Below are 72,089 nucleotides of genomic sequence, written 5' to 3' on the forward strand. Positions count from 1 at the left end.
GAGTAAACTCATCGACAGCGGTTAATTGGAAAATCAATTGGGAGTCAACATAAATAAACATGAAGGATGGAATTTGTTTATCAAATAAACTCTGCTTTTACAACAAAAAAAAATCAATATTTTTACTCTTTTATACGACGTTTGAAAACATTTCAAATGTTTTCGACCCCACTGAACGACTCCAGACCCAGATCAGCCCAATCCATATATTTTTTTACGCTGTTCTCAGATTGTTTACATTAATCGCACATAAAATTTAGTCCCAACATCTTAATTCTTCCTTGAAAGAAATACGAACTTTTTAAATTTCATTTTCACCAATGAGGAGGCGTGCTTCGAATTAAATTGCTTAAAGATGAAAATATACTTAAACCAGCGCTGTATACAGCAAATTTTCTATTAACATGTAAACTGGAATATAATAAAACATCTCTTATTGCTTGTTTTTCCTCCTATTTGAAATCTTCATACTTTTATGGCTTCTGCTGTTTTATTTCTTTGAATCCAGCTATTAATACATAGGTAAGTAGCAATCGGTTCCTGATTACTTACCAATTACTTTTGCTTAGAAACAAAAAACAGTAAAAATGATTATTTGGTTTATTATTGCCATTTTAGGTTTGTTAATGAGACAGTTGTGGCTGATGATTTGCAATAAGGAGTGCAGTATCCGAGCTAAAATTACTAAATTTGATCCTTAGTTCCCCACGTTCTGATATGTTCAATCTGTTTCTTGTTTTTCTCAGTAAATTATTAATATGGCTGAATCTAGCTTCCAAAAGAGAAGATCTGAGGAGAGAAAACAAGAGCGGTTCTGTCGTAGTCTGCAATTTAGGATATTTATTTCACGTATCTTCATTAACAATGCTAATGTTCATAGCTATATTTTAAATCATATATTATTATTATTAAATTATTGCCCATCGGCCCACGTTCGACCCCTTGGGATGTCTCGACCTCTCTCAAGACGATTGACCTCTTGAGAAACCTAATGGCGCTATGAATTTTTATGAGCTTTTTTCACAACGTGGCTCAGTTAGTCTGTCTCAGGTTTTTCATCCAGCAGACAGCTAACTAACCGTAGAATACATGTAGTTAGAGACACAATACACTGAACACACACTGATGTCTCATAGCCTTAGTCGTACTGGTGCTTAAAATACGGCTAACTATGCAAATAATATTCTTATTCTGTCATTAGATCTCTTTGTGGGGTTCGTAGATCAACATCCAACTGGAATATATATAGTAAAAGATGTAAATGATTATGTTTTATATCAGGGATTCCCAACGGAGTTGATATTAATCACCTAGGGAGGTCAATATATATATATTCCAGTTGGATGTTGATCAAAATATATATATTCCAGTTGGATGTTGATCTACAAACCCCACAAAGAGATATAATGACAGAATAAGAATAGTATTTGCATGGTTAGCCGTATTTTAAGCACCAGTACGACTAAGGCATGAGGCATCAGTGTGTATTCAGTGTATTGTGTCTCTAACTACATGTATTCTACGGTTGGTAAGCTGTCTGCTGGATGAAAAACCTGAGACAGACTAACTGAGCCACGTTGTGAAAAAAGCTCATAAAAATTCATCGCGCCATTAACAGGATTCGAACCCAGGCATTTTCCACGCGGTGTGAGAAGATGATGATTATAACAACTGCGCTGCACGCAAGGGCAATGTGAACGTTGAAATAAAATTGATGCGAGAATGTGTTGAAAAATCGTTTTACATACTGTATTCTGTGCATGAGGAAAACACAGCGAACCGAAATTACATCACTGATGCTATTATATGTGTGAAATGGCTTACTCGGGTGAAATCTAATTTTCTTCAGTTCCATCCAACGTAATCTAATCCCTTATAAGAATTGCGCAAATAAAAAAAAGCCAGTAATGTCGTAATCAGTCCTAGTTTTAGAGTTATCCACCTATGGTTATCATCCCTTGACAGGTGTGGATTTAAGCGAATAGCGGCCGCACGACACCATCCGAAAAGGCGTAGATAAAGGATTTGGGACTTGCAAGCTCCACCTGAAGTCATTCAAATGTAAACTAGCGAGATTTATATTCACTGCACTAAAGGCGCATTTTAGTCCCGTCACAATCTGTCCTCCCTACTGTCTCCTGCAATAAGTCTATGTCATACGGAGCGTGACAACGTGCATGTATGTTTGGAACAGCAGCGTAGAAATTTCATAATGGCCTTCGATCACAAGGAGAGAATGTTCCGCGTAAAACACCCCAGAACCTATGCAAAAAGCAGTTAAGAAGATTGGTACATCTTGGCATCTTGTGAACGGAGATCATGACAGTTAAACGACCCCATATTCACGGATCGTGGCAGGCTGTGTACAACGTAGATAATATTCGCACCCACTGTCTTGTAACATAGAGCTCTTTCAGCAAGAAAAAAAAAATCTTAAATAGCTTCTCCTACTGGAGAGAAAGAGGCTTGTATCTTTTTTCTTCAGAAAAGAAGCCTCATCCTAGCAAAGAATGAAGCTCTTTATTGCTTCTAACTTTGGGAGAAATATCCCAAAAAAACGAATTGCTCAGATGGCAATATTCATTTGTAATGATGTCATTCTGAGCTCGTAATTATAATTACTCGCACAAAATCACTGAAAATGCTCCAACCAACTTATACAGTCTCGTCTTGAGAAGAAGAAGAAGAGCAACTGTTACTATAGTCTAATTAAAAACGTTTTGTTATTATGTCACCTCAGGCTTGGCTTGGCTTTGCTTTTGTGCTCATATCTCCAAGTTAAATCAAAAAAATTACGAAATATTTGAAGTAATTTAAGCTTATTTTTATTTTTAAATTTGCTGCTTTTTAAAAAATCTTCTTCAAATAAATGCAAATTAACTGAACTGCCTTTTACATTATTTTAAATTTATGATATAGGCTGGTGAGGAAGCTGTTTGTGTAAAATTATTACATGATAATAATATCGTGATAGCATTATGATGAACTCTTTGCGAATTGGAGAAACCGTGTAAAATCTTTTTCAACTTTTTACCTCAGCATAGACTGAAAAAACAACCTTTTTTAACCTGCCAGTATTCATTCCATTTTGAGAGTAAATAGAAGTTACTGGAGAATTTGTTGGGAATGTTCAAGTCATCAGTAAATTCTCTTTGTTGGGAATGTTCATCAGTAAATTCTCTCCATTTGACATTCTTCACCCAAAAGCCATAAAAAGCCATTTAAATACATCTATTAATCACATGTAAATTTTAAATCCAAAATCTTAAAGGGAACAAAATACGAACTTTTTTTTAACGATTAATACTAGCATCGCATTTCAGAGTAATCATTTCCAGCAGTAACATAATTATTCTGTTCTTCTCAGACTCTATCTTTCTCTCTCCAATACACCTAACCAATTTTTTCTGTTCCTACTTACGACTTCGCCTGAGGACAATTCTTAATTATTTCTCTCTCTTAATTTCTGTTTCCTTAAATCCTCATCCACCTCTAAGACGTTTAATCCTACAATTATCTCGTTTATCATTTTTGACATAAATTTTTAAAATATTAATCACATTTCTATCATTTTTTAATTCTTCTCACTTATTCTTTCCTTGGGCTGATCATGGAATATATCTTCGGACATTAATACAAAGCCTTTTCTAGAATTCTCCATAACTCCACACATCAATTGCCAGCATCTAATGACAAGATTGTTTTAAAAGACGAAATGAAGAAATAAATGGGTCGAGGTTAGTGGTGAAACTACTATACCACTAGGTCCACCACAGCGGGAGTCGAAGAGTCAGGGGACCAGGCGGCTGGTTTGTTATGGTCGTTTAAGCTCATGTGGGAACGTGCCATTTATAGCTTTTCAACACAGCAATTTTTTTTTCAACTGGAATCATAATAGGATACCAATATCAGCAATCAGTCTGTTCGTGCTGTTGCAGCAAAACTTCAACAGACCTATTAGGATCAACGGTGACTGATATAATCACCGAATGCTGGAAATTGGTGAAATAATGAGCACTTAAATCTGTATACCTGCCCACCATGCCTCTAAAAGAATATTTAATCACCAAACAGAAAAGTCATGGTGCTGCTACAGCTGGGAAAAAGTTGGTAAACTTGCAGCAATTTACGGAAAGTGACTGGAGGACGCTTAGAAGAGTGGTACGTAAATCCCGTCAGTCCTCATCGAATACTGTTGGCCAGGAGTTCATGGAAGCCACAGAAAATAATATTAATACAAATACGATACACAGGGAGCCACGTAGCATTGGATTTTAGAGAACAGCTGGTGCACACAAACAAACAAACATCAGAAAGCGCAATGTACAGCGTCAACTTGCCTGACGGTGCACAACCCATCATAATTGTTCTTTAAAACGTTGGAACACTGTGGAGTAACGAATCTCAGCACACAGTTTTTCGATCTGATTGCGTTTTTTGGTCTGAGGGATGCTCAGATAACGTTATTTACCAGAATGTTATCCCAAATGTGAGGTTTGGAGAAAGTGCTGTTACCATTTCTAGCTGTTTTTTGTGGTTTCCCGTTGAATCATTGGTAATCCTATAACAATGAATGCCATGTGATACACTGATATTATGGAGAGGGCCTTTTTGTGTGCAAAAGCTTCATTAATAGGCTCACAGAATCGATCTCAACCCCTAACAAGCACCTTTCGGATGAACTAGAATGCCAGTTTTTGGGCAAGGATAATACCCCACAATCAGTAGCTTAACTGGCCGCTGTGTTGAAAGAGGAACGGAACACAGTACCGCCTTCCTGTTATTCAAAACTTCTGTTTATCGATAGTACGTAATTAAGGACCAAAGCGGGTTGAGACGTTATTAATTATTGTATCAATAAATGGTTGGTTTAAAAGAGTATGTCCGGTTACTTTTGGCAATATAGTGTATACGAAACAATTTTTTTCTGAGAAGAATATATCTTACAACTACTATTTCAACAACTTCTTTTAGAGAGGGTCAATAAGGTCAAAAAAAAGTCAGGGACATCCAGATCCTACGCATTCAATGAAACAAACTATCAACTATTTTTGTCTCCCTCGAAGAAAAACTGTTCGAATAGTAATTCTGTTGCTTTCATGGATATGTCACATAAATCTTCGTTGGTTTTGTTAAATTAATCATTGATTTATGTCCGTCCTCCGTGTCCATTCTGTGATTTAAAATTAATGTTTCCTTCGCAAGTACGTACATTTATCCCAAGGTTTCTGCCACCGTCTGTCACTAGTAGAAACCTTTTTCAGCGTGATTATGAGTACTCACAAGTAGTTTTCTTGTAAATGGGGTAATCGTATGTGGCGGGAAGGTGTGCGTAGCGGAAACACTGGGAAATCGATAGAAGAAATGTCACAGTGAGAGAATTTCTGATAAATTCAAGCAGTTCCAGAAAGTTGGTGGAACTTTAGAAATTCAAATGAATTCTTTCAGATTAATTTCGAAGTCTGAAAAAATTCGATTTTTTATAAATAAAAATAAAGTCATAAAGATAATATTTATTAAATAAATTTTATTATAAATATACATTAATTTAAAAACAGACATCTGCCAAAAGCTGGTAGCAAATCCAAAGTGCTTTTAAATTCAAAATTCGCTCTTAACAAAAGTTGGTTAATGTTTTTCTAAAACGATTTTGATGCCTTTCTCGTCTATTTTCGAAGAAATCTCTTTCATCAAAAAGTATTAGCAACTTTTTTTTTTCTTTGTCATCGTGATGTGCGTTAAGGAAGCTTTAATACCTGCTCATCATTACAGAGACTTAACGTCCTTCGTTGATAATCTTCTTTACAGAAAGCAATCCTTGCTGCCATCGAATATATTTTGTCTTTCTCGTGTGCTTTTATAGATCCCTATTGCTTCGCTCCCTTGTAAACGACAGCATGCAGCCATGCAAGTATTTACATTTAGAAATCGAGACAGTTTAAATACGAAATTGATGCTTGGATATTTTTCTGAACTAATAAGAGATTTAAACATGCACAAGAATATAGCAAATGTTTATTATATAGTTTAGTCACTGATTGTGCTTATATTATAAGCACAATCAGCGACTTATAATCGGAATTTTGTAAAATTCATACCTGCACAGAAAGTTAGCTTAGGTACATAAGGCTGATCCAATGTGTATAGTTTTAATAAGCACCTACTATCTAATGAGGGGCCAGTTAGTTCTGAAAAAGGCTGTTATAGCAGTCTTATCTTTTAAACAAATGACCAATTAATCTTTTGGAGATGCCAGTTGTTTAAAAGCAGTTCAATATCAGAGCAACTCGCTGCAAAGTCAAGATTCTGCTGTGAGAATCATCGACTGCCCTAAAAAAATATCAGATTTTAAGTTTACTGTCCATATTTGAAAGGGTCCTGAAACCTGTCTGTATATTCCTTACTGAAAAGCTGAGTGAATAACCTTGATGGAGGAGCTAATAAAATTCTTGTTAGGTCAAAATAATCTTCCTGCAACTTGTAACCGGAAGATATTAAAATTGTAACATCATGCATGCGTAATAAATGAAGCAAGAGCCTAACGAAAGCCAATGCGGATCAATTTACAAAATTCTATTTATAGAAGATGGATATGGTTTAGTGATGATCAGCCATTATGCCAACGCAAGAGACAATTTTCGCTTAGTAAGTAGAAAATGTGTGGTGTCCTCTTCTTGCAGTCATTAAGGGGTGTCAGGGGAATATTACCACTTCCTAATTGACATTAAGCCTGTTCTGATGCTCTAATGGTGTTATCAAGTTACCAAACCATATTGCTAGATTCCAGAGGCATCGGCAAGGATAACATGAGTATCCAAAACGATATTATTTTCTCTATAACAACGTCCTTTATGGGTATTCGAAATAGAACTGCATTAGTTAAAATTAAAAACAAAAAATGCATCGTCCAGTGTTGTCAAGGAAATGTTCTAATATAGTACACCCTATTAGGAAACACGCTGATATATTCCTACACATCTTAACAGGAATTAAGTGTTAACGTTGTTTTACTTTCCACCAAGTCGTGTACTTAACCAAGAGTTTTTCTACGATATTCAATCGATGCGGGAGTAAACTTGCAAGGCTTAACAACCCTTTGCATGTTAACACACTCTTATGACACCTCTTACACTTTGCAGATTTTATGACTGCAATATATGCCAAACTTTCTGCTGGAAACTTTACTTTTTTATTCCCGTAATCCTGGGTTATTTAAGGTCGCTTGGTTTTATGGTTGACGACACATCTCAGCCGTTTTACGACCTCTTTCAACCTTAATGAGCAAAAGATAGAATATTAATAAGTTTACTCTCCTCTTGGAAACTACAATACTTTCCATACTTTTTCAAAGGCTCAGTAATGAAATCTCTGATGCTTAAATGATTCATTTTATCTTGGAAAATAAATGTTGAACAATTTTTAATGTTTTCTTGCTTCTAAGAGATACAAAAAAGTACGAAAATACTGGCAAAAAAATCTTTTACTCTCGATGAATCTCCAAACAATTTGATTTGCTTCAAATAGATGATAGGGCTTTGTACAGACCGGATCTCAACTCCCCACTGTCCTTTCCAACTAACCCAAACAATTCAAGTGTATACTACAGACTGAATTTCTAATATTCACTCTCTTACAGAGATTGTGTGTAAGAAAATCAACTCATAACGAATGGAATGGTACCTGATATCTCCCAGATCCATCAGGAAATGCAAACAGTACGAACTAACATGTAGCATTAGTATCAGTATTATTTTAGCTTATTTTACATTGATTATTGATAATTCTTTATTATTATTAATCCAACCTTTAAAACCAAATCTTCTACAGCCATTACTAAATCTTGAGTTTCGATATTTATTTCTGGTTGGTGGTTGTTGTTGTTGTTGTTGTTGTTTGGTTTTTAGGAGCATTAGCAACTAAGGCCATATTGCTCCGGGATATGCGGTGGTCATTCCCTGAATGACCTTTCCGCATCCTCCGTATTTGGTGGTGACGGGCTCGAACCCCGGTCTAATCAAGAAGCGTGTGCTACGCACTGCTGCTCCTTCCCACCTGGCTACGGAGGCGCCATTCTGGTTGGTGGACAGTCCAACGGATATCCATTGGGCTTTGTGTTCCAATACCAGTTTGTTGTATTTATTGTTATTATTTAAAATGGTATCACTATCAAATTACTATTCGACACTAATTAGCTCAAAAAGGGTAATATTTGGTCCCGTTAGCCACCACTCAAAATTTATAAGATAGTAAAATTGATATTAGGCAAACAGAAACGGATACATAAGCATAAAAGGGCTACTAATTTTCCAAAGGGGCCCAATATTAGCTATCAAAACTAATAATAACCTGCCTAGAATGGAGCTGTATAATTCATTCGAAATCACACTAATTTAGACAAATGTTTAATGTATAAATCTACATTAAATGTAGATTTATTATATGTGAGTACAATGGCTAATTGTTATATAACAGCATTAACGCAACATTTTGCTAAGTAAATTTGATAAATTCTTGGTATTAGGATTATTATTATATAGATAGCTCTTTTAACTACGAATGAACTGAATATCTGCTTATTTTCAATATGAAATTATATATAAATCGTATATCAGACACTTCGTGGTACACTCTATACCACCTTACTGAAAATGTAGTTGGAGTATTAGCGATTTTCTGTTTGCTGGATGAAAAACCTAAGTTTAGGAGAAAAAACCATGCTACTCTCGCCTCAGACCGGCCAATTCAGACAGATTGTGAAAAAGGCCCGTAAAAATTCCTCACGTCATCGACGGGACTCGAACTCGGTATAGAGAGGACTGCGATCCTACCAACTGTGCCATCCACGAGGACCCACTGCAAGTAAACAGGAACAGAGTTAAATGTCTTATATCAATTATTATAAGTCTCTCGCCTGTATATTCTCTTATTAATCTTTTTAATAAAAAAATTATTATCCAAAAATCTATAGCCACAGTTTTCGGTAATAATAGGACTAAAAAGGTACAAAATTTCAGATAATTATGAAATAAAATGTTTCGTGACTCAGCAGTACAAACTGACTTCACCAGTAATCCTGACTAGAGTAATCTATAAGCATGATGTTCGTTTATTATCTATCACATAAAGCTCCTGCAGTTTAAGTGAGCTGTGTTTTTAAAAAAAACTGTATCAGATGCTGTTTTTTGCGTGGATCTGTTGTATGGTGGTTAGATCTATGGACATGAGAAGACTGGCAAACAAAGCCTAGTATGATCTGTGTACCTTATGAATCTCTACACCACATACCGAGCCTCACACTACGACGCATCCACTTGACACACCGCAAAACAGAGGAAACTAAACGCCACGTATGTCGCTGATTGCTTTTATAGACCTCCTGCAGCTCGTAATCAGCATTATCGATCCTGTTGTCAAGGCTATCTTTGTATGGTGTAATTAAATTTGATTTCCTTGTAAAGCATAAATATTTGTGAAAGGAAATAACGCAACACGCAGTTAGCAGCCTTGTTTAATAAGCCACTTGTAAGGAAACCGTATCGAGCCGAGCAACACCGAAAATTTGCGTTGGAGCTGGCCTCTCTCCTACTGACGTCCACATAATGCAAGAGCAGTAAGGGATAATGAAGTGAGAGTTTCTGACAGCCAACATTGTTTATTTTCCTGCACTCTCGCGTTCGGAGAGTAGCAAAGTGACACCAGAACAAAGCCAATTATTAATAAACTTTTTCTTTTCTCTTTTCTCCCCTTTTCTGTCCACAAATATTTCGTGATTTGTGCTGCTGAGTCAGTTCCACCGAGAGGAGCTGTTTCAATCTTCTGCCAGTCTGACAAAATCCTCTTTTTGGCAACATATTTTGTCAAAAATACTATTTTAAACGTAAACATTAATTCTGCTACTTGGTGTGTGTGTGTGTGTGTATGTGATAAGCTCCAAAGCGACTACGGCTATGAGGCGTTAGTATAATGTGTCTACAATTGCATGTCTGAGGTGTGGCAATAAAGTTCCCGAGCTGGTGCAATAAAAAGAACACAAAGTGCTTAAAAGTGTTTTAATTTTTATTCAAAGTAATCATCGCCAGATTGAGTACCCTCATTACACCTTTCTAAAGTCTCTAAAGGGTCATCGAAGGCGTCCAAAGAGATGAAACACAGTTCTGCGGTTACGTTTTTCTTTATGTCCTCAACATCTTGAAATCTCTTTCCTTTGAGGGCAATTTTCGTCTTGGGAAAGAGAACGAAGTCCACTAGATATTAGATTGAGAGAGTATAGTGGATGGGTGATCTGAACAGTGCCATGTTTGTTCGGAAATGTCCACAACAAGTGAGGAATGGGCAGGAGCATTGTCGTGTAACAAGAACCAGCTGCCTTTCTCTCAAAATCGAGGCCTCAATTTTGCGGTCTCAAAATTGCGGCCTGTACACAGAACGCAGTATTGACATCTCCCCTTCAGGTACCAATTCCTCGTGAATCACACCAGGTTTATCGAAAAACATGATTAGCATCGTCTTGACCCTGGACTTTTGCAAACGAAAGGTTTTGGGCCTTGCTAATGATTTTGAAGTCCATTGCATGCTCTGATGGCTTGTCTCTGGGTCGTCCTGAAACACCCAACACTCATCTCCATCTCCGGTGACAATACAGTCAAGAAAATTAGGATTGTCAAGATTGTCTTCGCATGTCTTATCAAATCATGCCAAGGCTTGACAAGTCGTCTTCGCATGATAACTCTCTTTGTTGCTTCTACTCATCCGTGAGGCTGTGCGGCACAGTTATTGCATAGACCTTCCTTTTCCCTAAATCTTCATGAGAATTTGATGAATCCTCTCCAATTTTCCGAACTTTTGCATCTCTGTCCTCATTTCGAGAAGTTGACGAACGCCCACTTTTTGGGACATTGCGAATATCCCCACGTCCATCTCTGAACCGCTTATGTCATTCGAACACACTGATACGACTTAACGTTTCATCCCCATAAAATCGTGACACCAACGTTAACTCTTCTAGCAAACTGGTCGTTACTTGGAACCTGTCGACCTACTGGACAATCTCTGTACCAGAGATTGTCCAGTATCATTATCCGTTGTAATTATCAGTTGTCTGTTGTTATCAATATTTATTGTTATTATCATCATTATCAGTATCATTATCTCAATATCTGTTGAAGGAACTTTAAACTGCAACATCCCGCTTCCATCCCACTCATTGCCACACCTCGTATTCTTCGATTGGTTTACTATATGAAAAACCCGAGTTTCGATTGGCTTGCTATTGGAAAAAAATCGAGTTTTTTACAGAGAACACCATGAAATTCTCTCCTTAAACCGAATAAACTCAACCAAGGTGTGAAAAAGTCCATAAAAATTCCTTGCATCATTGATGGAATTCGAACTTGAGCTTTTTCCACTCGGTGTGGGTGGAAGGTGATTATAAATACTGCGCTACCAGGGAGGATCTTTAGTGTTTTCTTGTTTGAGGATGGATTAACTAGAATGTAACATTTCCAAGGAATAAATTGTTCCCAAACGTGAATAAATGTTAGGTCCCCTCTAGTTATCCGATTTTTGTATGCCAAAGGGATTGAGCCTGCAGAAATTCATTATCAATTCAGCTCTGTCTGGTCCAATCAAGTCTGTTTTTAGTGAAATCACTCAAAAAAGGTTTACCCTGATTTTTATCTCTTCGGACCTTTGGAAAAAAAAAAAAAAACTAACAAGTAACCGATTCGGCTATGACGGTGCGTTGAAACATGGTTTTCATCTCCTGGGAATATGAAAATAGTAAGGCATTGTGATTAGCACGGGCTTTTGGCCAAATAACTTCAGTACAGCCAAACTTTCTCCGCAAGGAACTCACTAAGAATCAAATTCAAGGTCTCCTATGCAATGTCCTAATCGGTCCTGATCCCCTTCTCTCGACACTTCTGACAATAGAGTCGAGTCGAGGGACTCATCGACAGCAACTTTACAGGACTACTGTCCAAATAGTTTGCATAATATTTTCCGCAAAGTTAACATTCAGATCCAATTCTACCATTCTGTCACTCTTAATATACTGTGTAAGAGCGACCAGTTTCCTTTCCTACCGCAATTAGGTTGAAGTTGTCACTAGTTGGCAAAGCAGTAATTGTTTCTTATTACCAAGCCTTCCATTACAGTAGGGTACATTAATTGCAGGGATCGACGTCTCAGAAGTTGTATGCTATGATCAATCTCTTGTTGGACTATGCCGATAATACCAGTAGTATATTTTTGAAATCAGAGGGTCGCTGTGTAAGAACACTATTTTGTAAATATGAGTTCGAAAAAGGTGAGTCCACTTTTTACAATGCATTTAAGGGACTTTGCTTTGAAGTTAAATATGAAAGAGGGTCATGTTTCGGTATCTTTAGGGCGATTTTTAATCGCCCTAATGATACCGAAAGATACACTGGTGCCAAAGGCACCAGTGTATGTTAACTCTTTCTCATACGAAATATACATCTGGAATTCATATAGAAATATTGGCCATAAAATCAGCATTGAAATAAAGCTGTATTTGGTATCTCATAGGGATTTCTGTCCCCGAAAAAAATATCTGGATGCACTTCGGTTTCACACTGACGTCACTACCACTCGCTTCAATATTGCGTCGGTCCCTTTTTAGCCGCCATGACGTAATCCGCCCTTCTGAGTAGACCCTCCACCAACGAACGATAACATGCTGTGGATATTTTACTTCATGCCTAATGCAAAACAGTGTTCAATTGAGCTACCGATATGGAACGCTTTGTGCTAGCCATCGCCAATGTTCATCCCAACGTTCCATTCTGGACTCCATGCAGCCCATTACAACTTTCGCACATTCTTGTCCATGAACCATTCTCAAACATCACCGGCGGTATGGCACGAGAGATTTTCCTGTTGAAACAAACATGATTCGGTTTGTCCACATGCATACTCATGCATGCGAACAAGAACCCGGTAAAGGATTTGTAACATAATGCTTATTTATTAAAATTATTTATCGGGGTCTATAAAATGGGTACACCACGATAAATAATTATCTTGGAAAAAATGTGGAGATGGATACCACCGACGACGAAAGCCAATGGCGATCCTATAGTCGGAAAGAGATCATTGGGTACAGCGAACGGAGATCCTATGGTAGGGAAGAGATCTGCACAAACAGAGGCTTAGGGTAGGCATATAATGTGCGGTAATGTTCAGTAACGGTGGGTTGCTTACCATTAAATAAGATCATTCCTGACATCTGAAAGAAGGAGGACAGTTATTATCATCTAAGCATCTCCTTGCGGTACTGGATGATGTTATCGACTGGACCGATAGCTCCTTGTGGTGTTCGTCTCAGCATCTCCTTGTGGTCCTGGGTACGGTTCTTGCCAGAATTAGGCAGCTGATCTATTGCAGTTCTTTTCTTTGTGAGAGTGGGCTGGATGGACTTCGCACATAGTTGCATACTTTTGAATGGCTGTACCTCATTTCTGTATGATAGTGTAAATTGTATCTGTGATATTGTATGTAGGGTATTGTAACTTATGGCGGGATGACAGAATTTTTCAGGGAACGTCTGGTGCTATTAAATCCTTATATTTTCAGATTATTATTCCTACAGGTCGAAATGTAATGGCTATAGGCTGGAAAAATCAGGAAAAAGCTGCAGAAAAGCCAAGAAGATAAATTTTATCATCTGAGTAAATCGTTGTTTATTCGACAGCCATTCTTTCAGAGCAAAATCCGCTGCACCAGCTCTTTATAAAACTTTCCTCTGTATTAATAGCTTTTTTTAACCTTGTAATTAACAGGTTACTTCTCTAATCGAAGTTTCGAAATGATTAGCAAGATTTTTTTGGACAATTAAATGAGCAATTAAACCAGTAACTGCTAATTCAATTAAAATGTGTGGTAATGATTTCAGCACTCTTCGTTGTAAATTAAAGTAATGAATCAACATTTAGATTGTAATGAAATTATCTTGGGTATATTTCTTAATGAGTGTATTTGTTCTCGGATATTAAGGAATATTAAATCCACTGACATAATTAGGAAAGAAATTCCGAAGAGTGGTAGATAAGGTTTTGTTAATCATTATTTGCGTTTTAAGAAAACCCAGATTTACGCAGAGGCAACGTAGGCAGCGCCTAATGTTGGCGTTGCCAAATACGTTTTACGCATTCCGTGAATTTTTCTAGCACTTTCGATGCCATCTACGATCGTTTCCTTCCAAAAGTCTGATGTCGAGCCTCTTTTTGACTAAGAAGGGTAGAGATTTTTAAGGAAGGCATCTTGACTGCTGAAAGATACGAAGAGATCTTTGAATCTTATATGGGGTTTTTCAAATGTATCATATTCCTGAATTTATTTTAATGGGAGATAATAGGAGAACTTGTACACACTGTATTTAAAAAAAAGAAAGAAAGAAAGAAATAACTTCAAAAATCTTGGCCAGCACCCTCTGCATTGTGCAGGAGCATATTACGAGGGCTTCAATTAATGAAGGATGATCATAATTTTCATGAACAACCGTACTGCTTGCTATTTATAGTTGAGCTGAGGAATTTAAGTTAAAGCTGCATCACATAGTAACTGCAGCATTGACTCGTGCGCATGGCCTTGGCGGTTGGTAAGTTTATGCCTTTTCAGTTTCGCCTATGTAGAAATGTAGGATGTGACACGCGAGGAACAGTATGCTGCTCTCAAATTTTGTTTCCTTCTCAAAAAATAGCTGAAACATATTAAATGTTAAAAGAAGCTTATGGTGAATTTACATTTCCATATAGCACAGCTTGCAGGTGGTTTAGAACGTTTAAAGATGGACGCGATTCGTCGATCACAAAAATGGGCAGAACTGGAGCTCCAGCCACTGCTGTCACCACAGAAACCATAAACACTGTTCCTGTAATTGAGAGAAGATCATCGTAAGGTCACTGGCAGAGATGTTGCAAATGTCAGTAAAAAGCACGCACAGTATTCTACATGACCATTTGCATATGACACGTGGTTGTGCACGCTGGGTTCCAAGACGGCTCACATCTCAACAACAGCAAATTCGCATGGTTTTTCAGGAGCTGCAACGGATAGTTACTGAAGATGGTTAAGTTCTGCACAAGGTAATAAGGGAGATGAGACATGGTTTCATCATTTCGACTCAGAGAGTAGGCAACAAAGCGCTGTTTGGAAGTCTACGTCATTACAAACACTAAAAAAATAAAAAGTTGTGGCTTTTGCACGAAAGGCTATGGTCACCTCTTTTTTAGACATTCAAGGAATAGTTTACCATCATGTTGTTCCACGTCATACGACTGTTATGGGACCTTACGACCGAACTGTACTACATACTTTGCAGGATCACATTCCTCGCAAATGACCACAACTGCACACAGGTGGACGTTCGCTGTGTCAAGACAATGCGAGACCTCACACAGCTCATACTGTCATCGAGTACTTAGCCAGCATTAATGTCAAATGTGTTCCTCATCCGACCTACAGCCTTGACCTTGCACCCTGCGATTTATTTTTTTATTTCCAAAGTTAAAAAAGAAGTTGTGAGGGAAACGTTTCCAGTTATCAGAAGTTGTAAACACATCGGAGGCAATTCTCAAACTCATGTCAAAGAATGGCTTCCACCATGTTTTTGAAGGATGGCAGAAACGTTGAAGTATCCATCTAATTGTCACTTACCCCAAATTTACGTAATCCAATAGTCATGATCTCATAATTATGATTGATGCATAATTTTTGGACACCACTGCACATCAGCAGAATATGGAATTCTCTTACGCTGAAATTAAGTTATGATGTTATTAATGTGATTTCTATGAGAAATAAAGAGAAGAGAAAGCCTGAAGCATTTAACTTCAGCGATAATGAAAGGGCTTTCGAGTGACAGACACATCAAGGAAATCCAGGATTAACTCAAATTTTTAATACTCGCATACCGATAATACATATTAAAATTTATAAATAAGCATAAATCCCAATTATTATTATTATATTATTATTTTATCTCTTTCCATCGAGTTATTAAAATATAAAATTGTGACAGATGTTGACAGGTAGAGGTCAAAGATCATGTTTACATGGTCTTTGAGGTCAATCTTCTTAGCGATTTAAGTGTCATAGACCTTGACAAGAGTGTCAAGAAACCTTGGCTGGCATGTGATAATCTTCTCTCTTAAAAATTCCAAATACAAGAAAAGATAGAAAGAAGTATTACTTTATATATTTACCCAACACCAGATATGGCTACTTTTATGCAAATATCGCGTTGCTCCTCTGATTTTCTTCTAACATTCCTTATATTCGCTGTTTAAATTATTTTCCATTCTCTTCAAAACTCCCTCAAGACGTACCTTTTTTCGAAACTCTTCCAAGACAACTCTTTTTAACTGTCGCCAACTGCAAGCATTTTAGCATAAATTGCATCTTGCTATGGTGATTTATTACCCGCTTCTTTTTATGATAATGATGTAAAGTTCAAGGCTGGGAGGATGTGTATTATCTCTAAAAGCAAGAATATTCTTCGAGAAACTTAAAGGCAATTTAAAGCAAAGCGGTTTAATGCATTTTTATAAATATCGATTGGAGAAGCAAGGTTTTCATAAAGAAATTTTCCGAGCAAAACACTCTCTTATTTAGCAGTTATATGCTTATGCTGGCAGCAGTTTTCGTTTAGGAAATCAATAAATCAAAATCTGCAATTTCGAATGTCTTAACATCCTTTCTGGGACGATGTCATGCGAGTTTCTTGGTTTTCATGATGCATCCAATTGACGAAATAGAGTTAAACTCAAAATTAAGAAATCAAATGTTGTTAGTAAGGAAGTTTTCCGAAGCCTATTGAAGCTACCGTAATTAAATCAACGTTTCACAGACATGCCTGTGAGGCTAGCAATTATTTAGGAGAATGGAAACAAAAGAATAAAAACTCATAATTATTAATTGCTGTTTTTAATAATGAAGAGCATACGGTATTACGATCAGTTTCCAATTTATTGCTGGAAGATGTTAATGTCTGATCATCCACATTCTCTCGCATATCTTTAATAACCAGTATTCAGCCATCAGCAAATTAAACAGCCTAGTTGAGATTCACTGCAGAGTCTCCTGCCTCCTCAAATCGAAAGCAAATATCTTCCATCAATTTTAATCATTTTCTTGCAATCTCCTGAAATACTTGTATTCCTTAAGACGAATCTTCTCTGGTCTTTCATTCACGTCTAATCATCACCCATTTTTGTTGCAGCCAGCAGAAGTCACGAGCTATGCCGAATTATGTGAAAATTCTTATGCTAAGCAATACTAGGGACAATGTTTTCTAATCGAAAAAGAGCCCCACTCAAGCGAATCTTATGCTGTAATCCTAGCAGTGAACTTTCGTTAAGATCTTGGTGTTCTGTTTGATCCAAAGTTTAGATTCCACCATCAAAATGAAGTCTTGAAAATTAAATATAATCAATCACTTAAGTCAACATGCTAAGCAACGCATCTTTCGTGTATCTAAAACTTAATACATCCTTACAAAATATCACCTTACAGTATGTATACGTATTATTCAACCAGCCGTTAGTTATGGTGCACAGGTCTAGATGGAAGCTGTCCCCAGGATGCCCAAGGCCATTAATATAATGGTTGCTGTCTTCTTCGACGGTAATGTACAAACTAATACTATTCCCATAACTCCATACTGCCCAAATGGCTAATTAGTTAAGCTCGAAGAGAATTTTAAAGTTTGATTGAAAGCTGCCATTTAAATAGCAGTATGATGGAAGATTATCCATAACTTTTGAGGGGTTTTAGCAGTGAATTTCTTTTCACCCATCAATATCTGCAGCCTGTAGAGACAGGCTTAGTGACCAACCCATTTCTTTCGATGGAAATACTCCCCAAAACCATTGTAATCTGGATGCAATGATTTTGGGGAGTTCAAAACCTGCTTTCCTGATCAGACAAGCAGGTTTTGAAGGAAATGAAATGGAATAAGATAAACAGATTAAAAGAAAATAAAAATAAATAAAATAACCTAAAAAAAAAATATTTCATAGCAAGCGTGAAATAAAAGATTAAAATTTGCCACAGTGAGAATTCTATGACTGATACATTTGGCCTAAGCTTGAGAATCAATTGAACTGAGTTAGCAAAGATAGCCCCATCTTATCTTTCATTTATAATAAAAGGCCAATCGCTGCAATCATTTACACGTAATATTAATCAACTGGAATGGTGGACTGCAAAGCCATCAATGAGGTTTAGAATTTCCTTTCACTACAGAAATACTGACGCGTGCAAAGAGGAGAGCTTCACCACATTTTCATGAAATAAAAAAGTAAAATGGAATATGTTTAGCCTAAAATGATGCAATATGTCAGACTGAGAGAGAGAGAGAGAGGATGCCTTTATATGATAGCCCCCACGTGTGACACGGCAGCGATTTGAATACATTCATATTTGAGCTTGGGGAATAATTAGCACTGCTGCCACTTTGAGACACGATGCCCGCATCATGTGTGTGTGTGTGTGTCTGTGTCTGGTTTTAATTTAGTGCATGGAAAATAATAATCACGATAGCAACACTCCATCTTGCTTCGCATCTCAGTGATTAAAACTGAAAGCACACCTCGCTGCACAATAAATCACTCTCTGTTTACAACCTCATACGTTCTGAAATTTATTGATTCCTTACTGCAGGATGGTGTTCTAGGGATTAATATACGCGTGAGTATGCGATGGCAGGTTTCAGTGGTAACGCATTGCTTGCTCAGATAGGTAAAGTACCTGCATACTGCACTTATCTCAGCCAACGAACCTGTCATCAGTGGCAACTCATTACGTTCACTCGAAAGGTTAGCGTACTACATTAACAGATTTATATAGTTGTTCCTCTCTCTCTCTCTTATATGTACGCGTGCCCTTCACTATCGAAAGTTAAGAGACCCGATCTAAGTATTGAGAATGGACTCATTTTGGAAGTCGCATATGTATTATTAATATGCTGTATAAATATTCGAAATGACAGCGTTTTCTCAGCTGTCCATCATCCGGTACCACAGAGAAAGCAGTTAACCGAGTTCCAATGGGGCAATGATACCCATTTTCCGTTTAGTGGGAACTATTGTTAGCCAGTAACAGTCTTGCTGGTCATCATTAAATTAACTGGGGGAAACATAAATAACTGAGTGAAAGATTTGAGGCGCTGTTGAGACTGATTTATCGATTGGGTAAGACCAAATAAGTACTAAAGCTCTAACAAGGCAAAATAGACTAGAAATAATTAAAATGCGCAGAGAACAGACTAGAAAAAGTGAAATGCGTATCCATCGGGCTAGTAGAATTGGAAAAAAACATGCCATTTTATTTGATCTAGTTAAAAATGAAATCATCGTCCAATAACATTATTGAATGACGATTTCTGCTACAGACTAATTATAGTGTACGAGGAGGTGTTCAGAAAAGATTTGTGTTCATCCAGAAGTAGTTGTGATAGCAGGTTGAAACAAACATCATATATTAGACTTTTTCAACACACCAAGAAAAATGGAACATATTTGGATCCTCTCAATACACTTCCACAAGGCAGTTTCGTAGAAGTCCTGATTTTCCTTCAAACCATGGCTCAGCAGCAGAAATCGCCTCATCATCAACAGCAAATTGCATTCCACGAAGAAAGGACTTCAGAGCAGGAAAGAGGAATAGTTAGGGGAATAGACAGAATGAGGCAGTATTTTAAACCCCTCATTGGTGGACACATCTCACTGCAGCATGCGAAGAATGCGCAGGGGCATTATCGTGGAACAGGCGCACGCCTTTTGACAGATTTTCCCGCTTTTTCCTTTTATAGCAGCATGTAGCTTTATGAGGAGGTTGGAATGGTCTTCGCTATCACGGTACAGCCCTTTTGAAGGTAATCTGTTTGTTCAGATCACAATGCAGATCCCAAAAAACTGACAGCATCATCCTTGCCAGCACGTGGTTGCAACTTTGCCTTTTTGGAAGGTGGTGATTCTGTATGCTTCCATTTTTTTGGAATTTATTTAGCTACGTGATCATAATGGTGGATCCAAGTTTTACCCATGGTGATTAGTCGTGAAAAAAACTCCTCTTGCTTTTCCTGACACATCAACAACATTTCCATCAACAACTCTTTCCTTCTTTTGGTAAGGAGTCAGAAGTCTGTGAACCCATCTAGCAGACACTTTATTCATATGCAACTGTTGATGGTCGATGCCCTCCACAGACCTAAACTAATCTCTGTAGCTAATTCTTTGACGCTAATACAGCGATCTTCCAAGATTAATGCCCCTTAATTTTTGCAACACTCTCTTCTGTTACCGTAGTTGTTCGGAGTCCTGGGATTACTTCAACATGCAGTGAGGTTCTTCCACATTTGAATTGTTTATTCAAAGTGCAATAACACTGTAACCTGAGCAGTCTTCGCCATAAACAGCGACCATTTCTTCGTGGATTATTTGGATGTTTTCTCTTGCAGAAAGAGAAACTGAGTTCCACTTTATCCATTATGATAACCAAAATTTTTGTGGTTCCTATAGAGATTTCGAAGTATCAAACAAAAAAAAAAAATTCATCTATCCACAACCACTTCTGGATGAATACAAATCTTTTGTGAACCCCCTCGTATATAATCATACTGTATATAATCAACATTCTTCCCACACCGAGTATAAAATGCCTAGGTTTGAATATCCTCAATGATGGCAGGAATTTTTATGGGCTTTTATCACAACGTGGCATAGGTTGCAGGATTTTTTCTCCAGGAAATTCGCGTTTTTCGTCCCAAAAAACAGGAAAATCAGAATACACACAATTTACAGAATGAACATATACTGTCTCCTCATGACTTTAGTTGCTTTGGCACTTAACACACACCATTCACAGGTGGAAGGTTTATGCTAATATCCACTGGGTTGTGCTTTGTCCAATTAAAGGAGAAACATTGAGTTTCAGATTTAATTACAACTTTTTCTTGGTTAAACTTCCTATAACCCATTTATTTAATCAACATTTTAGAACAATCTGTCCATTCTTCTGGAAATGAAATAAAAAAATCAGAACGAAGTATAATCATAGAATCAGAAATACCAACAGAAAAATTTAACTTATTTTTAAACTCTTCTTTTATTGAATTGAATATTTATAATACGAATAACGGTGTCTACTATAATTTATTATAAAAAACCTCCAAAACTTGATTTAATTAAGTTTTATTTCAATATTTTTAGAATGAATATATTGCAATAATATTTATAAAAAAATATGAATTTATTTCAAGAGTGCTAAATATTGTTACTTAAATTTCATTTATTCTGAACTTTAACATCATATTTGATGATGGCGCTGCTGCTAAAACAAATTATTTTTATTGAGAAGCACATTCTCAATAAAATTCTCAATAAAATCAATACCAGCCTATTTATTTCTTCACTGAATTTTTAATGATTTTCTAGAAATATTATTATTGTGGAAGTGTCTTAATTTCCAAGAATACCCCTAAGTTTTTGTTGTTCCATGGAAAAATATCATTTTTTGTTTCCAACGTTCACCACAATTTTTCCATCCAAACTTCTGCCATCTTCTCTCTCACAGTAGAACTGTAATCACAGCAGCTTCTCCACTAATCCCCCGAATATGATGACTCTTAGAAAGTCGCAATAAAAGTTGGACGGTGGAAACACTACGCTATGCAAATAGAATTTTTATTACTGAATGCCATGGATTGTGTCGCAGAAATAAAATAAAATAAAATGGCTAAGTTAAGGGAAGTTAATTTGGCTGCTCTGGTTTTATCATTCGGTGAGCGCTGAAAGTATATAATATTTAGCTGTCACATTTTGAGTTGGAATTAAGCCACGAACGGGAAGAGGACTGATCGAAGGACAGTCTTTGTTAATTAGGAAACCAAGAGTGTCCTGTGCTTCTGTCTAATGATATGTACCAAGCCAACCTCTCAATGAGTGATAAGTTGAGATGTACTACAAGTTAAGCGTCCTCTAGTGTGGAAACTTAAATGAACAAAATATTTAAACGTTTACTAATTAATTACTAATTAATAACTTCATTTCTAATTACGCGAAGTTAGTGAGCATGTATCGGAAGATAAACTGAAAGATGGGGTAGATCCAAAGCAGTTTAACCGGATGCACAATTTTCTAGTCTTAATTATAACGTTGATAGTTTGAAAGAGCTGACGAAGGAACTGGTTTGTACTTGCTAATTGGTCAGCAGAGACGAATTGGGTTGGAGCTGACAACGAGGCTGAAAAATAGCAGCTGTTACCTTGGGAGGAAATGAAATTAGGTGGATTAATGAGGCTGTGTAGTAAACAAAATTATACGGGTGGTATTAGTAAACGTGACGCAATAAGGAAAGTTGTTTGTAGGGAAAATTTTGAGATTAGTTTTTCCTAATATTTTTTATACAAAATTCTTGTTTATTATCTGGAGTAAACTAGTATGTTGGTCCCTTTAAGAATTAATGGAGATATGCTTCTAAAAAGCCTCCTATGTAAGCTATTCGATTAATTAGTGTTTCTTTCATTTAATAGATCCTTAATATCTTCAATTTTATTTTATTTAAAAAGGGAAAAAAAGTTGTTAAAAGTATAGAGCATGACATAAAAATAAATGAAGAAATTAACTATTTTTACTAAAATAAAGTACGTATATGCAAATGTCACAGGACTCTGGCTATTCTAGAACTCTTCGTGAGCTAGTAGTCAACGAGGACAAACTCAGACGTTTGAATATTCTGAAAATTATCTTTCAGAGAATATTCTACACTCACATCACAAGTATAAACACGTCAAGGAACAATTGAATTGTCTGTTAATTTTTTATTATTTTATTTACTTAAAAAAAACGTAAATAAATAAAATTTGGCTTTTCTTCGATGTCCATTAAAAGCATGGGATTATATTAAATCACTAAATGCATCCTCGCGGGTTGCATAAGTCCCATAAAGACAGATAAAACATATCTTTCTGCAATAAACATTAATCATGTTATGAAAGTGAATTTGCTTTTGATGCAATTATTTTAAATTGCTGTAGGGAATTTCTTTTTGATTGAATTGTGGTACAAGTTATGGTAGACCGCTCTTAGATTTTTGACGAGCGCCTATTAAACCCTTTTGAAGAAATAAAAATCAGCTTCTTACAGTAGTACGTAATATTCGTGATGAAAAATTCGAAGACTTACCACTATTTTAAATGATTCAATAAAGAAAATAATTTCATTTAAGTAACTTCATGAAAATATAAAGAGACAGCGTTATATTTCTTAGAAGTTAATTTATTCGATACGTATGTTATTACTATAAAATCATTTGCGCCTATTCCATAAGGCGCAAATGATTTAATGGTAATGCTAATGATTTTATAGTGCGCAAATGATTTTATAGTATTGCGCCTATTCCATAAGGAGTAGGCGCAAATGATCCTTTATCATTTCCAAATATTTCTTAACGACGTTGTTCTAAGACGCTTATGTTCAGTAATTTTTAATTTTATTTTCAAAAAAATGCATATTGTAGAGTTGCCTAAGATCACAGGAACGAGCTCTGAGTTTGTAAATTAAATCTGTAAAAAATTCTTGTTGGTAAAACTGAATACAGTATTCGTAATTGGAGAGATTGTTGCACAAACATAGCTATAATAATCACTGACCTTGCTCACTGTGTGAAAGAGACCCTGGTTTTAATTCAGTCTCGACAGAGAAACGTTTTTTTTTTTTTTTTTTCACTGTGGGCGGTTAATCGCCTTCTGGTAGACAGATTTTTCTGCCTGAAATTGTAGTTTTTCATCCCGATAAAACAAACACCAGACTATTAGAATTCATAGTAACAGGTCTCCTAAAATTCAAAACAAATCAACCAATCTTTGCCAAATGCTTCAAATTATCTGCTGTGTTATTTTCTACTCATATTTTGCTGAAGGATAGCCACCAAGTTATGAATCACGTCATTTTCTTATGTTTGCAGGATCCATCTGTCCGGTTCTTCATAGTTGAATCAGGAATATGGAAGACTGCAGCATCTAACATGCTTACACCATCCCCTACCCTTCACGACACGCAACTGCTGATTTCTTGAGTTCCACAGTCCAATTTCACAGGTTTTTTTCCCTCTTATATGACTCGAATATGCATCTCTAACAAACCAGCTACAGAATACAAACAGTTTATTTAATTTATTTTATTTTAATATGATTCTTGTGCTTTATCAACTTCCTGGTCGACCGATGTATCGTGACCTATTGATTGAAATGCTGACACAGAAGACCCAGTAATAAGTTCTGTATTTTTAATGCCATAATTTCGGTTAAAATTTTTCATAGCTTCTGTTTCTATGATGTCTCTTTGTTTCAAAAACAAACCTGAAAATGTCAACGGAACTACAACAGATATCAGTAACCATCTAAAGTCAATAATAATTCTGATAGGCACGTACTTCTAATGTTTCACAAATTAAAAAAAGAAAAAATTCAGTGAAGGCAATTGTTTCAAATGGAGTACAGCGGAGTCTGAGTGACATATTTATATTAGTCAAGAAATTTCCAAAGGCCCGAGGCCGTTATGCGAAATTCAAACGTACCAATGTTCCGACATTCCTCTCAAGTAATCCAGTAACATTAAATTCAGAGAATCTAAAAATAAAAGCAATGTGGATAAAGCAGTGCGATCTACCCTGCAGGCAGATATCTTTTCTTTTTTTCTTCTTTTTACTTTCCAAAGGAGTCTTAGCCTTAACAACGTACTTGGTTGTATCGATCTGTTAAGTTGAATCTGCAGAATTGCCTTATCAGTTCTGTTTTCACCCAAAGTTGTCTGTGTAACACTACAGAGTTTAACAAGCTGCTAATCTAGTAGCAGAGCAAGAAGGCAGGTAATTTCCGTCTAGAAAACTCTCGAACACATGTGCTTTACACCTTTTCATAATAAAAGGTGTCAAGTTTTTCAGGAGAGCGTATACATTATCGCAATTTTAGTGAGCAGTGTCACAACGTTAAACTACGAGTAAAACGAAAACTGATGGAAATTAAAAACACAAGAAAAAAAGTTTATACAACCAAAACACAGTGACAGAATTTCTGGTGTGAAAACCTGGATAAACGTTAATTATTGGATTTTTCAAACGTTTTGTAGATTTAAATAAAATATTATTATTAAAGATAAAATCGAAGCGCGTGTAAAAAGTTATTTTTATCGCACAAATGGAAAATCCAATAAAATATGGAATAATTTAATACGTTTGTTTATTTATCAATATTGTAATACTCGAGTAACTTTATTCCATATTTATCCCACAGAAATTGAGTATCTAAAAGATTTTACCTTGTTGAACTTTTTAAAAACCGTATTTATAATAAAAACTTTCATATTCTAAAATCGGAACAAAAAGAGCAAAAGGGGTTGGATAGCTAGCACGATGTAACCAGAGAAATTGCGAAGTAGTCTAGAAGAAAGACTGATGTACATTGACCATACATGAAATCTGTTTAATCTTTCTGCTTGGAATCTCTTGGTAATTTATTTTCCTTTAGGATAATTTCAAACACAGTATATTGCAAACTTGCTGTATATGCTCTTACTGAGAAATGGGTTTAGGACAAACGCGTCTTCATCTGAATATATTAAGCGTATCCGATATGGCTGTATACAGCGGACTACGTGCTTGGAGGTAAAAAAAGATTCAGCATGTATTCTGAAGTAGTATTGATGCAGCGAGTTTTATCAGTCCACCTGGAATTCTCTTAGGGGAAAAAAAAAATCATTCCGTATATTTTGTCCGTTGGAATAGTGAAACATACTCGTATTTTCAGATATTGCATTATAAAACCTAATTTACATATAGAAATTCTTAAAAGAAGCACACATCACACAGGAGATCCGATGTACCCATAAAATATTCGTCGCTTATGAATGAAAGATTGGAAATGGGGAAAAGGCACGGGCACCACCTAGTGGTAGTTGGTTATAGCTTATCCAATCTAATCCTGCCACGACGTCATTAGGTGCAAGCTATAACTCTACAGTATTTTCTCTTTTTATTTTGCCTTTCAGTATATCGGAAACAAATTCGAGCGAGATGCTATTTCCCTATTTTTACCCTCAGAAAGTCTATAAATGATACGTTCTTCAAAAATGATTCTTTTCTAGAGAGCCTGCATTATCGAAGTGAAGAAATCCTTTTATTTGTTCAAGGAGAGATTTAGATCCCCCTTTCTAGTTGATCAGCAACATTATCACAATGAATTTATCGAGAGAGGTGAAACTGCGATTCATCTTGGCTGTTTCATCCCTTTTTTTCGAGGAGTTTCTGTATTCTTCTTCTAGGATGAATAGGGAAACTGAGAATAGTGTTCCCTCAGAAGGAGGAAAACCTATAGAAATTTATTTCGCCATTATCCGAATGCTAAGCTCTATCCTTTGAGCAGTATTATTTTTCTGCACCGGGATTCTACACTACTTATACCGAAGCTCATCTCTATTGGAAGAAAGTCAAAGGGATTCCATACTCGCTTCAGGTTACTTCTTTTTTTGCGATGAAAGCCAATTCTTCCTATAGAAATGTGCTTATTTGAAGCTTCCTGTCATTGCAGACTTTTGATGTTTTGTCTTTGCTTTTTCTCCATTCTTCTTGACTAATAAAAAAAAAAAAAAAGAAAGAGAGAGAGAAAGGCTCAGCCGTGCATGGGTCGCTACAGAACGAAGCTGACCGGTTTCTGTTGGTCTTAGACGAAGAATTCCGACAAGTGTTTATAATGTTTGGTGCACAGCTGTAAGTTTTCCGTTTTCAGCTCTTTGTTGCTGTACAATATGTCATCCCTAGCGACACACACACACTGAAAGACAGAGGGAGAGAAAGAGAGAGAGAGAAAATTTTATTAGAAATCACTTTCGTCGTCCTCCGATGTAAGGCATCTTGTTCGGATGGACAGCGCACTGCCAACCTTCCTGTTCTCTAAATATGTTGCGTTAGGGCGCCATCTGCAGAAGTTCGCGTGTTCCCCCGAAACAATATCGAACGTCGGACGTACAGCAACAAAGTTTCACTTCCTGTTGGGTGAACAGAGCAATTTAATTTTATCCATCAAGACTCGGCGTGAACTTCATTCCATTGTACTCTTCAAGACCAAGCAGTCCATATCTCAACTTGAATACCCGCACTTCGAACCCCACTCCCAGTCTTCTTAACGAATACCACCAAATAGCATTTTATAAATGTAATATGCATTGACAAGCAGAATTTCTTCACGAGAAACAATTCTAAGAAATAAAAAATGATGCAGCAATTTTGCTTTGTTTTCTTTTTCTTCTGGAAAAGACTTTTAGAAGAAAACAATGTAATAAATATGATGCGTCGTATTTATTAGCAAAGTAGGAGATGATTTAAATTTACCAGACATGATTTACAGCGAATCTTTTAGTTTTATTTCATCTTGATTTAAAGAAGAAAGAAAAGAAAACCCATCTTGGCGAAAATGTTTCTAAAAGTAGAGTGGTTTTCATCCAGGTAGGAGAAGTAGTAATTAAAGTTTGATATTGGCAAATGCAAAGTACTGCATATGTGCAGCAGTATTCTCGGATTAAAGTACCAACTTTTTTGTATTACACTCGGGGTAGTAGAGAATGAAAAAGACCTGGGGGTAATTATGCAATCAGATATTAAGTTCTTTGAGCAGTGCAGACAGCTCATGGGATTCTGCAAATACAAGAATTTTACTGGTAGAAATAAGGAGATGATTATCCCGTTGTATAAGGCAATAATTAGGCTGCATTTTGAGTACTTCATACAGGCCTGAAAGCCTCGTTTTAAGAAGGCTGTGAATCTGTTGGAACAGGTGCAGAAAAGGGCAACGAGATTAGAAGGAAACAAAAGAGTGCTCTTACGAATAAAGGCTTCATTTTTGCAAATTGCAGCGTCGTGGGACTAGAAACCTGCGAGGAGATCAGATTGAGGTGTTTAAGGCTTCGAGTGGATTGAGTAAGATAAATGCTTGATGGAATTCTTCTTCTTTCTCAGACTACGCACATAAACAGGCGTAAATTCAAATTGAGGAAGGATGGTTGCAGGATAGATGTGCGGAAATTTACCTTCAGCTAGCGGGTAGTTGATTGTTGGAACAAGCATCCATCTGGCCCTGTGGAAGTGAATAGTTTGAATAATTTTGATTAAATAATTTTAACAATTTCCTAAACAAATTCTTACAGGTAACGTGGGAAATATGTTTTTTTTTTTATTTTTAGTTTCGTCGATGACTAATACTAACAATTTAAAAAAATCTCAAGAAGATTTAGAAATCTTTATTGCAGCAACGTTGTACTGTGATAATTAAAGCCCTCTTTAATCGAGGCTGTAGTTAACCAATCTCATACGAAGTGAATCGGATTTCCCAATATAGCTTGAGTAACTGATGAGCCAAATATTCCCAAAAAGAAAAGGTAGAATCCGAATAAATCACTTGCGGGATTTGATTCCGATATTACTGGATGATTCGTTCTAGATTTGAACCATGAAACAATTTATCAAAGCCCAGCAACTTTCACAGTTCCACGAACTGTGATGATATCCGAAACGTAGGACTTTTTTAATTCTTCAGAGAGAGAGAGAGAGAATTTATAAATTCTCTCATTCTCCAGCGAAACAATAAAAGAACGAACAGAGCTCATCATATTTTCTTTAGAGCTAAATTAAGAAGCAGCTTCCCCTGCATTCATTAGAATATTTATTTCCGGCTAAGCTTATTAAACGAAAGAGGAGCGAGACTTCCCGAGTAGCTAACTTTTCAAACTACTTTTGATCATGCGAACATATCTGGTTCCAAAACTAAACAAACCACCCTCCAGTATTGATTTCAGTCTCTCAACTATGCCACACACTTGGTGAGCAATAAGCAAGATATTGAATTATTACCAACCGGCAGACGTGCTCAAGTTTGTGCTGAAGAATACACGAAGCCATCCTGCCTATCTACCACTCGTAGAGGCCGAGAGCTGAAAAGACTTATAGCGGGTCAATACCGATGCTTCGTACTTTAACTGGCTCTTCTGCTTAGAAAGAGGCGATACATCGTTGAGAACTCATTCGCTGTTATATCCTCATTGAGAAAATTGCTAAAAGTAAAAACAAACGGAGGTGTTCAGAATAATTTCCACACATCGCTCTAAATAATATTTGTGGCTAGCGTTCCATGTTGAAGTAGTCCGAATTAACTTTAATATTTTAGCATATGTAGTAATTTTTAGCCTTTTAACTCAAAATGGTTTGTTTCCGCATTTTTAATAGGATTTGAACCATTTTTCTAGAGGCTATTAACCCGGCCTAAATATATGATTTAGGCTGTGTTAAATTTAACACGGCCTATATTTCACTTCCACAACAACAGATAGAAATTCGAACAGTCAATTACTCTTTGGCTAGAGGCAAATTTCCGTGCATATGTTCTGCAACCAGCATTTCTCATTTTTTAAAAAATGTATGTCCCCTTGCGTGTGTCATGTGAGAAACGATAAAGATGCTAATTCTAGGACCTCAAACAAGGGACCAGAAACTTTTTCCACTATATGAGCCGCTCAGGGTTGTCTCCTGTCCTTGTTTAAAAATAAAAGCATTATGTTCCGAAATTTCTGCCACTTCCTTGATCATATGCCTTTTGACCAAGGAACAGGTATTAGTAAACATTTCAGTTAGTTTACAATATAGATGGCCAGTTTCCAGACGCTGCAATTTACATAAGTCAAGTGTTTCCTGGTAAGAGTACCCTTTTGTTCCCCTGAACAGGGGTCCAAATAGAAAATCTTTCGAAGCAGAATGCTCGTAAATAAAATATTTTATTTTTAATAACTATGTACTAGTATGTAACTAAGTATTAACTAATTAACTCGTTCCCAATTAATTACTAGCTAATTGTTTATATATTTGTTTGCTTTCACTTCACTGCACGTATACAGATCACAACGTAATGATCAGTTAACTTTTTGTAATGCTTTTCTTATTTCGGCCAGGATGTTTAATAAAATTTGAAAAGCAACACTTATCACACGAATCTTCTGTGATTTAATGAATTTAACAGCAATATATACATCAGATCGCAGTGTGTCAAACTTTCGTAATGTATCTTACTTATTTTTCCATGAATTTTAATAAGAATTGAATTATAACAGGTATTTCACGTTTCAGTTGTGATTAATGTAATAACCAAATAGTAATAATTCGTGATTTATATATTTAGTAAATGGATAACAAAAAACGAGTCCTCAAAAAGCGACGAGTTTCATGCGTGAAATGAGAACTAAAATTTCGTTTATACTCCTCTCCATATTGTACATTCATTCCTCCACAACAACAAACAATATCCGGTGCTTCTGGGCTCAAAGAATTCAATGTTCAAAATATCCACTGTTCAAAGTGGGGATGATATGAAGCCTTTAGGGGTGGTAAAAGGTCAAAGAGGAGATCGCCACAGACACGCTACTCACAGTATTTATGACAATTTCTCAACGTTTTATGGCAACCAAACAATGAGTGAGGCATTGCTGGAAGTTAGAAATGTCTCTGATAGCTTGCCATGTTTAACTGTTTCAATTATTTTGAAAAATAAAACAAAATAAATAAAAAATACCCTCCTACTTTGAATAAAAAAAGTAATGGAGTGCCGATTTTTGAGTTTAAAATTCTTCTTCTTTCCTATATTATCACTGCAGGCACGTCATTATGATATTTCACATCACTTTCACCCTAAGCTATTTCTACCCTCTATGTATTAAGCTATTTCATACAGCAAACCTCGCGCAAAAACATAGTTCCAGTTAAAAAAAGAAAAGAAACCATTATGGCATTCTTCGCAGAAAATAGGATTCTAAATCGATGCACGCACACACACACACACCGAAAATAAGAGAAACACATAGAGTCGATAGCGTAATGTTATTACCTACTATGGTAATATACGCTGAATAGAAACGCTTCTAATATCAGAAAATCCCTTTTCTTAAATTATGTTTTTTATAACTTATGCAAATCCTTTCCCAATATTGGAACTCATTCACTAGTCAAATGAAAATGGTATATGTTATGAACTTCCCCAACAGTTGGCACCACGTGTTCCCATAACTGAAAACTGTGAAAGAAACCTATACTCCATTCATAATATAACTTTAATCCTGACACGTCATAGATAATGTGCATTGTGACGTATATTCAATTAAGTGTGTTTGTGACATGTTCTTGTGACGGTTATACTGTTACATGACGTGTTGTGCAACGTGCGATTCCTATGTGACGTGTTTTGTGGCGTGTCTGTTCCTCTATGACGTGTTTTGTGGCTTGTCTATTCCTCTATGACGTGTTTTGACGTTTATATGCCTATATGACGTGTATTTGTGATGTGATGACTCGATAACGTGTATTTGTTAGTGTTAGAATAAAAATTAAGAGTAAACAAAGCACACAATTAAAATTTTAAAAATCGCTGGGATTGTGATGAGAGAATCTGTTCCAATAGTCATCCCTCTTTTGCAGTCTGTATAATTTTCAATTGAGACCTCAACCACCTTGAACTGAATTGATATTTCTCGGTAGAACACAATGGTATATACCATTCTGAAGCTATCAATTTTAAAAAAAGAGCCTCCACATCCTTTTGGCCGACATGCATGAAACCTTATAAGAAAAAAATATATATACAAAAGTCCCAACCAGGACAACGAAAATGGTGAATAGGGAAGATCAAGAAGCGCGTGATGATTTATGAAGACTCGAAATGCCGTTTTCACTTTGTCTGCTGCCTTCGTTACCTGTGCAAGCCAGTGCATCGAAGTAAGAGATGGATGGAATGACCGTGTGTGAAAGAGCGTGAGAAATAGCCGAGAAACGCGACAGAACGTGCGATTACTGTTCTCATTGAACGACGCAAACATGAAATATTGAAGAGGCGGATAAATTCCATTGGCAGTTATTGTAGTATAGCCCGCGGACTAGACTTGTTACATTCAGTGCCTCTCTCTCTGGCTCCCGTCTGCAATGTCATGGGGGCTGTTTAAAGCAGTGCATACCATTATACACCGAAGCATACGATATTTAGGCTTGGCAGAAGAGGAAGTTAGTGAAATTCGATTTCTTCCTTGATCAATGACGCTTGGATTTCTGCCTCTGGGATTTAAGTCTCTCTTCGCTTGTTGGAAAAAGTTATTTCGCTATAAAGAGGATTTAAAATGTAATTTATATTTACGCAGCAAACCATCTTGTGATCGAACTTATCCACTGCTAATTTATATCGTTTCATAAATGACGTGTATTTCCTTTTATTATTAAATATATAATATGTGTTTAATTTGTATAATAGGTGTTTAATAATAAAAGCTTTTTTGTTGTTTTTAGCAACAGAGTGAGAAATCCTTTGACAAACGGGGAAGGAAAAGGAAACAAGTTTACTCCGAACGTTCTGACTTCACTCGAGATCAAAGGTGGCATGGGAACTCATTTCGAGAGATGTTCGAGCAATCTATGCTGGATCCTGTATTTTTAAAAAAAAAATTAACACGTGATGAGGCTTGGTGTGCGGATGACTCAAAGATTAAGATTCAAAACCTACAATGGAAAACAGCGTCTTCTTTTCAGTAACTTCTTTTTGTAACCAAAAAGAAGCCACGCTACTCAAAATCACACGTGAAGGTCATTCTCATTGCATCTTCTTTTTCTTTTATTTTGACAACGAGCAGAGCAAATTTTTGACGGACAAAAACATTTCCGTCGTGCCACATCCACCTTGTTCTCCCAATTTGGCCTCGACTTTGGACTATTCCAAAAATGAAGACATTTGTGTCGATTCAAGACAGCCGACTGGTCCACTAAAAGCATTCGCTAAAGAACACTTCCAAAACTGCTTTGTTATCATTGAATAAAATTAATTTTTTGCGATAATCACCGAACTTTGTTGACCAAACTTTGCATTCCATATAATGTTGGTATCATATTTAAAAGACATTCAAAACCTTTAAGCAAAAAATGGATACTTTTTTCTTTGAAGTTTTATATTTGGAAACGAAATACGGTATCCCGCATGTCAATGCGCTTCTCCGTATGTGAATATCCAGTCATTCTATTACGGATATTCGCCTCGCAGTTATTCGCATACCATTCGTCGACAGGGATGCAAGAAAGTGAAAATAACGTGTGGTCATCAAATTCCTCACGGTTTGGCGGCTAAACTAAAACCAACCATTCGAAAGAAGTAGCCCTCTCGCTGGCACACCATGAGCCCCGACCGTGCACAAGCTTATATGGCACAGAGACCACCGTATATATCCCCTCCCCACCCTCGCTTCGCACCCAACGGCGCCGCTGTCACATTCAGATGGATACTGTTGTCATACACTTCAGACTTCCATTCATTTCCATCTGCAAAAATGGCTAAACTTCGAAATAAATTTTACCTAAGAGGAATGAGGAATTTACCTTAAATGGTAAATTCTCGAAATTGAAATTTTCAAGAGTTTTCGATGATATTTCTGGTAAAAACTATTTTATTAGAAATATTGATCTTAATATATTTTTATATCGCGTTCATAATTTTAAATAAATATTAATACTTGAATCAAATGTTAATAAAATCAATTTTTAAACAAGAATCTTTCAAAAGGACTTAAAAAACCAGGCTTCCACTGCATTAGTTACCTTCTCATCAGTCTGAAATCGGCTGCCCCATAATTTTTTTTATTTTAGGGAAGAGGACGAAGTCTGAAGGTGAGAGGTCGGGAGAATAAGGTGGATGCTTCAGATTTTTAAAGCCACACCTCATTACAAAGTCCACTGTGAGAGCAGCCTTGTGAGCAGGAACATTTTCGGCTAAGGAGGGGAACAGCTCTGGGTAGTTTCCAGCATTTATTCAACTTGATAGCCTCTCCCAACTTTCACAAGAAGTTTCCTAGTGCTCACCAGTGATGCTGTTGCATTTACGGAAGTAATCTGCGAGAACGATACCTTTAGAGTTCTAAAAAACCTGACATGACCTTGTTGACAAACAATTGAACCTGGTTCTTTTTTGGGGGTTGATGAAGATGAATGTTTCCACTGCTCGTTCATCTGTTTTGTTTCAGGATCATAGCGATGTACCTAAAATTCAACCATTGTCACAATTCGGTCAAAAAAACTCAACATTCTTTCTACAGAGTTCCAACAATTGTGCAGAACACTCTTCCCCATGGAGCTTTTGAAAGGTCAACAAGCTGAAAACACATCGAACTGCCACCTTATACATGTGCAAGAACTCGTGCATTACGGTCACACATCTGTATTCAAAGACTAGCTGTTCCACTTGACACACAATGTCAGGATCTGTGACTGAGATGGGTCTTCCTTCTCTTAGGTCATCGTACATGCTTCGACAACGCTTGACTTGCCCTTTCTAATGTTTCGGTCTTATATAATGGGCAATCTTCCCCATATATAGCTTTCACCTCCTCATGGATTTTTTGTTTCTTTGTCTTAAAAATTAATAAATTTTATAACGAATCGGATGGACCTCACCTTTTCCAGCACACCACCTCTCGCTGTATTCCTGGCTCTAGTTCAGTAACCAATGGATATAGAAAAACAAATAAATGTGCATTAACTTATGAGATATAGTATATATAATATCAAATCCCTAACTCAAATATTTCTAGATAAGAGTAAATACTTAACCACCGCCCCTCGTAATCTTGAAGTAATCTTTAATTTCAGATTCAAGAACAAATCTTGAAATATTGAGGCGTTCTTAGAAAGACACTCATTTATTTTTTTTGACCGAATACACATATGACACTCATTTATTTATACCTAAGAATGTCTGTAGTTAATAAAGCTCTGTACACGAATTATGTTCGCAAATGAATTCAGATTATTGTGATTGCAGGAGATTAAATATTAAAACTGGCCACTTCTTAAAGATTAAAGATTCTGAAAAATGTTATAAGATTCTAACCCACCATGATCCTAATAAACTAAATAGAAAAGTAATTAAAGAATCTTAAAACATCTTTCTTTGACAAATCTTGAAAGGAAAGCGATTCCAACTTCTATCCTTTATAATAGGGAAAGTATTTTCTTTTTTTTCATACTTTTTCTCTTCAGATATTTCCCAGCTGTAGCGTCCTTTAAGGAAAGTTATTCATATCGACGTTAGCAAATACAGCATTTCTGAAAAACGTACTTATAAAGTTTATTGAAAGCGTAAGTTGATCTATCACATATGACTCTTCAGTAAAACATCCTAACCTCCATTACCGCATCTACCAACCTTATTTCTCTTCCGGCTGATGACTACATGCATAAATACTTCACTTCGCTGCAAACGTTGGAGTAAAAATGTCGACAGTCCACTCCACATTATGATTTATTCAGAATGAAACTGAATTTTTCACAAGGCTGGAGAAACAAACCCAACGAAACAGAAGAATCCTCTATCAAAATTCTATGACAGCAACCGTCACCCCGACAATGGATAAAATGTAGGTTCCAATAAAATCATTCACGTCTTTGAGGCGTCAAAGACGAATGGCTGCATCTCTTTTCTTGAATAATACACAGAATACAATGAGAAGTTATAAATTTCGGGAACAATGGCGGTTTCCTCGTGAAAACGTCTTGAAAAGACAGTGGAGGATTTCCTTTAGGGAGTGATCGAAGTTGTTCAACTCGATTGAATATAATTATCGCGTAATAAACACTTCAAAGTTTGTAAAACTCTTATTATCTTTCAAATACGTTAGGGCACTGTTCACAAACAAGAATTAGCATTATGCTTATTTCAACTGTATTTTGACAATCAACACTTATAATCACAGATAAAACTAAAAACGTAAACCGCTTTCCGATATATCTTCATGATGATTCTAAAAACAACAGAGATTGTCAAAATTTGTAGTACTCTAATACCATGGATGGGCAGACAAAACAAATGAAACTTTACATTGAAATGCTGTAGATTCAAGTTTTCAAGAAATACATCCAGCAAAAAGTTATTCCATATAGAATAAACGATGAAGAAAAGTTAGTTCGGTGAGCCTGAAGTTGAATGATGAAAGGATGCTGGCTGGCGATCGGACTGCTATGGAAGGAACAGTTAAATGACAGATGCTACCTCAAAAGAGCAGTGCCCAACGAAGTATCTGTAGAAAAAGGTTGCAGAAAGAATAGGGGGGGGACAAAAATTCCTCGGAATTGTGTACAGGAACTGCTTGAGTTCTAAGTTTACAACGGAATTTGCCCAAATTTACTGACATATGCTAAGATCCTGTGGATCAACACCGGTAGAATCTATATTGGCTATTATTAATCTGATAGAAAATTTCCAGATAGTATAAGAGTTGGGATTAACGGATTTTTTCTCGCTAGGTCAGTATGACTGGAAGAAAGAAGCAACTGGAATTATGAATATTAATATTAACTTCGCCGTTAAGGGAAGCTAGATTGGAGAAAGAGACGCCTTCGAGGAATTACGTGAAAAAATTCTGCATAATTGGAGAGGTGGGAGAATGATAAAAGCAGCAATGATTTTTTATGAGATGTTAGAGACAGCATGTTCAGAAATATCATCTTTAATGAAAGCAATTGAAACCAATAATTGAGAATTCGTTATAAAAATTAATGTTTGGATTGCTTTGAGGTTATAATTGAAACTAGGTATATTTAAAGTGAATTGAGTTTTTAAGGGGTTTAATTTTTTTCTATTGTCCAAAGAAGCTTGTGTCATTCGTATGATTACTCGTGATTGGTTGAGAAAAAAGTTGAGATGACATGAACTACGATGTAAAGAAAACATTTGGATATTTATTACACATAGTAGAAATAAACCTAATCGTTAACAAAGTGCTCATTGTCTGTTATCATTGCTCCAACATATCATTACTTGTACGTCCTCCGGTCAAGGAGATAGCATTGAGATTATCAAGGTAGTTACGATCACCGATCTTTGAGGCCTGGGTTCAGATTCTTTCTTAACGGAACAAAAAATTTTATCGACTTTTTTTACAAAATGGCCGAGTTATTCGAACTCTGGTGGATCTGTATGATTTCAACTCCAGAAACTCGTCTGGCAAACGCAAACCTTCCGAAGAATGCACCCAACTACAGACACAGTATACTGCCACCGCATATCCTTAGTTGCATTGGCGCTTAACACACATCAACACCATCAGATTAGATCTGGTCTACTGTTACTACCTCGTGGGTAGCAAAGTTGATAGGATTACCGTCCTCCCCACACTGGAAAAGACCTGAGTTGAGTCCAATCAATGACGGGAGGAATTTTTATGGGTCCTTTTCACAATGTCGCTGAGTTAGTAGGTCTCAGGCGACAGTAGCATGATTTTTTGTCCCGGAAACTAGTTTTTCGTCCTGCAAAACAGAAAATCGACCTCAGAACACGCAATATGGCCTTAGTCGCTGATGCTCCTAAAACTCCTACTACAACAACAACTACTGTTAATAACCGGGTTACAAATCCGTTTTAAAGCTGAGTTTTCAAATGTGTTCTCTAGCAGCTTGGTCGGCACAATACATCGTCTTCTGCCTGTTGTTTTGCAAATTCTGAATACAGTTCCTGTCTACGATTGGTTGAATTTCTAAAGTCCTCTTTAATCGGGATTGTAGTTAGCCTATTTCAGGCGGAGGGAATAATGGTTGTGCCTTCTGAGTTATCCTGGGATTTTCAACCCGTACATCATGCAAATCAGCCCAAGAACACATACACCACTTCTGTAGACATGTTCACTAAAATGGATATGAGTTTTTCTGGTAATGTTAAAATAATAATAATGTACAGTACTTCCAAATGTAAACGAGGCTAGCTTTAACTCCTTTATAATCTGTATAATTGTTGTAATGCTTTAGGCCATTAAAAGCAGGATCATATATCGCCGTATATTAATAGCTTGAATTCTGTGGTCAATTTGCTGTCTGCTGGACGAAAATCCCGAGTTCCAGGAGGAAAACACATGCTGCACTCCCTTAAGACCGCCTAAATCAACTAAGTCGAGAAAAATACCCATAAAAATTCCTCGCGTCACTGATGGGATTCGAACTCAGGTCTTTTCCACCCAGTGTGTAGAAGACAGTGCTACTCACGACGGAATCTGTAAAATGGCCTGCTACGTACATCGAAATGTGTCTCAACGGATCTCATCATGATTCATGACTACTAAAGACAACAAAAGTTCCAGCCTTTTTCTTTATTTCTTCTATCGTTTACATATTATTATTACTTATTATTATTATTATTATTGCTTTTTCTCCTTATGAGATTTTTCCATCCCATAACAGGTACTGGTACCAAGTGCATGGGGTGGTTGGTATATCAGGTGTCCAGGATCACGCTTTCAGGAGTTCTTTGCGATTGTTCTCTGTGAGGCCTATTGCTGCTGATAAGTTCTTCTGGCGACTCTTTGGTACCATGCCGATGGTTGACATGGTAATCTGGATGGTCATTACTTGTTCCATATTCCACATCTGACTTACTGTCTAAGTTAACAAAGTAATGCAGGATCATCTAGACAAGGCCGCAATTATACTTCAGACATAGCATGGGATTGTTAAGTGAAAATCTTGTTTGACCAATTTGATTAGATAATACCATGTGGTCATAAAGAAACTCGGGGCAAAAGATAATTTTGATATCCTTGGATTTCAGGAAAGCTTTTGATACTGTTACACATAAAAAAATGCTGTATAAATTGGAGCAGGATAGAATTAAAGGCAAGTTGCTGCTATGAATAAAGGGATGGTTGAGTAGCAGAAGAACAGAGTGGTAATCAGCGTACATTGCTCTTTGTGGACTAATGTTATTAGTGGAGTCATCGAAGGTTGGGTCCATTGTTGTTTTGTATATTTATCAATGATATTGATGAAGGCATCGATGATATTGAAGGATTAATGACAGTAATAACATTAATTTATTACATTTTTAAATTATTAAGAATTTGAAATCCTTATCACCAATTTACTGAATTATGTTAAACAAATATCAAATTAGTTATATTTAGCTTCAAATCTTCCAAGAAACAAGGGAGAGAGGAAATCATAGAAAAATTATTGATTCCCTAAATAAAGAATACTTAAAACTTAAAACCAAATAGAATTAATCGTAATAAGCAACATATTTGAAGTAGAAGATTATCTTAGTTAGTGCTATTTCATAATTTCAATTATGGTACTTCAGTATCATCGATTAAAAATCGCTGTTCTTTTTGGTTCAACGTTCCATTAACTTCCTGTAATTTTTTTCTAATTTTAGCTATCTGCATTTTTTTTTCTCTAATTAAGGCTTCATTTTTGAAAGACGATGATAATTCCCGCAAAGATTTTATGCCATTTAGGATACTACCAAAATTATTGAACGTAAAAACAAACTGTGACTGCATTTCAGATTTTATATTTGATAGTTCATATATTAAGTGAAGAAGATTTATTTTCTTAGATAACTGCTGTAAAATTCTTTAACAAACAAGTGATATACCATCAGTGCATACATTAGTTTCAAAAGAAATAGCGTTACCTTTTATTTACTTTTTTTTTCTTCTTACATTTTGCATGACTTTCATTTAGATATTTTCTAAATCGTTACCTTCTTCAATATTCGTATTATTTCTTTTTTTTTCTTTTTTCACAAATAAGGAACACCTAATGAAACCCTCCAAAACAGCCATTATAAATAACTTCCAGTATTGACAATGGTAGATTGCGTTTTTTTTCAAAGTATTTTGATTATTCTTAGCCATTTTAAAGTTAGCTTCTTTTCAGTAACAATTCAAGCAAATCTAGAATAGTCAATCAAAAAGCAACATTAAGGAACAGCAAAAAAATTTAGTAAGGCATCTAGAGTAAGTTACACCCACTTATTTTCGTATAGCCCTCTAGCGGTGAAATAATAATAATAATAAGAAGAAGAAGGCGATTAAGAACCTGTGGGATTACTTCCAGGAAAACACAGCATCAATCTACCAAGTCATAAGAAAGATAAGCAGTCCGCACGCAACTTCAACAAGGGGCCACACTCACACAGACATTCCCAATATCTCTATTGGGAATTACTCTGACTTCTAATCCCTCTTGGTATAAACACATTACAAATATTGCTTCCTTTGCATCTAAAAACTGCGTTTTCGTTTTCGCTGTCGAAGTTACTTTTCTTCCAAACAGCTGTTCACTCTGTACAAATCGCAAATCCGTCCTACCTTGGAATATTGTTCCCACATCTGGAGTGGTGCCCCCAAAACCTCTCTCAGGCTTCTTGATTCCATTCAGAAGAGGGCAGTTAGGTTAATTAATGACTCCTCTCTAACAGAGTCTCTTCACTGTCTGTCTCATAGACGTTCTGTTTCTGCCGCATGCCTTTTCTATAGATACTTCCATGGGCACCGTTCTTCTGAATTAGCTTCTTTAATTTCTGCTCTCTGTTCCAAAGCAGTCCGAACACGTGCCGCAACAAGTCGACATTCTTTTGCTGTCCAAATTCAAACTCAGAGAACCAACTTTTCTTTTTCATCATTTATTCCTTCAACTTCAGTTTTCTGGAAAAACCTCCCTTCGTACGTATTTCCTAAAAATTACAATCTACAGAAGTTCAAGTCTAATGTCGACAAATATCTTCTTTTATCTTCTCACATTTCAACCCATGAATGGTACTAAGTACTATAGGTTCTAATACCTCTCGTGTTTGGAGTTTTCATAAAAAAAAATAAAAAAAACAGAGGAAAGAAAGATAGGCAAAGACGACACTCCATGGCAGACACTACAATGGCCTCCATCAAGACTACATGGATAAGATGTCTTCCAAAGCATGTCTCATCAACGGAAGACTCTTCCCAGAGAGCGAAGGACTCATGCTCGCCATACAAGATCAAGTAATCAACACCCGGAACTACAGGAAATACATCGCCAAGAACCCAGAGTAACAGATGACACATGTCGACGATGCCACTCTTTTCAAGAAACAATCCAGCAAGTCACCGCCGGATGCAGATCATCCAAACGAAGTACACTCACGCACGCGACCAGGTCTCCAGGATAATACATCAGAAGCTAGCGCAAAAAAATACCAGCTGATCAAAGAACATGTACCGGGTTACAAGTACGAACAAGCCGACCGGGCTAGCCGAGTGGGTAAAGTACCTGCCCGGCAACCCAAAGGTCGCGGGTTCGATTCCCGCCTCGGGCTTGGATCAAAGTACTGCAAAAACCTTGGGAGGTGCAATATGGCCACAGAAGCCGATGCGCCAACAACTACCAAATCAAAAAAAAAAAAAAAAAAAAAACAAGTACGAACCTCAGGCCGTACTAGAGACCTCTACTCACAGACTATACTGGAACCGTGCTGTAAAATCAGACAAGACAATTCAGCACAATAGATCACACATAACCCTCATCGACAAGAAGGAAATTGCTACCGACCTGATCGACATAGTGGTGCCAAACACCAGCAACCTCCAGAAAATATACGAAGAAAAGATCAGAAATACTCAGACCTAAGACAGGAAGTCTTATGTGGCATATGGTACATGTAATGACCATCCCGATCACCGTGTCAACCACTGGCATGGTGCCAAAGAGCTTTCACATGAACCTAACAGCAATAGGCCTCCCACAGAACACTTACATGGAATTCCATTTTTTTATTTACATATACATCTATACAAACACTGTTTTTATACAATGATCCGGTTCTGCTGGGAAACTCCTGATTATATACCATCTCATACAAATCCATATATAGCAATAAAACACTCATAAACTATATAAAAACATGTATGTATGTAACGGCGGAACCTGAAACAGAGTTGAACTCCACCAGTAATCATCGTATTGTTTACAGAATGCTGTAGTTTGGCAAATGTAAATCATATGTGGTTTTTATGTGCCACCTTAACCGGACAGCAGCAAAGGGGTACCCATCCTCAACACGAGGAGGTGGGCCTGTATAAACTTGATTGCCCAAAAAGGGCGAATCCCGCACCCCCGAAGGTAGTGCTAAACCGCTGGGTGCCAGCAGATTTCTCTAGTTGCCCATACTAGAGAAAAATAAAAGAAAAAAAGAAGTCACCGAAAGCTTCGTGAATTTCAGTATTACTGAGGATAATCTTGAAAGGTAAGCAGGACGCGAGAAGAAAGTATCCATTCACAATGATACGTCGTTGGAACTCGTCGTGGAAGTTGTCAGTAACTGCCTTCTTCTGTTGAAAACGTCAACAGAAAACTGTTGAAAATGGTTGAAATTGGAGACAGTTTCCATCAGAATTTTTACATTGTCAGCGAGAACTGCGGAACTTTTTCCAGTAGGGAATTTCTAAAGTTGCAATAATAAGGGCAGTGGAAGACAATGTGCTCCCAATCTTCTTGCTGCTGACAAAGGCAAGTGTCATTATTTTCTAAACCGAACTGAACAAGTTTCTATTTGATGGAACTGTGCCCAGTGATGAGAAAAGACGTGTAGATATTTGGAGAGAACCAAGATGTAATTTGCCGATCAGAAGCAAACAGTACATTTTCGATGAACTTGTATGTGATTGTACCCATGACTGACATGGCCAACGACCGGATACGAAGTTTTTCTTGCTTTATATCATTTTAAAAGTTTGCAGTAATACCAACAAATTCCATCGGCAATGCATGCTTGAGATGATAACAGAACGAGCTAAATATAAGGTGAAGATCTAACGGCAATGGCCCACCTATTACTTGTAGGGCATCCGTAGAAACTGTCCTTCAGGCACAAAGCCTACAAAAGCAGGACATAGCATTGAGAGCTACAGTTTTAACACGCTCAAACCACATAGGAGAACCATAAGCGACAATTGGAAGAAACACACCTTTCTAGTAGAGCTAGAGAATCTTCCTGCCAAGACCCCAATCAGACTTCGAAATTCTCACTGTAACCATAGTAAATTTCTTGACCTTCTCCAGAAGATTGTTGATGTCTAGGGTGAAGTCTAGTCGGTCATCTAGCAACGACAACAAGATATTGAACATGAAACTCCACAAAGCCGCGATCCTGAACACCTGAAGGATAGTAAGAAAGTTCCTTGACTAACAGTAGCAATAATAATAATAGTAACCGGACACAACAAACCACCCCATACACTTGGTACCAGTACCCGTGATGGGGCGAAAAAATCCATTAAAAAGGAGAAAACAGTTTTTATAATGGCATGTTCCAATCAGGCCCGGTAAACCGCATTCTGTTCTGGTGACGTCATAAACTTTCATAATGACTGTTCTGTTTATATTTCTTCACTTCCTGAAAAAGCAACTTTTTCTATGAATATGTAAAACTTTTGCTACTTTTCAATTTTTAGCGCAATAAATTTGAAAAGTTTGCCATCTAGTGTTCCAAGAGAGACCGTTCCTAACCATGTTAGATTTTTTTTCAGTTCCTTCTTCTTGAGAATGTTTTTGTTTTTTCAGTTCTACTTAATTTTATATGGAGTTTCTTTTTAACCGCTGGCCAACTTCTTCCACGAGGTCTGTTCAAATATATGTTTCTTATATTCCTTTTAAAAAATAAAATCGATACCTTCGTTCCTGCTTTTTTTTCTTTTTCTATCTTTCTTTCTTTTATCCCAAGTGGTAACGTGAGCACAGACTGTAAAGCTTTGTTTTTCTGCTATATTTCACTTAACGATCACCCAGTTCTTTAGAACAGCACGGGGAGATCTGGGCCTCTGTTTTGCCATCTAAGCTCCACTCTTTCATCCTAAAGTTTTGCCAAAGTCTGTGTTTATCAATCTGCCCACCTTTAGTTCCTCCCAATCCCATGAGATGTCACTGCTTCCTACTTTCAGTTTACAATGTTGTATTTATAAATATTTATTGAGTTACTTTGGTTAACGTTTTAAAATTGCTAACTTTTGTAGTAAGTTACCTTAAATGCAATAACGCAGTATTGCTTGGAACCAAGAACCACATAATTTAATTGGTGAATGAGAATCGAATTTGAAACTTTAAAAAGTGACGTTTTAAAATCTTAAAATCAAAAATGTTGTTTTAATATACGTAACTCATATTAGCTATTGTGCTACAATAGACTCAATTATTTGGGATCTGCATGGAGATTATATTTTTTATCCGCGGATCTTAGTCCGCAGATAACAAAAAAGTAACTTTAATGAGCCTCTACTCGAACTGCATTTAATAATAAGGAAACGCCGCTCTCGCTGGCAAGATGAGTCTTCAAAATTTAGGTGCCACCCTCACAAAATCCAACCAGGAAAAAAACAATAATACCTTTGTTTTCTTTTTCAAAAAAATAATAATATATACATATTAAATTTTATTCTTATATGAATACAGCGTGCCTGTAAGTAAATGTACTTTTTGTCGTTTTTCTGAGGTTTTCTTTCGTTTTGCAGATTATCCGGAGGTTTCCATTAACTGGAAAAATTTATTTCCCAGCTGACCCAAATAATCGAGACCCGGGTGTATATCAGTATTAAAAAGACATAATTATGCAAGGAAGGAAACTTTTCAGCATGTAAAAAAAAAAATCTTGTATTATTCTGTCGTCAAAAAACGTCTATCCAATTTCTCCTTGAATTTTACCAAGCTATCCTCCTCTGCTACCCTCGCAGACAACTTATTACAGAATTCCAGAACACGCTGCCAGAAAGTAATTTTCATGCCTTCTACGTAGTTTAGTGTTACTTTCCAAGATTTTATTTTATAGTTGTATCCTCTGGTTCATGCCTCACTCACCAATGGAATATTCGGCCTCATTCATTTTACTAATCCTCCTCAGGCTTTACACATTTGAGAGAGAAATTATTCAAAAAATTTACCTAAAGTTGCCTGGTTGCTAAGCCCTGCAGACCGCATCTTCTAAGCCGTTCCTCCTAGGGATAATGCAGCGCCCTTCTTTATACCTTCTATAGAAATTCTACATCTTGCTTTACGTGCCACTCCAGATCCGAGTACAAAATTCCAAGTGCGGTCTCACCATCGTCTTCTAAGAGAGGAATAATGATCTGCGCCTCTCTACCTGCAAAATTCCGGTAAATTATAGACTACCATGTGTCCTTCTTGCCACTTACTCACACTATAAGTTGAAATTGATATATTTCTATATTGTAATCCCCTACCAGTATTAGTAGCGGCAAATGATGCAAGAAAACAAGCTAATCAAGTAAGAAAACAACACTTACCACATCACCTCTCATACCTCCAATAATCTGTCTAGTTATTCCTTGAACTGGTTCAAACTACTCACCCTACAACACCAGATAGGAGTTTGTTCCAACAATCGAGCACCCTCTGGATGAAGGAAAATTTCCACACAACCGACCTGCAACCTCCCTTCCTCAATTTCAATCTATCCCCTCATATTTGTAGTCTGAGATAGAAGAAGGATTTCATCAACATTGAACTCGCTCAATCCATTCAAGGCCTTAAACACCAATTGGATTATCTCGTCTCCTAATGCTGCACAACCTTTCTTGGTAAGAGCACCCTTTCCCCCCTCCCAATCTCATCGGTCTTCTCCGCACCTTCCTAAAATGAGGTTTCCAGACCTGTTTGCAGCACTCAAGATTCGGCCTCACCATACCTTGTACAATGACATAATCACCTCCTTATCCCCTCTAGCAAAGTTCCTGTATATCATTGACAAAAGCCGTGAGCTGTACTGGCAGCATATATCTACACGTCTCAGAGACCTTTATGTCTGACTGTACAATTATCCCCAAGTCTTTTTCATATTCTACTACCTTGAGTGTAGTACCACACAGTTCATAAGTTAATCTCAGATTTCTGCTACCAATATGCAGTCTCTTGCATTTGTCAATGTTAAACTTGAACTGCCATTTCTCAGCCCATCTGCCTATAATTTGTCTGTAGATCTTGTTGCAGTAGCATGCCCTGATTACTGTGATTATTTACCCTGCCAACCTTCGTATCATCTGCAAACTTAGAAATTAAGCCTGATATGACTTTATCAATATCATTAATAAATATTGAAAACAACAACAGACCCAGAACTAAACACCGGGGGACTCCAATAATAACATTTCTTTCTTAGTTCAACATTAATTCTTATTCATCAATCATTCTTTTGAACGTCCTATAGTTCCTCTAACCCAATCGCTTCCCAAAGCGCAATACTTTGGATTTGGTAGCGTTAAATACTAGCTGTTATTTTTCACGCTACACTTACAATCAGTCCAAATCCTTTTGAAGCATCATAGCCTGAATTCGATTGTTAACCATCCTCCCAGGGTTTATATCATCAGTAAACTTTAACAGTTCCCTTGTATTCCCTCTTCAATAAGGGAAGAACAAGAAACGCTCAAGCCACTTGCTTGAGCTTGAGAGACACTTGCTGCTCCAGTTCATTTGAAGAATGTCCTTGGGATGTAATGAGCACCCTCTGTCTCCTGTCCTTCAATCCAAGTTTAATTCCCTGTTATCCTGATCTGTTCTAATTTACACCATAACTTAGCATGAATAACAGCCTTACTAAAATCCAGATATAATGCCAGAGTTGTTTTTTGCATCCAATTGCTTTATAACCAAGTCCAAGTAATTTTCCAAATTTGTTAGGTAAGATCTTTTCTTCACGCAACCATGCTAGACCCATTTAAAATTCTTTTTTCTTTTGTTTCTTTTTTTCTTTTTTTTTTTTTTTTTTTTTTGTAGTCGACGTGGTCCTGTGTTGCGTCGTTAACCACAAACGTTAACCATGTTGTGAAGTTGCACTGTTATGACAGATTTAAATTCAGCGAAGCACACCACACACTACTCTTTCTGTTGCACGGCTATCTTACTGACACTGACTGAGGCAGTGCGTGTAGGAGTCATAGGTCCACAACAGGATTACTGCTGTGGAAAATCTGATGATGATAAGTTTCTCTTGCTAGATTGTTGCAGTAGGCTTTTAGGAGCATCAGCGACTAAGGTCATATTGCCTCGTATACATTGTCTGTAAATTGCGGGTGTTCTGAGGTCGATTTTCTGTTATGCTGAATGAAAAAATCCCTAGTTTCCGAGAGAAAAACCATACTATCCTCTCCGGAGATCAAATAACTCAGCCACGTTGTGATAAAGGCCCATAAAAATTCCCTCCGTCATCGATGGGACTCAAGGGACTCAAACTCAGGTTTTTTCCACCCAGTGTGTAGGAGGACGGCGATCCTATCAAATCTGCTACCCACGAGAACCCCTTGCCAGATTCGGCCCACGAATTCCTGTTGTCAGTCATTGCTCTAAGACCGAGCAATATCAGCATGGCCGAGCAGACCAATTCTTATGATTTATGAGACAAAAAAAAAAAAAAAAAAACGAGCCAAAAGCGACAACTTTTATGCTCGCACCAAGAACATTTTGTTTGTACGCATCCACCACATCTTCCATTCATTCCTCCAAACATACCATGGCAACAAACAATATCCAGCGCCCCAGTCCCTAATGGTTCGATTCCTATTGGTCCGATTTTAATGAAATTTGAGTTGGCTCGGTAAATATTTTTAAAAGGCCAAAATATAAAATTTCGTGAAAAATTCATCCACTAGAATACGAGTTGTTGCATGCAAACAGACGGACGGACAGACACGGTGAAGACCACAGTCGCATTATACATATATGCTAACGTGCCTCATCAGACTTTGGGATTTAACCAGTAATTAGGAATAACAATCTAAACTTTGATCTCACTATCTTTTATCTAATTGCTAATTAGCTTCGAACTTGCTGGTCGATAGATTCTGTTATAATTTTGAAATACAAATATCACCAACTTAATGGTCTTTCTTTCACATTTCATTTCTGTTGATTTTGTCGCTTAAACAAATAGTTTCGCCAAGGTAGAAATATTTTTGTAGTAGCAAACTTTGTAACTACAAAACACCCAGCAGGAAATGTTAAAATTATAGAGGCGAAAAAACATAAAGACTATGAACCATGAATATCACGTAAGAGAAGAAAAAATAAGTAAATAAAAGCGTGGCTAAGCCTCCTGGTCTGAAACTGACAGCAAAAGCCCAAACAAGGAGATGACAGAGTGGTGAAGTGGAAAAAAAAAGAGAGAAATGGGTGCGGTTTCGAAGCCTGAAGATATTGACACAGAGTAACAGCGTGTTGGCACTGCTCCATATTACTTCGATCAGCGCATCGGAAAAACAGAAGCTCGTAAGAACGCCGTCCAAAAGTTGCATGCTAGAAGTTCTCGGTGTCAAACCGCGTGGAAGTCCCAGGGTCATTATTTAGCGATATTGGCAGCAAATATTATGGATTATAGAGACGACTCGAACAATGGAAGGTTAAAGTTGGCACTCCTCACTCAGCAGAAAAAAGACTTCTTGAATGTTTTCTCATGAAATCGCTCGTGTGTCGATCTGGAATTTTTAAGCGAAACTTGCGGGTATGAGTTTCCAATAGGGCAAATATTCTTCTCAACTCTCTCTCTGCAAAAGTATCGTTTCAGAAAAAAGTTTCAGAATCCAAAAAGTAGTTCTTATGAAATCTTTTATAATAACGGAACTGAGTAAAAGTAACGAAAAGATCCTAATGGCTTGAGTTTAGGAAGGTCGATGAAACTGCAATCTTCTCCTGTAAAAATATTTCCCCTGAAGATTTCGTTTGTAATGTAAATCGTTTTAAACAGAAAATAGTTTTTAGAAAAAAAAATGCAATTATTCAAAATACTATCACTTTTAGATTGAAAAATTATAGAAAATTAAAATTATTTTAATAAAGAAACTAATTAAAAGATATTAATTAACAAGGAAGGTGATTGACCATATATCTTTCGTTTGGGAAAGGTTGAACCCGAATATAGGAATGAGTTTGAATCTCTGTGATGATTTTTAAGCATAAATTAAAATTAAAATAATTCGTTTATGGTATCCACAAAGACGAATGGTTATTGAAATTAATAATACTCTTAATGTTGTCCTTGTTATTGTTCTGTAGTTTTTGCGCCATGAAAACTAAGACCATGAAGGATCAGCATATTATTACAAAACAGCTTGGTTTTTGATCAAACAAAACAGATGAGCCGTTTTGTTTGATAGAAAACTGAATCACAGGATAGAAAGCGTAGACACCGACTAACTTGGCCAAGATGTGAATAAGTCCGTCAACCTTCCACAAGTCTAGATTGGAACCTACACCTTTTGTACGGTTTGGAAGGACAGGGATTGAACACTATGCTACCCACGAAGACCAATGCTCTAGTGTGTGCACGGATTGAGATGACAGAAGATCCGTGTTGATGTTGGAGTTGGTTTTATGTAGATCCTAATTTTCAGGAAATTATTACAAAGGAAGGTTGTGCCGAAGAACAGAATTATAAGGGGTAAATGAGGAAGAGGAACAGTTGACTCTCAGTTTGAAGTCGAACTCTGGACGTTGAGGCAGGTGTTCGGACTGGTTTGGGAGATAGAGGTGGACTTACAGATACCAATTGGTCAGGAAAGTGCCTGGAAAAATCTGTAGAAGAGGGGAAAAAAACTGAAAGTCTGTATGATAGGGAGCGAGGTGAGTTTGCAAGTGAGGGACCATAAATTAACCTGAATACTGTCTATTTTTGTGAAATCTAACATTTTAGGAGAGGCTCTGGGAAAAGCAGATGTGAAAACAATATTTCATGATAGGATCAATTTGTGACTTGTGCAGAGGCAGTAGCTCTTTCGAAGAAAGACGACTTCTAGAATGAAAGTCAGGATATCCCCATTTAAGGGGTACCAGAGGTTTTTGGACATTATTCGAGTGATGGTAGTTGAAATCCTGCGAGGTTTGGTCCATTCCTTTAAATTGCATAAGCTCTCTAGTTTCCCAATATTAGGATACAATTGGTTTCAATAGCTAATTAGTAATTACTGACTAAAAGAAAATTTCCATATATATAGTCTGTAACCACTATAATCGAAGTATTTGATGTACCAAATAAATCCTAAAACAACTATTCGTATGGTGTGCTGATTCATACGGTCTTTGTTCAATATTATATCTCTACAAATGTTCGTTCTTGCAGTAAATTAATTTCTGGTATGTATGAGTTTGCTTTAATTTTTCACATCCACTATTTTATCATAGCTTTTAACGTGGCGCAATCCTTTTAGGAGCTTCTTACGAGGTTTTTAGACTAAGTGGACAAAAAAGAAAAAGCTTACTTGATTTGTTTTTGGCTGAAGTTTTATCCATAAAGTGCCCCGTCTTCTTTATTCAACAGTGATTTTATTTCAGGAGCTGTTGTAACTGTATCACAGCAATTTTGTGTCATTGTCAATCAACTCCTGCTTCCAGTAATTTAAAACTTTGGCACTACCGTAAAATGATAAATTTAAAAACCGAGTAACAAAACCAGATAATTAAGGGAGTTTTAATTCTCCACTGAACTTCTGCGTTAAGGTTCAATAAGCCCTGCACATATTGATAGAGTTCACAGGCATTTTAATAAATCATCTCGAGTATGGTTGGGGTCGATAAGAGAAAGGAATGAAATCCAAGTTGGAGAGACGTGGGCTGCCATCTAGTTGTAAGGTTATGAACTACTGAGATTGAAAAACCCATGAATTTATAAAGATTGCTGATTTTCACTAGGTGCAGTGCTGTTTCTACTGCGTACTGTCGGCTGCTAAAACAGGGCCTTCTGGTCAGGAGGTAATCAGCTGTGCACTAGAAGAAACATATAGTGGCGTCTCCATCATTTACAAAGACATCCATCACCTTGTGTGTGCACAACTCAGCGACTCCCCTGCATTTGAAGCCATTTCTGCAATTTTTACAGTTAAAGAAGTGAGAACTCAAGTTGTAGCGGTATATTTACCTCCTGACCATAATCCCGACACAAGGGATGAGCTAACTACCTGGATTATAACCCACCTCAAGCCTCACATGCTCACCTTTGTTTTAGGAGATTTCAACATGCCTTCCCCAAGACACGAAGCTGCTTTGAAGGACGTCGTACGCTCCTTCTCATCTCTAGGCCTTAGACTAACCCATACGCAACCTACAAGACGACATCAAAACCTAGACCTCTTATTTCATAACCTTGACCATCTTACTCTCACAACGCCGATTTTTAAGTTTGCATCAGATCACCTCCCAATTTCCTTTGATAGTGAATGTCTATGTTCTCCCCGACAACTTGAACAGCATGACCATAAAGAATCCCAACTCAAGATCTTCTCATTAAAATATATGCAACCTCAAATCATCCTACAAAGACTAAAAGCTACAGACTGGAAAAAAATTGCTGCTAGCCATCCTGATCAAACGCTTACCAATTTAGCAAACTTGTTAAAAGACATCGCCTGTGAAGGGGCCTCCAAATCTGTACGCCTGTCTCCCAGGACCAAGAACTGGTTTACCAGCGACGCAAAACTCGCCTTCATCATGAAACAGAAACTATACAGGAAATGGCAAAAAACACGGGATCTAGCCGACTACCAACTCTATAAAAAACATCGGGCACGCTTCCTACGCATTCGGAGGAAGGCGCAGAATGACTGGATTGCACACAGAATGAAACTTGGCAAAAAAATCTTCACCAACAAGAATCAACAGTCCCCCATGTCCACTGACACCTTCCTTGCATGGGCTAACTCGCTCGCACCTAAGCCCCTATCTGCCCCAAACCCCTTTATTCGGGTTAATCCACCAGCTAACCAGACATCACTGGATAAAATAGCCATCACAAAGGAACGCCTTACTGAGGTCATCAACAGTCTTCCCAACAAGTCTACCACTGGCCCGGATGGATTCCCTATTTTCATGGTTAAACTGTGCAGTGTATATATCATTGATCTCTTGCTTGATGCATTCAATTCCGTCCTCGTAACAGGAGTTTACCCTGCTATCTGGAACACATATTATGTTTCTCCAGTTCCAAAAAAGTCTAACCCAAAATTGCCTAATGACTACAGACCAATTTCTGTAGGATGCACTTTTCTCAAAATCTTGGAAAGAGCCATACTTCCTGCTCTCATCCATCACATGTTCGGCCACAAACCTCCATACCTCCATAGTGTACTACCTGGACGTTCCACGATCACCAACCTCTTGGACACACTGTTCAGAACTGAAAGTACCTTAAGCAACAAAGAGCAACTGGATATTGTGTTTCTCGACATTAAGGCGGCCTTTGACAATCTGTCCACCCATGCATTATGTACCATACTGTGCAACTATTTCAAAATCTCTGGCAACATCTTAGTTCTCCTTAGGAAACTCCTTCAGTCCAGGATCCTATGGATCAGAAATCAAAACCATAATCACCACATTCTCTGCTCCAGAGGGCTCCCCCAAGGGGGCGTTCTCTCTGCCGCCCTCTTCGCCGCATCTTTAGAACCCTTCCTATCAAACCGTACTAATTTTACCACCTACGCAGATGATATTAAGTTCTTCGTCATCACAAAATGCCCCCAGTCTCTCCAGTCTATTACTGTGAGCTCCAACCGACAGCTACATGAACTGGAAAACTACCTTCATGCGATTGGGCTCTCCATTAATAAAGAGAAAACTGCACAACTCTCTATCACTAAGAAGAAAAATACCAACGAGGTGGACATCATTATTGCGAATTCTCCAGTTAAAAAAGTCACCCAACATAAAGATTTGGGTATCATCTGGGACAAAGACCTCACCTTCTTGCCTCACTTTAATGCCACTCGAACGAAAACATATTCGGCTTTATGGGCAGTAAAACAAGAGATCTCCAACTTCCATAACCCGGACCTTATCATCAAATACATTCTTCGTTGTATTTTCCCAATTCCATTATATGCCTCGACTATATGGTCCTCAGCACCCTCATCATACCAAGCCAGGTTCCTCTCCCTGGAATTCTGGATCTTGAAATGGCTAAATAGGGTTGCTGGGCTAACACCTACAATCTCAAAATCTGTTCTGGTCACCAATCTTAATACGCTTCCTTGGAGGTATCACATCATCTCTAGGAACCTTCTTACCCTCTCTCAGCTTCTATCCGGAAAACTGAAGTCACCCGATATTTGGGATATCATCGCCAGACCGTCCGACAGTAGAAGATGCCAGTCCAACACCTCCCCATTCAGGTCGAAGCTGCGTAGCATGTCCTCCTTGGACAACATGTTTCCACACAACTCCTTCCAAATATTTAACAGATTAGCCATAGACGCTGAGAAACTTTGCAAGGACAGAACCTACAGATCTTCCATTCTTGCAGACATGTATGCCTTAGTCAAGCTCTAGGTGGACTCTCTGTGATACCGCAATATCCAAGCTTCGATGTATCCGGATGCACTTTTATTTGTTGTAACTTTATGTTTTTGTACTTGTTGTAACTTTATGTTTTTGTATTTCTTATAACTTTATGTTTTTGTATCTTCACCAGTGGCTGTTTAAGGCCGTATATTGTATCTGGCTCTGTATGCAATGCATATGTCTGTATTTTATGTTTTTTTCTCTGTATATAACTCATGTCCTCTAGCTGCATAGCTGTAAAAGGACAGTTCTTCGGAAATAAATTGATATTAATAATAATAATAATAATAATATAGAAAAATGAGTTTAGCGTGATTAATATTTGATTTCTTTCTTCTTAGCTGGATATCATCGTTTTTCTCGTTTTGGTGATTCCCTTCTGATTCTTGTTCTCTCTCTCTCTCAGGGTAATTCATAATTTTTTTTTTTAGATGGTGTAGCAGCGTAAGCCTCAGGCTTCTTTGCACCATATTCTAATAACAATAATAATAAAATCTATATAAAATGCATCAATGCATTTCTTTATTAAATTATTCCAAAAAGCGAAAAGAAAAAGTGATAATTCAACGTGGCAGCAAATATGAAATTTAATTAAAATAACATTATGAAACTAATTGTTAATTGTGTAGATCTATTGGACCAAATTGTAGCTATTGGACCAAATAAGTGAAGGGGGAGGGGAAGTTTTACTTAACATTAATGGTCCAAGATATAAACTTTCTTGAAATTATGCCAACACAATGCTTTTAGAAGGAGTTTTCCACCTCCTTGGTTAAGAATGTCAAGATATAACGTTCCAGTCCACAAGTATATTATCATAATGCATTATAGAATATCTGATTTAGACAGCCATTTCAAGGAGCAGACAGTCTTTAATGTACTAAGATAAAATAGACTTCTAGAATGTTCCAGGCATTAGCAATTATAATAACCAAACAGAATAACAATTTCTCATGTAAGTCGTCCAGAGAAAACAATCTTCGGACCATTGCCTTAAACAAAACTACAGAGGGACAAGAAATGTTGCTATACCCGGATGTTGACAGCATTCCTAGTACAGGCCGTGTAGAAATGGGCACAATACATTATAGTAAGGAGAAAAACAATACGCTTTTCAAGGCCGTTCTCTAAGCCTATCCATCCCACACTCACATTGCGGAATGAATGAATAGAAAGGAGCCTAGTGGGTAACCATGAACCGCCTATTGTTTCTCTCCTTACTGTAGACGAGCGCATCAATGCAGTTCATGATCTCTTCTTATCTTCATAATCCAAAGAGGAAAAAAAAAACTCCAAATAGTCACCTGTGTCCATCAATTCAGAGACTATATTTCGAGGACGCCGTTTGGTTTAAAAGAAACGTTTCTGACTTTGGAGTCAAAATAATTTACGAATGTTTTTATCACGCTGCACGGAAATTAATATAAGCCAATAATGCAGAGTGACAGGTTAAGTGAATTTAATTTTATCTTGATAAAACTAAACGATTATTAGTGCGCGATATATCGGAATTCTCGCAGAATAAAAGAATATTAATGGGATAATTAAACGCAAGAGTATCTTTTTATTCTTCATGGGCTAATGTTATTAGTGGAGTACCCAAGGTTCGGTGTTGGGCCCATTGTTGTTTTCGGTATTTATCAATGATATTGATGAAGGCATATAAGGGTTAATGTCTAAGTTTGCAGACGATACGAAGGTTGGCAGGGTTGTTAATGACAGTAATGATAGTACGCTACTGCAACAGGATCTGGAAAAGTTGGACAGATGGGCTGAGAGGTGGCAACTGAAGTTTGACATTTACAAACGTAAAGTACTGCATATGGGTAGCAGTTACCCCAGATTAACGTAACAACTGGGTGGAACTCAGGGTAGTGGGGAATGAAAAGGACCTGGAGGTAATTGTGCAGTAAGATATGAAGTTCTCTGAGCAGTGCAAAAAGGCTGCAAGAGTAGCTCATCGTGTCTTGTCAATGACATACAGGAATTTTGCTAGCAGGGATAAGGGGGTGATTGTCCCCTTATTTAAAGCAATGGCCAGGCCACACCTTGAGTACTGTATACAGGTCTGGAGGCCTCATTTTAGGAAAGATGTAGAGCTGCTGGAACGAGTACAGAGAAGTGCAACAAAATTGGTGAGTGTAAATAAGGGTTGGTGTTACCAAGAAAGGCTTAAGTTCTACAAATTGCAGCTTCTGGAGACTAGCCACCTGCGAGGTGATCTAATTGAGGTGTATAAGGCCTTGGATGGATTGAGCGAGCTCAATACTAATGGGATTCTTCCTCTTGCTCAGATTATCCACCTGAGGGAGCATAAATTCAAACTGAGGAAAGACAATTGTGGAAAAGATGTGCGGAAATTCGCCTTTAACCTTTAGCCAGCTGGTGGTTGATAGTTGGAACAAACTTCTATCTGTTGTAGTGCAGGTCAGCAACTTAAATAAGTTCAAGGCAGAACTAGACAAACATTTGGAGTGAATGGATGGGTGAAATGGGAAGGGTTTTTTTTTTTTTTTTTTTTTGGCTGATGCTATACAGGGTGTCTCAAAAATACACAGCATAACTTCAGGAATGAGTTCCTCATATGTAGACAATAAAAATATTTTATATCAATATAGTTCCGGAAATGCTTGGTTCCCGAGTTTTGAAGGTCTGTCTATGACACTTAACTGTTCACATCACCTTATAGTAATTGTTCAAAATGTCCACCTTCTGCCTGAATACAGGCCTCACATCGACGTCTCATGGACTCGCGAAGACGATGCCAAATTCCTGGCATGTTTCGTATTGTCTCACAACCTGCCACAATTGCATGTGGGTTTTCCTCAGCCCATACATGCTGATTGTGAAAGTTTTGGATTCCGTCTCGTGTGAACTGTGCTTCATCTGTGAATATCACTAAGGCAGGAAAGTGAGAAGTTGTACCACACTGCTGCAAGAACCACTGGGAGAACATTACTCGCGCAGGGTAATCTGCTGTTGACAAGGCCTGTACCCCTTGCAGATGGTAAGAATACAGTTGGTGTTCTCGCAACACTCTCCAAATAGTCGAACGTTGAACAGCTAGTTGCATTGCTATTCTCCGTGTGCTGATTCCAGGAGTGGCATGCACAACATCCAAAATCTCCTCCTCCTCTACTTCAGGAGTCGTAGATCTTGGTCGTCCTCTGTCGGTAGCACGAGGTGTTAAGGTCCCATGTTCACAAAGGCGGCGATGGATACTTTCAAACGTTTTCCTGTCTGGACATCTTCGTTCTGGGAACCTTTCGTGGTACAAACGACGAGCCTCCAGAGCATTGCCGTCCGGCAAACCGTACATAAAGTGCATATCCGCTTGCTCCTGATTTGAGTACATGGTCGGAATGGAAAACCACCAGATTCTTGTGATGAAGGAAATAACCTGCGGGAGATAAGACATTCCGGTTAATAACTCAAGAACCAAACATTTCCGGAACTATGTTGATATAAAATATTTTTATTCTCTACATAGGAGGAACTCATTCCTGAAGTTATGCCGTGTATTTTTGAGACACCATGTATAAGCTATCTTTCTTGCATCATATACCTCTACTAATTCAAATGCTATTCTGCTAGGAAAGCACGTATTTTGGTCATTTTCTGGCAAATATAATAAAAGTTAATGTTATATAATAACTAAGATTAATAAATGAAAAGTTCTTTGGTGTCCAAAACTTAAGTAACAGTATCTGAAATACCAAGAAAAATGTGTATTGGATGGAATAGATGAATTTTTGGAAGAGTATTCTTCGTGATAACACTCTCGAATAGAAGGCCTAACGGATAACCTTTTCAAAATCTCTGACCCGGCGATCGTTGGTGGAAGGGGGAGTGAAAGCAGTCTTAAAGTACTGTAGTTCATATAGTGGAAAAGATTCCTGTCCTTGATTTAAAATATTGTGAAAAAAGGACAGTGGCGTAATAAGTACAGTATTTGTAATATGTTTTTTCTTCTCATTTTGAATCTTCATAGTGGACCTGCAGGCGTCAGTTGGATCCTTGGAGATCATCGCAACCTTATGTTGGGACTTTATATTGTCAGATACCTTCATGGTATTGCATTTTAATAGACATTACATCAAAATAAACATCAAACATTAAATAGCATTCATCCGAACCATAGTGTTTGGCTCTCTCGATAGATGGCAGCATTATATGGTTAATTATAGTCGCGCGCTTTTTTGCTAGTTCACGTTATGGTTCGCATTTGCTCATTTGCTCTTTGGGTCCGTGTGTGTGTGTGTGTGTAAAGGAAAGTGATTAGGTTAATAAGCCCAACTGTTCACTCAATAAACTTTTATACTAAAATTCAGATCATATTTTGAATATACCTCGTATGTTACACAACGATGTTTTTGCACTACCTTGCCAAAAGTATTCGACATCTACAACGTTGCCAAATATCTATAACGACACTGACTTGCCAAAAAGTATTCAGATACTACCAAGAGGGGCTATCAAGAAGTCGCAGTGTCACTAATAGTGCGAACGATATGCATACAAAACAGAAGCAGGTATAAGTGCTATCAAGAAGTCGCAGAAGATTAATCGTTGAATGCAATATCAGCAGTTTGCCATCTGCAACAAGTTTTATTATTTATTTATTTATTCAACCAGAATTTCTGGCATCCCCCATCACCTATTTACAATACTGCATAGTTTTCAAACATATCTGCGTACCAAACGACGAGTCGCACTCTACACTCACATAGCCGCGCTATACAATTCTGAATGACAGAATACTCACAGAATCTGTCCATTCAGCTGTTGTTCAGATGAAGCAAAAGATTGACATTACGATGCACCACAAGGAGATGCAAAAAGGAACACTGAGATAGCGGTAATTCATCCCATAGATTCTTCTGATCATGAGAAAAGACAGATGTGATGTCCAGGTAGGATTGAGAACATAGAAGCCCACCCACTGCACCACAAGGAGACACAGAGGTAACAGTGATCACGCATCACAAGGATAGCCATTAGGTAGTACGAAAGTAACGTACCAGTAGGATATGCATAGCATTGCACCATAAGGAGAAGCAGCGACAGCGACCATGGATCATGTAGGGAAATTCAAGTCACATAAAAAAGTTTCACCAAAAGGTGATATTGTTGCACACGTTGGTACTAATGACATTAAGAGTAGGAGATCTGCGGACGTACTTAACAAGTACAGGTCACTGTTGAAAAAGAGTCGCGAGTTAGGGTTAAATTTGAAAGTGTCTGCACAGACACGATAGAAGGGAGAATATGATGAGAGCCTTTTCAATCAGTTCGGCCCTGGAGAGATTGTGCAAAGCTCAAGCGGTAGAGTTTTTCTCAGTCTGGTCTATGCTTGTTAACAGGAAAGACTGCTTCTATAGGGATGGGATACACTTAAATAGAAAGAGTGCAAGAATATTTGCTGCTGCTATCGAGGCTGTGTTAAGTGGGTTGGGAAATGTATAGTCTGGGGGGGGGGTTCACAGACTAATATAGATTAACAGTAGCCGTAGGCAGAGGTGAAAATGATTCTTGCACTGCCACTGCTTCTGTTCGAACAAGCAGCAGCCTAGAAAGCAAGGTGTTGGGGATTTCAACGACTGTTGGGAGTCATCATGGGACAAGTAAATAAATGAGCTGTGTTAGGCTAAGAGTAAGAACAGGTGCATGTATACTTGCATGTACATCAATGCTAGGAGTACAGTAAATAAATTTGAGGAATTTGAAGTGCTGGTCAAGACATCAAAGGCAGATATTGTTTGGATATCAAAGATGCGATTGTTGGTATATCAGAGACATGGTGCCACGTAGATATAAGGAATGCAGATTTTGAACTTGGAAAGTACAATGTGTGCAGAAATGATAGACAAGATAAGAAGGGAGGAATGGTAATTCTATTAGTTAAGAAACACATAAAATTGAAGGCAGTGTATCCAGTTGACATTGGTGGCCAGTGAAATGTTCAGTCAATTTGGCGTGACATAAACACTGGAAAAGCAAAAATGACAGTAGGAGTGTGTTATAGGCCTAATGACTCTGATGAGTACAACGAACAACTGTACAGAGATATAGAGTAAGCCAGTAAATCAGAATGTCGTATAATGGCAGATTTTAACTTTTCAGATATTGACTGGAACCTGTAGGTTGGTCACTCACACACTAGCAAGACTTTTGTGGATTTATTGGATGACTGTGTTCTAGTCATCCAACGTGTTCTAGAGGCAACCAGAAGGAGTAATACTCTTCATTTGATTATCAGCAATGATTCTTCATGCATTAAGAATCTGCAGATAAAGGAACCACTAGATGGCATTGATCACAGTGTACTGATGTGGGATTTACTTAAAGATATAATTACCATCAGGGGTAAATGAAAGGGTTTTTGCTTCCGTAAAGGTGAGTACAGTGGTCCCAGACAGTTTTTAAATTCTATACAGGGACCAACTGATGATGCTACCAAGAGCAAATTTTAAATGGGAAGCATTCAAGGAATTCATCATAGAAATAAACTAAGAAATATTGTTCAAGGTTTAGTCCTAAATGGAGGTCAGATGAACTAATGAGACTCGTGGCAGAGAAGAAAATTGCATGGGGTGAATATAAATTATGAGGTGACACAGAGGCCTGTGGTTAGATATAAGCTAGTTTGTAATCAAGTCAAAAAGGAGGTTAGGAAAACAAAGACAGATAACGAGAAATCTTTGGCAAAGGACGCAAAGAAAAACAGCAAAGACTTCTTTACTTATACAAACTCTAGAAGGGAGGGGATGAATCAAGTTGGTCCACTTGATATCGATGGTTCGACTGTCGATGATCCTGCTCAGGTAGCTGACATACTGTTAAGTTTGTCAGCTACCTAACAAAGTTTGTTTGCATCTACATTTAAGTTTGTTGCATCTACATTCATACATGAGGAATTCTGTAGGGCAGTGGAGGCCAGAAGTTTATCAAACTGTAATAGACAGCTAAATGATTGTTTAATAACCGAGAGCCAAGTGAGGGGAGAAATTGTTGAAGTAAAACATAAGAAAGGCACCTGGGGTGGACGGGATCTATCAGTTATATCAAAGAAGGTAGCAAAGAAAGTAAGCAAACCCTTAGCCATGATTATGAGTAGTCTTGACGACTGTTTACAATTTCTCGGTTCTAATTCAAAACCAGACATTTAATCTAAATCTGAATCTTGATGATTCAGCTATTGCGTTTCAGGAAACTGGACAGGAATGAATTGTTTCGAGGATGTATGAATATTTCTTCACTGGAATTCAATATAACTTTTTATTGTTGAGTGGAACGTATATGGTTAGAAGTCTGTGTCTTCATTTAAGCCTTATGACGCATGACGCCTATCTTCACATTGCAAACGTAACGTTTCGGATACAGTTTGAATAAGATCTGGGTGGAAATATTGCTGTGGTTTGCAAAACAAAGATAGCATTAACTACAGCAGCACGATGTCCCTAACTTCTCTCAATAATTCCCAATAAGTCTGATAACATTTCTTCCTTTGTTAGCCATAAACTATTTATTAGTAACCAGATTAAAAAACTCCTGCAGAAGCCAAACTTATCGATCCAAAGATTGCAAAAATTTTATAAAGTGAGAAGAGATTATAACTTCATTTAAAGTTGCGTAGGTATCTGTCATTCTTTGTATGTGATGTATCAAGAATTAAAATAACTCCTTACATGGAGCCTGCAGAGAATAAATTGTTCTTTTAACTATTTTTCAAATAAAGTTTAATTTATATATGCTGATTTTTAATTAATGTGAACCACAACTCCTGGAAGCAACTGGTCTTAAAATTCTTGGTTTTTGTTGAAACCCTTAAAAATACGAGGTATGTACAAAAGATTCAAAAAATTAACTAATATTTTGGAAATGATTAAGTTTATGTTATTTGGATGGATCTCCTTCGAAGTAATCTCCTTGATATTATAAGCCCGATTCCAACATTTTGCAACTCTGGAGGCATTCCTCACAAGTTTTGTTGCAATTGCTAATAATTCCTGTGGCGCACTTTGAATAGGTTCTTGAATCGTTGCAAATCTGTGACCTTTCAAGGGAGCTTTAAGCTTGAAAAACAACAACAACAACAAAAAAATTACAGGAAGCTAGACCAACTGAGTATGGTAGATGGGGGACCGGTGATGAATAATTTAGTTTAATATACATCTACCATTAACTGTGATTATTACCTTGCCATATAAATTATCTCACCTAAAATCACGGAAAACCATCTCACTGGAGGAAACTGTGATTATAAAATATGCAAACAGTTTAACGTATAAAAGCGATCAAAGGTTAAACCGGAATTCATTTCAAACGCGCATGTCGAACGATGGGCACACGAAAAGAGCCAACAGAGTTTCAGGAGGAGAGGATAGTTAAATGTCATGTGGAGAAAATTTGCGCTCAAGAATTAAACATTCACGAGTCGACAATTCATGTTTAACTAACAACATGTATTTTAAATATGTCAGCATGTCGTAAATGTCCTCGTGCATGGTTAGCACGGTGGTTACGATCACAATTCTTCCACACCAAGCGAAAATGGGTTGAAATCCGTCTCGACTGGAGGAACTTTTATCCATTTTTTTTCACAGCCTGGTCAGGATCTAGCTGGTTAATCTAAGTTTTCGGGAGATTGAAAAAATGCGTTTAATCTATGCTTGGTTTGTTTGTAAAAGGGTTGTGTTGGTCTAACTGGGTCACTGGTATTAAAAAACCACGGAGTTTTTTTAAGATCCTAACCTACGCGTTTTACACACTGTGTGGAAGGACAGCAATTGTGGCTACTGCTAGCTGAAATGACTAGTAATGCTACAAAATTATAACCGTTAAATATGCAACGTCACACTAGGTCATTCTAATGAAAACCCCTGACTGTTCACGCACGTCCTTGAACTTGGAGCCAGTAGTAATAATTTCATACTCCGTCTCCTAACGCTACTTCACTTTAACTGTTCGTGACGTACGATGCAGGTTTTTCAAGAAACTACAGGACACCTTGGAGCTGTGTACCCAGCAACTTCTAAAAGCATTTTTACCTCCCCTTTCCGGTTCTTTCCCCTAACGAGTGACGCAAACAGTACAGCTTGTGTTCAACCTTAATATCTGCTCTCACCTTGAACCAACTACTTCACGATGCTGCTACACAAATATTTAAATATTAAATACTTAAAACGGAGTTTTAAGTATTTAGGCTTTATATACGAGAACTAATAAACATACAAAAAACTTTTTGCAACAAAAAATCTTCATAATAATTAACAGAATGGTGTGTTTCTTGGGTGTTCACGGAATTGAGACAAGTCAAATGATGCGGAAATTATTCTCTAAAATTATTCTCGAACTCGGGATCCCTGAGTTCGAGTATCGTCAATGAGGTGAGGAATTTTTATGGGCCTTTTTCACAAAGTGGCTGAGTTAGTCGGTTTCTGGCGAGGATAGCATGGTTTTTTTCTCCCGGAAACTGGCTTTGTCCAGCAAACAGAAAATCGACCACAGAATACACGCAATTTACGGACAGACAGTATACACGGAGCAATAGGATCTTAGTAGCCGATGCTCCTAAAATCCTACTACAACAACAACATATATTTGATAACTGGCAATAAACATATATTTATATATGTTATTGCAAGTTATCAAATATCATATTCAACCTATGAAGTAAGCTGATAAATGGTTTTAGATTTAATTAATCATCCTACTAATGAAATATCTTAAACTTCTGAAGAATAACTTTAATATTTTTTGTCCTAACACCTGTAATTAATCTAGAAATAAAATCTTTCTTCTGTTTTAGGGGTTCTGCTCGAATAACACGGTGGTTTTAATCATCGTTTTTCCCACACTGCGTGAAAAAGTTACGGGTTCGAACCCCATCAATACCACGATGAATTTTTACTGGCATTTTTTTTCACTCCGTGGCTGCGTTTGTCAACCTGAGGCGAGGATAACGAGGTTTTTCATCCAGCAAAACAGGAAAACCGATGAACGAACACACGCAATTTATGGACATTATACACACGTACTGTGATTTTAGTGTTTTGCACCAACCTTGCGTAGAAGTAGAAATAAAAACACCAGGGAAACTAAACTTTTGATAACTTTAAGATTGGAGGATGCCCCCTCCAATCTTAATGTGAAGCAAAGAATTGCGCTAAGAAGCCTTACACAGGATGATAGCATCGTAGTCCTACCCGCGGACAAGGGTAGAGCAACTGTGGTTCTTGATAAGGAAGCATATAGAAGTAAAGCGTTGTGTTTATTGGAAGATCAGATGACTTATAAAGTTATTCAGAAAAGTCCTCTTCTTAGCCTGGAACGCCAAGTGAACGGTATGGTACAGGGTTGGCTTAAGTCCAACAAAATTTCTAAGGAACAGTATTGGACGTTGCGCGCTACAGGTAGCCAAATGCCAAGATTTTATGACTTGCCTAAAATTCACAAAGCAGATGTGCCGCTTAGACCCATAGTCTCATTTATAGGCAGTCCAACCTATGCACTTTCTGGTTTCTTAGCCAAATTATTATCCCCACTAGTGGGACTTTCAGAATACAGTATTAAAGATAGTAAAGACTTTGTGCAGTTTATTAGAAGACAACCCATAGAAGAAAATGAGATCATGATTTCTTTCGACGTGAAATCGCTATTTACATGTATTCCGATTGATCATGGGGTGTGGTGTGCACGCTTGGCATTACAGAGGGACACCACCCTAAGTACTAGAACACAGCTAAAGCTAGAGGATATTGAGAAAGGAATAGAGTTATGCCTCTCAAGTACCACTATGGTGTTTGGTAATACTATGTATAAACAGGTTAATGGTGCAGCCATGGGCTCCCCCATCAGCGCAATTATAGCTAATTTAGCTATGGAGGAGCTCGAGGCCAGAATATTTAGTGCTAGTGTTCTCCCTATGCGCCCCTGGAAAAGGTATGTGGATGATACGTTTTCAATCATTCGAAAGGGGAGTGAGGATCAAGTGTTGAACAGCTTAAATGGCTTCTCCCCATTCATACAATTTACATCGGAGGTGGAAGAAGGAGGAGTTTTGCCGTTCCTAGATGTGTTGGTCTGTAGAGAAGGTCGACAGCTGAGGACTAGGGTATATAGGAAGTCCATGTGTAAAGGGCAGTATTCGCATTACAGCTCAGCCCAATCCAACCATCATAGGAACAGTGTGGTTAGAGCTTTAGTTGAGAGAGCAAAATCACATTGCAGTGCCTCCGATGATAGAAAATTAGAGTATGAACGGGTCGCGACGGATCTTGCAAAATGTGGTTACCCCCGGAGGATTATAGAGAAATATGTTAAAGGAAATCAGAGGAGAGGCGAGCCATTTACACCGATAGCCACTGCATACATTCCCTACTATCCGGGTTTGACTGATCATATAGCTAGAATACTAAGAAAGTACCAGACGCGGTGTGTGCAGCTTCCAGGACGGAGGCTGCGCACAATCGTGTCTCAGGTTAAAGACCCCATTGAAAAAGAGAACACTAGTGGGGTCGTATATAGCATTAGATGCCCGGATTGTGGGGAGTGTTATGTAGGGGAAACGAAACGCCGTCTTAAAGATCGTCTGGGGGAACACACTAAGGCAATAAGAAATGCGGAATATGGCAAGTCCGCCGTGGCCGAGCATTTTTGGGAGAAACAACACCAGATCTCTCCGGACGATGCTATCATCACCGATCGGGCGCATAAGTTCTGGGACCGTAAGTGGCTCGAGAGTTTGCGGATTTGTTCTACCATTAACATAAATAGGGATAGAGGTACGCGGATTCATCCCATCTTTGAGACCACTATCCTCAAAAGGGATGAACGATTCCGTGTGGCTTCCACTCGAGCCACTTCCAGTTCCACAACGCGAGAGAACGAAGCACACGAGAATGGAAACACGTGAGGAGTACCGTTAGCCTGCTGATATTTAAAGTTGTACTGCATAGCAAGATTTACCGCTGAAGAAGAAGGCTGAGCCTTTGAAAGCTACGGGTTTTTATCGTTTTAATCTATATTTTATGCATTTTATTAATTGTAATGTAGCAGATTGTAATAATTTATATGTAGAGTTTATTATAAAGTTAAATTTATTGTGGATGCGGGTATTTTGATTTATTATAAATACAGTTATCAAAAGTTTAGTTTCCCTGGTGTTTTTATTTCTACTTCTACGCAAGGTTGGTGCAAAACACTAAAATCACAGTATGGATATACCCAACCTCAGAGGCCTGTTTGAAGAATTATACACACGTAGATAAAATTGAATAAAAATTGTCATTTAAGTGGCCCTTAATGACGATTTTTATTTATTTATTTTTACTTCTTCGCGGAAAATATTTCATTTGTAGGATGATTAATTAAATCTAAAAGAACTATCAGTATAAAGGCACAATACTTGGTTCGTAATAGTAAACTACAGTAATAGTGTGAACGGTATCGATTTAATTGTATCTCATATTGTGACTACCTTCACAACGAGTTACCATGCATTGCACTACCTCGAATAAGTAACGCTTCACCAATGGAGAAGGCTATCGTTACTTATTCTCAGTGATTACCACCACCCAGACGGCACCATTTCAAGGCATTGCAATTTAGTAAACTGCAAGTTCATAGTATATTATGCCTTGTGTATTTATTTTTATTAGTAATATTATTAATTCAGAAAATACTAATTACTTTTGAAGGACTTGAACGTGCATAGTTTTTTATTCAATATTTTAGACGATTCATATCTAAAATATCACTTTAAAAAGTATTAACTGGAGTGGATAATGGTTGATGTTAAAGGTCCATCGATTTACGCCCTCCAGTCGTAAGATGCCTGAGTAGGATTAAAAATATCCTGAAGTCCATTGAACCGGCGATAAACGCGAAATAACGAAGGTTTACAAACTCTTTTATCTAATTAGGTTAGTCGATTTGCACGTTGCAACAGGTTGTTGCGTGACTTCACGGAGTTGAGTAGAGACTCTTGGTTCTAAACCCAAATAATGAATATTTAATTCTAGTTTTTTTTGTATTTAATATATGTACTCGTGTACTGAGTCTCTTTCATTCCCAAAATTAACGCACACATTTTTCTCAAAATGTGTGCCATAAGGTGAGCAAGCATAGAATGATAAATATCCCCTGATGCTGATCCAATATACAAAACAACAATTATCGCTCACACAGCACTTCATACTTATCTTCTTCCGCATATGTAATAGCTGAAAAAAAAAAAAAATATATGAGTTAAGATACAAGAAGAACAATATGTGCAAATCATGAGTACAAATAACAAAATTTATTGAAGATTTATATGATATTGCACATATCTATAAAACACTTTTACAGATATGTGCAATATAACGTTATCTTTCAAAATGTGGTTAATGAATGCACCAATTGGTTGAGTAAAAACATCCGGGTTCGATTTGATCAACAGGTCCTCGCGTTAGCACAGCAGTTATAATCATCGTCTTCCCACGAAGGGTGGAATAGGCTTTAGTTCGAACCCTGTCAATGAAGCAAGGGGTCTTTCTTTTCTTTTCTTTTTTTTTTTTCACAACTTGGCCGAGTGAGTCGGTCTCCGTCAAGTACTGTTTTGCGTGGTCTTTTTTTTCTAGAAAATTCAAGTTTTTGGTCAGCAAACAGATCGAAGAATATACGCAGTTTATAAGCATAACATATCGACTCCTCATAGCCTTACTTTCTTTGGTGTTCAACATACATCTAAAAACTGGTCAAGTGCCAAAGTGAGTCATTTCCTTTGAATAAAGTAGTGGTGGCTTTAGGGGTAGCTGAGTTGTCGGTCTCGAACGAAAGTCTAACGTTCTGCCTCCTAGAAACTTGAGCTCTGCATCCTGGAAAGAATGAGATAATTATATGTAAAATTTGGGAGCCTATTAGTGGTCCGTGGTGTCCTCAATCGTGAAAATTGCTCAGGACAGAGTGTTTTGGGTGAAAGTTTTTATCAAAGTAGTGTTTTCGAGTCATGGCAACGTTTCTTTCAAGAAGGGTCTCTTTCTTTGGCTAGTTATTGATACAAATGACTCGATTCTCTTCTTCAATGCTTAATCTTCTGGCTAGTTATATATTTTCAGAAAGATTGAGCTGCGTTGGATTGTTAGAATAAACACCCAGGGATTTAACTCCATGAGACGTCAGTGCAATATACTATTTGTGACATGTATTGTATAGTCGGCTTCCTATTTTTAAGAGACAAAAAATCCAGAAAATAACCTGTCGCTAAAAACAACTATCTCAGCAGGTGTGTGGGGAAAAAACAAACCATGAAGGTTCCTCTAATTCAGACGGGAATCGAACCGGGGTTATTATTATTATTATTATTATTATTAAAAGCCATAGGGTGCAAGGAAGCCTGAAGCTTATACTGCACCAGCCAAAAAAAAATTTGAGTACCCTGAGAGAGAGAGAGAGAAAGAGAGAGAAAGAGAGAGAGAGAGAGAGAGAGAAGTAGGAGGGAATCACCAAAAAAGAGAAGAATGATGATACCCAGCTCAGGACCCTGGGTGTGCCAAGCCCATACTCACCAAATGTGAGCCCCTGGGGTTAAGGTGATAATTCTTACTAGCCACCAGGGCTTCAAAACGGTACAGTATCTAATTAACTCAACATATTCCGCTTCTGAATCTTTTTCTTCCTGTAATAGCTCCAAACATATTTTTAAATACATATTTTTCTAAATTGCTACTTCAAATTCTAAATATTTTTATGGATCTGTATGAAAGCTTACTCTTCTGATTAACAGCTACTGATCCAAGAATTTAAGTTACTGAATTGTTAGGGAATGACACATTTCTATCTGGAGTTCAAGTGAAAGCTCCAATTCTTAAAGAGCATAATACATTATCCCAAAGTATGCATGAAATAATATCCCATTATTCCATGTTTATGTGACTACTGGAATACATGTGGCGCTGGAATATCGGCTGCCTTAAAACAGTTACAAGGTATACTAGTCTAGTCAATGGGTGGTTGCATCAGGGTATAAAAAGTTAACTTTCTTGAAATAGCCTAAGAGAGGACAGCGTCCCCATATAATATACTAAGATACATGTAATAAATTGCATAATGACTAAAAGTGTATAAACTATATATACGTTCATATAAGCATATATATAAGTAGGCATAAACTCCACCATAACAAGACATTCAAAGTCAAGAGAAGACAAGCCGTCCACTGATGACCAACCAAGGCAGGTCAACAGGTTGACAAAAGGCACATCTGCTGGAACCTGGAGTGAAAGCAAGCCCTGTGGTTTGATAGGCATAGCCACATCGGGAGAGGTATCCGCTACATCAGGCGGATTTGAAGCAGAAGAAACACTCAAAGTAACTCACCTATAGGCTTTGTGTGTGTGGATAATTTCCTGAACGCACAGTCAAGATTTTTGGATGTCATTTGGATCAGCAGGAATCTCCCAAGGGAGAGAATATCTATTAGTGTATAGTACAAAGAAGGAAGCGATCTCAGACGACTGTGGGGAATCCTCCACGAACATGTGTCCCATGTGCATAGATCTGTGATTAAGCCAGTTAACATCTTTAACCGAGAAGACTAATTTCCCGGATAAGTTCTGGAAGTCTAGTAATACCTAGTGTATCCGCCATCTCGGTTGATATCAGCTGGGGGAGGTGAAATTCCATACTGCCCATTTCAAGAGCCAACATTCAGCAGTGAAGACTCTTTTAACTGCGATCAGGGCGGCAAAAAAATCTTTGAGCCATAGAGAACTGGTAGAAAAATGTTGATAACGAAATATCTGCAAGCAAGAGAGGAGCATCTTATGTGGAGTTGATTTTTCGCTGTCCAGCGGAGACGAGAACATTTTGTGAGAAATTGTTTGACGTGTTGCTGGAAGGAACTTGGAGTCAAAAATGACTCCAAGGTTACAGTGAGCTGAAACATTGTTTATGGGAGTTCCACATATTGAAGGGTAATGGGGTATATTTTCGAGAATATTATTTGTGCAGATTTTGTCAGATTTATGGATGAGTTGAAGGGACGCAGTTGACTGATTCTACAAAATCAGCCAACTTCTGGTTAATAAAATTCTTCCAATGTTTAAATTTGCACTTCCAGTTTTTAATAAACATCTTAAGAGTTTTTTAATTTTCTCCAGTTGCTTAGAAAATGGTTTATGCAGTAATCCTTGAAAATATGAATGTTAAAAAAAGAGATTAACAAAAATCTACCAGTGGAATTGAAAGTAAAACTAATGTTCAAAAAATGTGTAAGTATTGCTGATCACACTGATAAAAAAACGTGAAATGTAAAATTATTCTGCCCATAAACTGGGATCTAACAATCCAAACAGTCTAATGATAGAAAAACCTGCATCAAATCAAAAATGTGCTCTCGCTATTTGCTTAAGAACTGTTCTTCCAGAATGCCCTAGTGGATAGCAAGGTGGTATCGTCAGCGTCTTCCTCCACACCGGGTGTAACAGGCCCAGGTTCGAACCGCGTCGATGACGTGAGGAAATTTTATGGGCCTTTTTCACTCCATGGCTGAGTTAGAAAATCCCAGGAACCCAGGTTTTTCGTCCAGCAAAGCAAGCAAATCGACCGGGGAACACACGCAATATACCGACACAATACACACAGGTAGATGAAGTAACTTTCCGGGTGACATCGAGGGGATCCTATCGTTTCATCCCCTAGCACTTCTTCACTGATTCTTTACGTTGCTTACTACCCCCTGCTCACAGGGGCAGGACACAGGGATGGGAGACAGGAAATACCGCCTTGTGGTGTCTCTTTCTGTGCGTTAAGTTGTCAGTCATACAATTCGAACACTTCATAATACACGAATGGTTTCTCAGAGTACACGCTCATCATCAAGCTACTATGACTATGTGAAGGTAACCTCCAGCTCTGCCTGACTATAACACACAAAAAAATAATAAAATAAGAATCGGGTCTTTCCATAGAGTAAACAATTCATTATTGCCATCCCGGATTCAGATATCATGTTCGAATTGCATGACAACCTATGTAGTAATGGAACCCGCATTTTGGATATTTCTGGAATAAGAACGGTGAAAAAACGTAACAAACAAAAAGTAACTCTGCATTTTTATACAGAGATCTAATAGCACTTGCTTCTACTCTCACAGAAACTCACTTGTGGTTGTTGCTATGTGTTGCAATTCCAATTTTATCGACTTCTGTCATATCTGGCTTATGCGAAAACAAGATATAATGATGTACAGCTGTCGAGAGATAAATATGTTGCATCAAAACATCTCATGCAACCTCTACACTCCCGTGCGTCAACTACTGTACGAATACTAAGCTTAAAAAAACTAGAATACAGTTATTAGGAAACCTTTTATGGTCACGTTCGGAAGCTTGCTGTATCCCCTAACGCATTTTAGAAATATATTTTTTTAGAATACTCCAGAGATACGCTATTCAAAATATTCATAACATCACAGAAATGTTGGGGTGAATATTCTACTAGTGCGATATAACCAGTAATTCTATGATTATTTCGATGTTGTCTGTTTTCATTGAGTCGACTCATAACTCGTGTCTTCTTGTCCTTTGGAGTTTGAAGATTCAAAGAATGAATGCCCGACGAAGTTTATGCATATTTCCTATAGCTGGGCAACACTGACTTTCCTCGTAGGTGGTCCATAATGAAAACTATTTTTAATTGTGACACTTTTATTTTGTTTACTTTTTTAAAATGGATAAAAGAGAGAACATTACTTTCTGAATGATCCTTGTACTAATTAAAGTTTTAAGAAGATTAAGAAATTCTGGCTTTCGCGCATTATAGCCCTTGTTGTTGATGCACCATTAAAACCCAAACAACCAACTCAGAAATTTTGTTTGAAGGGATTCATACGATCCACAATAGCATCAACAAGTGATATTAATAAATTGTTTTTGGTGAGTTTTCAGCCTCTCATAGACGCACCTATGATCCCAGTCAAATAGGTAATTGGGTGGCTGTTCCCCACCACTTCAGCTATTATAGGGTGCATACTAGGAAAAATAATTTATTTGTGATAAGTTTATGTTTGACTAGTATTGTTATGAAGACGATAAGTTATCAAAATGAAAGTAAAAATGTCTTGGACTCTAAAGACATTCTTCTGTTTCAATTGAATGACAAAGTTATGATTTCAGTTTACAATTAATTTACCCAAAAATACCTTTTTGAAAAAACTGTTTTAAAACACTTTTGAAAATTTCTACTAATGTTATATTTTAGATACATTACTTGTGTTTATCCCCCATCCCTATTTCCAGCCATACAATAAAAATAAACTTTTCTGCAAGCTAATAGAACTATGAGTCCTGTCAGTAACGGTAGAAAAACACTTCAGCATCGTGTCACATGATGTAAACCAACAGGTTTTAATCTCATGCCTGCGGTAAACTTCTTTGTGTGTTCAGGAAGTATTTTAGAGTAGAGAAGAGCCGCAGGGTACACGTGCATGAGACTATCCTGTCCTCCAGACAGATCACCCACCGATAAGTTTGTCCGGAACGATCAACGCTGAACTTAGACCATTTGGAGGTGGGTCTGTATGATAAAGTTTGTTTGTTCACTTTGCAGTTAGGTTGAATCCGCCCCGTGCTACACCCATGACGTCATAGTTGACTTTTATTCTTTTTATGAAAATATTTAACCTTCCGGATGTTTTCCTCATTTGAGCGGCATTGCGACATCGCTTACAGATATGCTTTTGGTGTACACAGTAGTGGACAAAGAAAAAAAACGCAATGTCTAATAAACCTTTGAAAACGTTTCAAGTGTTTATTGGCAACGTTAGTTTTTAATACAATGTAATATGTCCGAAAAACTATATATAATGATGAATTATAAAATCATAATT

This window comes from Mastigoproctus giganteus, chromosome 3, assembly GCF_048544385.1.
Source record: "Mastigoproctus giganteus isolate SK-2022 chromosome 3, ASM4854438v1, whole genome shotgun sequence".
In the NCBI taxonomy this organism is placed as follows: domain Eukaryota; kingdom Metazoa; phylum Arthropoda; class Arachnida; order Uropygi; family Thelyphonidae; genus Mastigoproctus; species Mastigoproctus giganteus.